Raw genomic sequence first — 72,089 nt, forward strand, 5'->3', positions numbered from 1 at the left:
TCCTCACAAACTCATATATTTACAGACCTGCACATGCAGACTTGTACACTCTCATACACTCATCAAACACCTGTGCACATATACACACCACTCTGTTTCTTCCAAGAGCCTAGAGCCCAGCTGCCTAGAGTCCAGAGGTCTATAATGTCCAAGAGAAAGCAGGAAAACCCGCATGACACCTATTTCCAGGTTCTAGGCCCACACTGGAGCTCCTCTGCTCTCTCCCCTTCCTTTCACCAGAGTCTCTAGGACTGTGGCCCACACTGTGGAAGTACAATCTGCAGAGATAATTAGTCTCTTCAAACAAGAAACACTTTTGATCACTAACAACACCCCCACCTCACCTCCCACCCCCAGGCCTGCAGCTGAGGCAGACACATAAAGAATAAGACCTTCTGCCCAGTGGTATGTGGGAAAGAGAAATAGCTCAGGAGTCAAGTATCTAAGTTCAAATCCTGCTTTGCCCCTTCATATTTTGGGCCGTTGACATAAAACCTCTCTGAGCCTCGGTTTCATCACTTATAAGGTGGGATTAATAACATTTACCTAATAAGTCTGTAAAGACTAAGACAAGTAAAGCTTCCATCAGCAATGTGTCCACCCATAGAAAGGGACCCCATTCCATTCCTCAACCCCTGTGGTGAGCATCTCCTCAATACCCTTCCAGTCCTGCTGTCCCTGACACAGAAACCCCATCTCTTTCAGCTTCAGACCCCCAGATGCCTACCTCAGGAAAACTGATCTCAGACTAGGCCAGCTCCTTAGGTTGCCCTTGCCCCCACCTCTGCCCCATCCCCCCTGGTCCCTAGTGCCTCTTACCTATTGGAGTTAGTCTTTTCCCTAATAACATTTAATGCAGCTGACCATGGTGCAAATCTCTGAGTTTCCATCTGACACTGACCCATCTTGGTACCAACATCTCCCCACCGTGCCCACCCCCCATCCCTCTGATCCCTCCCCTGCCCATCTCTCCTGCTCTCCTCTCCCACCTGGACAACCTCCCACCACACCAGCTTGCCTCCCTCCCCTCCTGGCTCACCTCCCCAGACATCCCCACCTCCCAGTGGGCTCCACCTTCCCATTACCTCCATCTCTCTACATCCTGCTGCATCTTACCATTTTCCCCATTTCTAATCACTTCTACATGTGCTTTCACACCTCGCCCACCCTTCAGAATCTAGGAATTAGGGCAGGGCTCAGAGCCCAGTGAAAGGGAAGACATTTGTCCCCTTCTCTCTCCTGCCCTCTTCCTGAGGACGACCCGGTCCGGTGATACCAAGAGCTGAAGAGAAATCTCTCCGTTAGCAAACTGATGGGCAAGGGTGCACAGAGGAAGAGAGGTGACCAGGGGATATTGGCCAGGCAATTCAGTCCCATCTGGGAAGCCACGCCCACCACACAAAGCCACACCCCTTCCTGGGTGGCCTCAGGAAGGCAAGGAGGGCCAGATCACAGCTCTGCCCCACCCCACATCAGAAGGGACCCTTGGCAGCCCGGGGACCTCAGGAAGGCCTGATGACCTGGTCACCCCAAAGCCATTCCGTGTCAGGAGAGGACAGAGGCAAACGGTGACTGCTCCCCCTCCAGTCGTCCCACCACCTCAGCCTCCACTGCATCTGGAGGGAGACTCCCCTTCTGCTCCCAGGGCAGGTTTACCAGAGAGAAAGGACCCTGCACAGCCTGAGTCTTTTCTCCCCACAGATCATGGAGGTCTGAGAGCTAGCAGAGGGCGCCTGGTTTATCAGTGACCCTGTGTGTGTGGGACAGGCCTGGCGCCTCCACCTGGAAGCCAGAGATCCCCCTAGAGCCTCAACTCCTTATTTGCCTGTTTGCACTAAGTGATCTCCCCTTCCCCCACTACAGCTTGCTGAACCCCAACACTCCTGGGGAGAGAGTCTCTCTCTGTGGGTCTCCTGTCCCTCCCTGTATCAGGCCCAGGATTTGTGCTTCAGAAAACAAGCAGCGCTGTCTGCTCAAGGGAGTTTCTTCCTTTCCTCTTGCTTTAATTGTTCTTGCTGTTGTAAATAATCATACTATTGGGAAAACATGCAGCTCTCTCCCAACCTTCCCTTTCTCCCCACTTCTTCAGTTTCTCCATAGTTTGTCCCAAATATCTAGCTTCAGATGCCAGGCTTCAGAGGAGGCTTCTGGGCTGGAAGATCACCCCTGACAATGAGATGTCTGTGTATCTGGGTGGGCTGCAAGGGGAAGGCAGTGGTTCCTGGGTGAGAAAGCCAGAGAACACTTTGGAGCTCTGTGCACACAGTGGGTGTGTAATAAGTGTGAAATGGCCCATTGAGAAGCTGGGCTTAGGTAGGTGAGGGAGGGGAGAGAGGATAGGAGTGAGGCTGGGCTGGTCTGAACTGTCTGCTCACCATTCTCTTCCCTTCTGCTCTGGGTCACCTGGAGAGAATATGCTCTAAGATAGGACCTGAGTCTGGAATCCTCCCTAAGCTGTGGGGGTGTCCTCCCCTCCATCCACCTCCACCCAGCCCAGCTCAGGACACCAGTATACCCTCCCCCAGGAGCCGAGCCACTGTTCCCCCACCCCGCCAACCATATACACCCTCTCTTCATCCAGGGCTCCAGATCTCTGAGCACTCATCTTGCACCCCGGCCTGAATGCCCCCATCCTGGCAGACTTAGGTGACCTCCCTGAGCCCCTGCTGTCAACATAGTAGTGTCTAAGCTTTAGCCAGCTCGTTTAGCCCACATGATGATTGACTAATCATTCTTTGTATACCTATGCCCCCAGACCCCCATGCACAAACCCCTGGCACTAGGAACAAGACCCCCTTGCACAATGTTCTAATGCTACAACAGTAGCTGGTACCCTGGAGTCTCATGTAATCAGGAAATGTTAGGGTCCCCTTTACTCCCTTCACTAATTAACTACCTTAATCTCCTTTAAAAACCCTTGGGCCAGTTACAAACCTGGCAGTTGGCCTTGGACTAGCGTTTAACTTCTCCCTAGGTGGCCCAGCTCCTCAATAAAGCTCATGTTCCTTTTCAATCCAAGCTCCTCTCTACAGTATTGGCTCCTGGAGTGACAGGCAGTTGAACTTAGATTGTGGTAACAGATTTTGGCAAGCCAGCCAGGAGCCAAGACCCCTGTGGCATCTAGTTCCCTGGTAATCCCAAGGTGGAGTAATTAGCCTGGATCAGCCTAAGGCTTCCTCCTTAGTTTATTGGGCTAGTACCTTGGAAAACCACAGGAGGTTAGTTGTTCCAGGCTAATTGCCTTTGGGGAGGGAATCTGAGGGATCTGTCCTGACAGCTATCCAGACTATATTTGTTTCAGAGAATGTCCCTGCAGATTCCTGACCCATGCTAGTTGCCAATTTCACTTTTGGTTTGGAGAGCTAAGAAAAGGAGCATTTGAGGAAACTGAGGAACTCCTGGACCAGGTAAGTCCTTTGGAGTGCACACTGCCATGATCATTCATTAAAAACTGTGTCTTTTTGTTTTGTTGTCATGCTTCTCCCATTAGAAAAACAGGACTTTGCAGACAAACTGAAAGGATTTCAATAATTATCAATTTAAGTAGGATTTGGAACAGATCTATTGTGGTGTGTGTGCATGGGGGTGTGTGTTGTGCTGTGTTGCATTGTGTTAACACTGTGTATAACGGGGAGGTCATCTCTATCCTACCAACTAGCCCACTGGCCTGAATTTGGAATAATTGGAAGGAATATAGTCAAGAATCTATGACCAAGAAAAAGACAATTTCTATTGTGATACCACCTTGCCATGCGTGTTAAGCTCAGAGGAAAGATGGCCATGAAATGACCCTCTTGGGTTTCTTCCTGCCATTGGGTTGCCTCCAAGTAAGGGATTTAATGTGGCTCTCTCAGCTTGTCTAGGGAGGCCTGATGTTTAGTCAGTGGAGGAATCAGACATTAGGAAGCCATTTGGTTCAGTTGACAAGGCCCCAACCTTTAAGGAAAAGCAATATCAACCGAGGTACTCTGTGCTTCATTTAGTCTTAGTTTTGTTTCCTCTGTGTTATTTCTGAAATCTTGCTCAGGAAGATAGGAGCACTCCTTCTGTTCCCAAAGAAAATCCATTAGAATATTATTTATTTTAAGATCTATTTATTTATTTCAGAGAAAGAGTGGGAGAGAGAGAGAGAGAGAGAGAGAGAGAGAGCTAGCATTAGCAGGGGAAGGGTAGAGGGAGAGGAACAAGAAGACTCCCCACTGAGCAGGCAGCCAGTGTGGAGTAGTCTTTAAGCATTAGCCAGCACCCTTAGCCCCTGAAAGAGATGGGTCACGGGTATGTCTACACCAGGGAGACATAACAAGATAAACTCACATGATATGGAATGGAGGATTAGAGATATTATTAGCAATCAACTATCCATTTTCAATCAATTATATTGTGATTGAAAAGGGATAAAGTAGAAAAGCAAAGCAGTTAATGGAGACTGTGATTCTCCATGAAGCCTCCCCTTTTCTCTCATCCCTTAATCCAATGAACCCAGAGAGGATAACTGGACCCTCTTCCTTCCTGTGTCTCCCATCCTCTCCTCCTCCATCTTTTGAACAAAGCTCCTTTGGAAAATCTGCCCATATTCACCCACATTCATATCCTCTCTGGCACCAGAATGTGCTCTGGCTGTCCTGATCCACATGCCCCATCCTGTCTGCCTCAGAAGGGAGCCAGTAATGCTGCTGCCCAATGAGGGAGAGACTCCAGAAAGGAAGGATGGTCAGCTAGGAACTAGAGTATTAGTACAGTTTACAGATTATGAACTCTGCCCTGGATATAAATCTGGGCTCCCTGGGTTCAGGAGTCAGCTTCACCGTTCCCCTGCCTCCATATGTGTTCTGGCCTCCCGCCTCCTTTTCTTCGGCCAAGCAGTGATCTTTCTTTCCTACCTCACTTCCCTGCACCCATAGTATGCAGCCCCTGGCTAGATCTAAATCCCACAGGAGCTCATCCCAGCTGCTGGCCCTAAAGCAGATGTTAGTACATATACCTCCTGCTTCAGGGCAGCAAGCGGACCAGCTGGGACAAGAACCTGACTTTTTGACTTCAAGAGCTCCACAAGTCCAAAGTGGCTTTCCATGTCTCTGGATCAGAAGTGTGTCTTGTGTGTGCCCTGAGCAGCTAGAAGGAAGTATAGTTCTTTCTCTTGCAGCAAGTGTCTCTTCAAAACATCATCCCTAACTCCACCAAGGAGAGTAGGGCCTTTGTGAGGCTAGGAGAAACATTACTCTTGAGCTAGCAACCAAAACCTGTTATCCCAACAGGAAGCAGGGTTAGGAAAGGGTTAGTGGGTATAAAAGCTCCAGGTACCATGCTCAGATTCTTTTTAGTCACTTCCCAGCCTTTCCTACTACAACCACTGCAAAAGACAGAAATGAGTGCTCCCAACTTGTATCAGGAGAAGGAGGGCAGGAAAGTAGTGGAAAGAAGACCCTGGCAATGACCGAGCTGGCTGAGGCTGCTGCAATATTGGCAAACTGCCTGCTCCTCACAGCCTGGGTTGTCTTCAGCCTTGGAGTAGGGGACAGGAATGACTGAGGAGGGGGAGACAGTCTCAAATTTACTCAGGTGACATCTTCTCCCTCTCCAAAAGCTCAAAAGCCCTGAACAACTCCCCGAGAGAGAACAGAGCCCAGAACCCACTGAAATTGAAATGGGAGCTGAGAGGGAGTCTCTGTGACAGCAGTTAGCCTCTCTCTGTGCGTACTTCTGTCTCCAAGTCTCTAGCAAGATCAAAGCTCTTAACCCCTGTTTAATCTGCAGACTCTGAAGCTGGAGAGGAGGGTCCATCCTGAGTCTAGGGGAGAGCCGAGATGTCCCCTCTACCCAAAGCAGAGAGGAGGTTGGGAAGTTGGACCAAAAAGAGAGTCGATCCTAGGATTGATTGACAAACAGGCCCTGTGGTAGGAAGTCTGTTATTGTCATTCTCTCATTGATTTTATTATTGTTGCTCTTCAGGTTAGAAATTAAAGTAACTCATAGTGATAGTAGGATAAATATATGATAGTGACTATGAAGGCCTTTCCTAACCTCCATATCTAAATAAAACTCCCTGTTTTTATTAATCACAAGACTGTGTTTATTTCCTTTGGAAGTTTATCACACTCTGTAATTATTTGAACATTTGTTTTCATGTTTATTGTCTATTTCCCACTAGGAAAAGCACTAGATTTGAATGAGAGAAAGAATGAATGATGAATGAATATATTATATAGGAATAAACATCCTGATGGGATAAACATTTCCTAACAATATGATCTATACCTCAAAGTATCATGTCTAGACATTTATTAACAATAATATCCGTTATCAATATTCATAATGCTCTGTTTCTACACCTATACCATGGCCTCTTTCTCTACACCTGTATACCATGCATGCATGAAAGTTATTTAATAATTCTTTATCTCTGAGTTAAGCCCTGTGGAGAGAATATAACAATATACAGGGCACAGTCTCCCCATCCCAGAGCATACAGTTGAGTGAGGGAGAAAGGGAAGAAATAGGGTAACTATACCTGAAGACAGTGTTTGGAGAGACAACTATGATAATGCTGATCAAGGGAGTAGAGGAGGTTAAAGGAATTATATTGAGTCAGAGGCAGATAATCCAGGAAGGCATGGGCAGCAGGTAACATTTAAACTGGACCTTGAGCATTGCATAGAATTTTAGTAGTCAGAGACTGAGAGGATGGAATTTCAAGGAAAGACATAGGAAGCCTTTCTTGACTTTGGGTATCATTTAATATTTGAACTTCTGTTCATCATGAGAGATGGAGATGCAGGGACCAGTGAAATTCAAAGTAAAAGTGCAGAAGGTAGAGCTGGAGGTTTTCTATAGGGAAGACAGCATCCAGGACCTGGTCCCAGCCCAGGTTCCATTTATTCCCACTTCTCTTACATCTGATCTTATTGAAGGGGTATATGATTCCAGTGGGACAGGGTATCCATTATGCCTCCACCCATATGTCTCTCATCTCCTCTCTGCCCTCACTGAGTTCTTTATTAACAGTGAAAGGATTTCTTACTGAGAAGAGCACAAAACACAGAAAAGCATATACTCAACTAATTGAATTAGGTGGTTTGCATGCCTGGGGAAAGAGAGAAACCCTTCCACCTCCCCCTTCCATCTCCATAGGCAATTTTCCTCCACCTTCTGACACTATAATCTGTATACAATATCTATATTTCCTCCTTCCCTGGACCAAAGATACTGTGAAATGTTTAATGTAAAGTTTATCATAAAAATCTCTCAGAACAGTCTCCTCAGCACTGGAGTTGGAAGGTGGAGCCGGAGTTTCTGTGCTGTGTCTGCCTTCAAACCATATGCAGGTTGTCCTGCCTCCGGCTTCCGAGGTTTGCTTCATATTTTCTTAGGAAGGAAACAGAGATGTTCAACTCTTCTTGCCAATCTTGCTCCTGTCAAAGCTCAATGCTTTCTATGAAGTTAATGTCACAAATGACCAGTTTCTCATAATCTCAACTCTAAATTTTTTAATAAGTAAAATTTTTAATTTTCCTCTTTCTTGGGTAGCTCAAAAAAGAGTCCCACTTGGAAGCAAATAAGTAAATAAAATGGCTCCTCTTAGTACCTTCCATGAAGAGGTTCTAGGAGAGGGGAGGTGGTTATGTGGAGAGTGTACATACAATGGCGGCTATGTATTAGGTTAGAAAATAAAGGACTGGATGGGATTGCCTTGTGGCTGCTGTTCTCTCTTTGTCTACAAACCTCTTCTGATTGTAGCTGATGTATAGGGGCTCCACAGCATCCTAGCATCTTAGCCATAAACTTCCCAAAAAGAGAACTCACTAAGGTTCCTTTGGGAGGTGATGAAAAATAAATATCAGGGCTTGGTACAAGCACACCAACTAGTGCCGGGAAAGGAAGGCAGCCAGTTACTTAGAGGTGGTTGAACTCCTTCAGGATATGTGTACATACACACAGAAACAGACACAGACAAACACACACAGACACACAGACACACACACATAAACACTATATCCAAAATGTCTAAATAATATGCTGATGTGTATAGACCTATCAAGATAAACATATCCCACACCTTGGTGCATATTTCCACTCAAATTCAAACACATATGTCCATATATTAGACACACACAGAACTCTTAGTGAGGTGCTTTATGAATATATGCACCCAGCCTCACCCCTATTCTAAGCTCCTGACTGCGGGGTGAGGACCAGTGATGGTGAAGGAGAGAGTGTCTGATATGAGCTGCATGTGTCACTAAGTGTGCCTCTGACTTCACGCCGCAAAACACATAAAAATTGTTTTTCATTATTCATTATGTGGAGTTATCCACTGTCTTTCAATTGTCTCTATGCCATCAAGTTAGTGATCATCTGCTCCTTACTGAGCCGTTATTCTCTGGGGAGTGTAGCTCAAGGGTTAGAAGCACAAGCCTTGCTCAAACTTAGTACAAATCCTAGCGTCAGTTGGCTCAGTGGTTGAGCATCTGCCTTTGGCTCAAGTCGTAATCCCAGGGTCCAGGGATCAAGTCCTTCATCAGGTTCCCCACGGGGAGCCTGCTTCTCCCTCTGCCTATGCCTTTGCCTCTCTCTCCATGTCTCTCATGAATAATAAAAAAAAAAATCCTAGCTTCACTACTCACTTTGTACAAATGACCTAACCTCCCTGAAACTTAGTTTCAACTTTTGTAAAATGAGCAATATACTCACCTCGTACAACCTTTGTATTAAATAGGTGATAATGAGATGAGATCGGGCGCGTTCAGGGTGGTATGGCCGTAGACAAAAACAAAAATGAACTATTGGGACTTCATCAAGATAAGAAGCTTTTGCACAGCAAAGGATACAGTCAACAAAACTAAAAGACAACCTACAGAATGGGAGAAGATATTTGCAAATGACATATCAGATAAAGGGGTAGTTTCCAAGATCTATAAAGAACTTATTAAACTCAACACCAAAGAAACAATCCAATCATGAAATGGGCAAAAGACATGAAGAGAAATCTCACAGAGGAAGACATAGACATGGCCAACATGCATATGAGAAAATGCTCTGCATCACTTGCCATCAGGGAAATACAAATCAAAACCACAATGAGATACCACCTCACACCAGTGACAATGGGGAAAATTAACAAGGCAGGAAACCACAAATGTTGGAGAGGATGCAGAGAAAAGGGAACCCTCTTACACTGTTGGCGGGAATGTGAACTGGTGCAGCCACTCTGGAAAACTGTGTGGAGGTTCCTCAAAGAGTTAAAAATAGACCTGCCCTACGACCCAGCAATTGCACTGTTGGGGATTTACCCCAAAGATACAGATGCAATGAAACGCCGGGACACCTGCACCCCGATGTTTCTAGCAGCAATGTCCACAATAGCCAAACTGTGGAAGGAGCCTCGGTGTCCAACGAAAGATGAATGGATAAAGAAGATGTGGTTTATGTATACAATGGAATATTACTCAGCCATTAGAAATGACAAATACCTACCATTTGCTTCAACGTGGATGGAACTGGAGGGTATTATGCTGAGTGAAGTAAGTCAGTCGGAGAAGGACAAACAGTGTATGTTCTCATTCATTTGGGGAATATAAATAATAGTGAAAGGGAATATAAGGGAAGGGAGAAGAAATGTGTGGGAAATATCAGAAAGGGAGACAGAACATAAAGACTGCTAACTCTGGGAAACGAACTAGGGGTGGTGGAAGGGGAGGAGGGCAGGGGGTGGGGGTGAATGGGTGACGGGCACTGAGGGAGGCACTTGATGGGGTGAGCACTGGGTGTTATTCTGTATGTTGGTTAATTGAACACCAATAAAAAATAAATTTATTAAAAAATAAAAAAATAAAAAAATAAAAATAAAAATAAATAGTAATACAAATAGGCCCTAAAAAGCATTAATTTGGTCTCTGTCAGGCAGTTATCCCTTATGCAGTCATCTGGTCTCTCCTTAAACTTTTCAAAAGATGAAAGTATCCTAATGGGTGCCTGAGTTGCTCAGTTAGTTAAGCATCTGCCTTTGGCTCAAGTCATGATCCTGGGCTCCTGGGGTTGAACCCCATGTTGGGATCCCTGCTGAGGGAGGTGTCTGCTTTTCTCTCTCCCTCTGCTGCCCTCCACTGCTTGTGCTGTCATAAATCAATCAATCAATCAATCAATCCAATCGGTCTTTACCAAGAAAGATGAGGAGTGCCTGGGTGTCTCAGTTGGTTAAGCATCTGCCCTCACCTCAGATTATGATCTCAGGGTTCTGGGATGGAGTCCCACATCAGGCTCCCTGCTCCGCTGGGAGTCTTCTCCTCCCTCTGCTCGCTGTTCCCCCTGCTTCGTGCTCTCTCTTCAAATAAATAAATAAAATGCTGTTCAAAAAAAAGATTAAAGTCCTAATTTCTAGGACTGATCATTAAGAACTCCCATTTCACTCCTCCCCAAACCCGCACAGCTCCTTCAATTCGTATCATCAAGTTATAACACAGTTGATGAAGGGACAGTGCAAACCTGATGCACGGCATGACCAATATGACTCTTTAGTCCCCTTCAGGTCATCAAGGAAGTAAGGGAAATAAAATTGCCACAGGGGTAACCCATGTAATCCATGCTCCAGAGGACCCCTGAGAACCAGGCAGACTCCAGCGAGGGCAGAGGCATCCCGAAGTGAGCGGAGCGCTAACCCTGCCATAGTGACTGGTCTGGGAAGCCTGGGAACAGGAGGGCAGCCTAGCCCACACTTCTCCCCAAATTCAATTTCCCCAGCCTGGGCCCCTCCTCTTATGTTCCCAGTTCCAAAGTTGTCACACCTTTCCACAGTGGTCATCTGAAGTCTGACACTTGTCATCCATCGCCTAAGTCGAGGGCTTATCAAACTAGAAAGACCATTTGAAGCACTTGGAGTCTGTTAAAAATACAGGTTCTGATTCAGCAGCTATGGGTTTGAGCCTGAGATTCTGCATTTCTAACAAGCTTGCAGGTGACAAGCACACCGCTGGTCCATGGACCACACTCTGAAGAGCAGGATCTAGAAGACCATAGCAGGTACTGCAACTGTCTCCCAGGAACAGTCTCTCTGTCTACAACCTTCTGTCTGTCTATCCTCAAGTTGGCAATGAGAATCATATCCCATCCTTTCCTGATTCAGGAATCTTGTTCCATGGAATAATACATAACACAGACTTGGCTCATAAATCCCTTCAGTAGTGAAAATACACATTCCTCACTAGAGTCTCATCTCCATCACTCCAAAAGGTCCCTGTAGCCTAGTATTACTGTCCTATTTCTTGTCCAACTCACCTATCCCTCTTCTATTTCCTAAATTGCTTCATTGGCATCCTCCTCCAAGAAGGATCTCATTTCTGCTCATACCTTTCCTTCTCAAATAATGATGCCTCAATCCCTATTCAATTCCTAATTTCTCCTATTTTGGTCCACTTTTCTCCCCATTTGAGGTATAAATTCTCTCCCCCCAAGAAATCTTAGATGCTCTCACAAGGTTTTTACATCAGTTTCTCAAAAAAGCATCTAAAAGAGTTCTTAGTATTTGGGTAATCCGGCCACTAGCAGGCATCCCTGAAGTTACCTACTCCCTGTTGGGAAGATAAGAAATTCCACAAGTAAGAGAGTAGCTTCCTATCCCTCCCTCCTAGGCAGGCCCTATACATAAGTATAATAGAAAAACTCTGGCTCTACTATGCCAATCATAAACCCCTGACTGTGTCGACGAAGATGTCTGCCTACACTGGAGCCAGTCTCATCTTCTGGAATTCCCTGGAGTCAAATAAACTGGTTGGACCCTCTCTCGATTTCACTACTTCTTTCCCCACCCCCCACCATATCCCATTGGAATAGATGGAGCAGGACCAAGGTGATTGTGTCAGACATTCTCCTGCCCCAGGTCAGTACTTACCCTGTTGCTCTTTGAATACACAAAACTGTTCTTAATGTTGGATATAAAGGAATGGAGGAACCCACTCCTTGCACTAAGCAAGATTCCGCTCTGATAAAACACAGAAGATAGGTCCAGAATTCAGGCATAGCCACACAAAGGCAAAACTGGAAGTGCCTGGTACAGTTCTAGATGCTTGGTACAGATCTAGTTACAGTTCTAGAAATGCTGTTTGCCAAGAAAGTCTCCTAGAAGATAGTTTTAAAAGTAGTACAGTGCTAGTTTGAAAGAAAGGAGGGTTTTCTATACAAAAAAAAGTAAGGCTCAATTAAATTTAACATGAATTTATTAAATGCTCATTACGTGCGTGGCCCCAAGTGGATGCTCAGGGGAGTGAACAAGATACACTCCTGTTGGTCTACAATCAAGTAACAAAATTTGAAAAAAATAAAACACACAGATAACTGTGATTGTTTTAATTTCAGCTTTATGGAGTCATAATTGACATGTAAAGTTATAGTATATTTAAAGTGTACATTGTGGTGATTTGATATACATATATATTATGAAACGATTCAGTATGGTTTCCCCACTGTGGAAGGATTAAAGGTCGTATTTTAATATAAGTGTTTCCTTAGATGAGGGAAATGATCAAAGGGTGCGTATGTTTCCTTTGCTTCATCTTTACATGTGCAAGGGCTTCAGCTGGAGCCTTGATCTTCAACATGAGTTCCCTGGACCAGCAGTATCAGCATCACCAGCATACTTGTTAGAAGTGCCAGTTCTGGCCTCCACTCAGACCTACTGAATTCCAAATGCTGGGAATGGGGGCCCAGAAATCTGTGTTTTCACCAGCCCTGTGGGTGAGGTGACACTTGCTAAAGGTTGAGCACCACTTAGCAGAGAACTATTCCTGGTCTCTTTCCACCACCTCTCACACTATGACTTTGATTAGTGGGTTGAAGAGACGGCACTCAGCCCCTTCGAGTTTTTGGTTGATTTCCTTTTTTTATCCAAAATCAACCTGCCCATAGGACACATGCATTCTAACCTGCTCATACAAAGGAAAAGTTAATAAAAGCAGGCTCCCTCTTGTGTTGGGAGACAGGAGGTGCTCAGTACTACTTGTGATGAGTAAGTCTGTCAATTTAATGGAGTGAAGCAGGATTCACAAGCCAATTAGATGCATATCTACAGCTGACTGTTTAATTGTCTGTCTCTATCTCTGGATTATCATTGGTTCCAAACATAGGAGGGGGAAATGGCATGTTATTTATTGTACCTCTACAGTTCCAATAGTGAGTTGTAGTGAAATGTGGGCAGGATGCAGGTACAGATCTCATACAGTACAGAGACCTAGTTGAAAGAATAACAGGACAGAAGAACCAGGGGGAATCTTAGAATTTTTTAAGTAATCAGAACTTTAGAAATGATTATTTCTGACCTCATGTGTTACATGTTAAATAAGCAGAGCGTGGAAGGAACTGAGGGGCTCCCCCAAGCTCACATTGCTAGTTGGTGGTGGAAACCATGCAGGAAACCAGGACCCATGGCTTTCAGTTGTGCACTTTCTGAGCTGGTGGACCAAAGCAGACATCAGTGAAGAAACTCTGAAGTCCAAGAATGCCAATCTCACCAACTAGAAGTACCAGTCCCAGAGATTTTCAGCATGGGTAGTGGGTTCAAAGCCAAAGTGCCTTCTGTGCTCAGAAGAAAGCTCTGCTCCAATCCACTTGTGCATGCCCTGTTGCCCCCTCACACAGCCACAGCTCAGACTACAAATCCTGCTCAGTATGCTCTGCACATTGCTTCTTTTCCTTTGATTTTACTATTGCTGTTCTCTCTGCCTACTAGTCTCTCCTTCCTGACCATGTGTGGAAAATTGTTATCTTACTCTGGAGAGAACCAACACAGGGCCATTCCTCTACAGCATCTTCTCTGATTTCACCACTTAACCCTCACCTCTGTTCCACCCACAAATGATTATCCTCCATTCTGAATTCCCACTTAATTTGTATGTTACTTATGACAACATTTTCTTTTTTTAAATTTTTTAAAAAGAATTTATTTATTAATGAGAGGCACAGAGAGAGACAGAGACATAGACAGAGGCAGAGAGAAAAGCAGGCTCCATGCAGGAAGCCCGATGCAGGACTCAGTCCTGGGTCTCCAGGATCACGCCCTGGGCTGAAGGCAGACGCTCAACCACTGAGCCACCCAGGCATCCTAAACAACATTTTCTAATTTGTGTCACAGCTATACTTTATGCTTTATATTAGAATATAAGATCCTTAAGGGCAGGTGCTACATTTCCACTCTTTTTCGGTCTTTTTATAGTTTCCTTTATTGTTTTATTATACTGTAATTAACAAACAATGTTGTTATATTGCTCTCAGGTGTACAATGTAATGATTCCACAATTCTGTATATTTCTCAGTGCTCATAAGTGTACAATTAATTCCCTTTATCTATTTCATCTGTCAGTGCACCTAACTCCCCTTTGGTGAACACCGATTTGCTCCTTTAATATTTAAGTATTTGTTCCTTTAGTATTCCAGTATTTAAGAGTCTGGGTGGGGTTTTTGTTCATTTGTTTCTTTTTTTTTCCTTTTGTTTCTTCATTTGTTTTGTTTCTTAAATTCCACATATGTTTGAAATCATATGGTATTTGTCTTTCTCTGACTGACATATTTCACTTAGCACTATTCCCTCTCAATACATCCATGTTGTTACAAATGCCAAGGTTTTTCTTTTCAATGGCTGACTAGTATTCCATTCTCTATATATGCTTCATCTTCTTTATCCATTCATCTGTGGACACTTGTGCTGCTTCCATGTCCTGGCTATCATATAAAATGTGGCAATAACCATAACTATGCATCTATCTTTCCAAAATCATGTAAATAAGAACCTTTTGTACGGTGAAAAAAAATACTATCAACAAAACAAAAAATGCTACCCATTGAATGAGATAAGATATTTGAAAATGATATATCTAATAAATGCTTAATATCCAAAACATATAAAGAACTTATACAACTCAAAACCGAAAAAATCCACTTAAAAAACGAGCAGAGGCCAACGGGCACAAGAAAATATACTCAGCATCACTAATAATCAGGGAAATGTAAATTAAAAATACAAGGAGATGCCACTTCACACTTGTCAGAATGGCTAAAATAAAAAAGACAAGAACTAAAAAGTATCGGCAACGACTTTGAGAAAAAGGAAACCTCATGCACTGCCTGTGTGAATGTAAATTGGTGCAGCCACTATGGAAAATGTGTGCAGGTTCCAAGAAAATTAAAAATAGTATTACCATATGATCCAGTATTTCTACTACTGGGTATTTACTCAAAGAAAACAAAACACGGGGATCCCTGGGTGGCGCAGCGGTTTGGCGCCTGCCTTTGGCCCAGGGCACGATCCTGGAGACCCGGGATCGAATCCCACATCGGGCTCCTGGTGCATGGAGCCTGCTTCTCCCTCTACCTGTGTCTCTGCGCCTCTCTCTCTCTCTCTGTGACTATCATAAGTAAATAAAAATTAAAAAAAAAAAAAAAGAAAACAAAACACTTTTTCTAGTTTTCTTTAATAGTAAATTTTCAAAGCCAGTACAGCTACAGACACAACTGAAAAGCAGACAAGCAAAGGAAATAAAAAGAGAGGAAAAAGAGCAAAGACACATTCTTTCCTCCACAAAGCACAGCCATATTACTCTTGCCTCCACCAAAATTCTGTGTGAGGCCTATGTTTCATGAGCTCAAGAGTACTCTTCATTATTGTGCAGGGGGACCTACATTCAAGTAAGACAATGTCAAAGCAAATATGTACTGGCACTGCTGAGTTCAAGATCTACATTATAGGCCCTAAGTGAAGTGGGGTTAAGGGGCCAGGCTGTGCCGAATCCCATAGCTGAAGTAGATAACAAGCCCAATCAGAATCCAGACACCAAATAGAGCCCAGGTACCAGCTATCATTTGCATCATGAGGTAAACATTCAAAAAGATGCTCAGGAGTGGGAGGAGAGGCAGACCAGGTACCTTGAAGTGAAGGGCAGTGGAGCTCTGTGGCTGTCTCCAGATGACTCCAGTGACTCCAGTGATGAGCACCAGGAGGAGCATAACCACTGTGATCCACACTGGGTCTCCAGAAAGTAGATGAGGCCACTGGGCCAGCACCAGGCAGAGAAGAGTCAGCAGCAGAGCAAGCAGTGAGGAGCAAAGCAGAGACAACCTGGCCAGAAAGTGGAGTGGGGGTGGGGCTGCCTGGAAAAAATAGTGTCTGTAGAGTCAGCTTCTCTGCTGCAGGTCTGTTCTCCTCCTGCACCTGTGCTTCATTTCCCTCATTCTTCCTCTCAGGCTGATACCTGAGGATGAGGACACAAGCAGCCACCAGCGAGTGAGTAAACAGGGTCCCAACTGACATGAAGTCCACAAGATCAATGAGCTCAAAGAATAATGCCATGATTGCTGCCATAGTGCCCGAGACCACAGTGGCCACGATGGGGATGTCTTTGCTGGTGTGGGTGCTGGCAAGGACATGGAACAGGAGGCCATCTTTTGCCATCACCAAGATCATCTGACGGGAGGAGAACATATCATTCAAAATGGTGGTAAAAGGAGTACACAGAGCTCCAGTAGCCACAACATAACAAGCAGAGGTCCAGCCAATATGGAGAAATGCCTCAGGCAAGGGGCTCCCACGATGAATCAGGTAGTAGGGCACCATAAGTGTAAGCACTGAACAGACACCAAAATACACCAAGAAGCAGATGAACAGTGAAATTACAATGCCCATGGGGATGGAACGTTTGGGATTCTGGGCTTCCTCAGCTTTGGTAACGATATTGTTGAAACCTATAAATGCATAGAAACAGGTAGCTGATCCACGGAGAATCCCCTGGAAGCCAAAAGGCATGAATCCTCCAGAGCCCAGAGGGCCCAAGCTAGAGGTGTCATTGAATCCAGCCTTTATGTAGTCCTCTTCTGTGAGCTTCCAGTTGTGCAGGTCCCCTTTAATGAAGCCAGAGAGGATGACAAAACTGAGAACCAAAAGGCTCAATAATGTCATCACTTTGGTAACCAAGACTGACTCCTTAGCCCTCAGAGCCAGTATTCCAGTGAGCAACAACACCAGGCCCATAGCAAAGAAGTCTGTATATTCCACAAGCACATGTGGAACATGCAGTAAAACGCTTTCACGCATGGCCTGAGAAATCTGGTTCCCAATCAGATAGTAAAAAGCTAAGGTCCAAGCCAGGGCCACTACCGGCTGCACCAGCAACATAGGAGATGATGAAGATCCAGCCAGTGATGAAAGCCCATATTTCACCCATAGTGACATAGGTGAAGCGATATGCAGAGCCAGAACAGGGAATCCAGGAACCAAACTCTGCATAGCACAGCCCAGCCAACACGGAGGATAGGCCAGCCACCAAAAAGCATAACACCGTGGCTGGTCCTGCTTGATTGCTGACCACCTCACCAGCCAGGAAATATATACCTGCACCCAATGTGTAGTCTACACCCAGGGCCACTAAGTCCAGAGTAGTCAGGATTCTGGCAGAGGAAGTCTCAGTTTCACTTAGCTCCACTGGACGTCTGTAAACAAGCCTTTGACCAAACCTGTGAAGTGCCTGGCCCTGCATTTTAGCTGGAATTGAATAGGATTCTAGTATCAAAGAGCTGTAGCAAGCCCAGGGAGCAGAGAGTCTGGGATCAGGTTCAGTGAGGCCAAGTTACACAAAGTTGGGTTGGGGCTGATGAGTTCAGCTTCTTAGGTTTCCAAACTGCTACTTCGTACTCTTCTGGTATGTGCTCTCCCTCCTTAGTGCCTAGGTGGACAATAGATAGTATGTAAAAAAATAAAAAATAAAAAATAACTACCACCTAAGTAAAGAAACAACACCTAAATAAAAAAATAAACATGGTGTACAACCCACCAACCAAAGCTCAGAAGTCCCATGTCACATGCTGCAGCCCAAATACCACAGACACTAACACCAAAGGGCATCATAGGAAACTCAACCCTGTTTTTCCCCTCAGAAAAAGTGCCAAACATCTCCCATATTGTGCTTTTTTACATAACACATGACATAATCCCATTTGGGTCCATCTAACTTATTTAGCTTCATGTACTAATTAAGCTATAAGACAAAACAGGGCATGAATATATTGTTCAATAATTCACAGGTGGATTATGTGCAAAGTGCTTGAGCATGAGTTATGACATATTAATTCAAGGACTAGCAGGCCTCATTGCAATTACAGAACCATATTTAAAATATCATCTGAGTTTCAAATACAAATATTGGTTCCTGGGTCTTAAAACTCTCATCCCCAACATCAGCTAGCCAAGGTGAGATGGCACTTTGGCCCCCTTCCTCACTCTGCCTCATCCATTCAGCTGTACTGATGGCCAGGAATGTACAGACCACCCCTCCCTTTACCTACCTAGGCCCACAGTGGTGCAGTGAACAGAGAGGAGGAGGGATAAAGGGGCAGAGTGTTCATAACCACCTGCAAGAAGGAGAGGACCAGGCTGCCTGGGAAGGAAACCCTCGAGAAATGGAGGCAGCAGCCACCGCAGGTCCAGGACTGAGAAGGGAGAGGAGCCAGGAAGGTGGTTTTTGGAATTCTGACATTCAATATACCTCACCCAAAGTAGCCAGGCAAAATTCACTACAGTTTTTGTATCCACAGTTATAAGAATATGATGGGTAAGGAGAAAAGAAATAAGTCACCTAGCTCAGTAGCTACAACCTAAACAATCCCTTCTATCTCCTCCCTCTCTAGGCTCCAGGAGAGTAGGTGAGCTCACTTCTGCAGACAGTCTCCTTACTGGCCACACTGTACTCTATATACACCCTATGCCATCAGTGAAGTCAGCTGCCAGGGGCCTCTAGAATCTGCCCTGTTCTGTGAGCTTGCATTAAAAAAGGACTCACTTCTAACTGTCCATTAATTTTTCACAGAGTTATTTTTAACTTGCTCAAACCATGCCAAAATGTTTTGTAAATGAAGGCATTAGCATGTGTTTCCTCCTTTCTCCTCCTCCCCTGCTGCTATTCAAATGGTACCCTCCTTAAGAGGAGCAAGGCTTTGGACAAACAATATAGCAATGCCCCAGAAATGAGTAGTGGATGACAGAGAACACAAAATCATGCAGGCTTCAATCTACACCCTACTCAGGTTTTGGTTTTGAGAGAATTTTTGGAAAGATTTTCAGAGATTTTGAAAGACAAGAAAGATCAACTCAGAGCTGAAGAGTTTTCTCTATAGATAATCAAAAGTAATGCTTGGGTTATTGGGTAAGACCTTCCACCTACAAATCCATCTAGACTCTTTATTTGCTACTCACCAGTTCCAATGTTATGCCTAACCAACACACACATGATAAAGATAAGGAGGCTCAGTTCTTAGCTCATGGAAGCCTTCTACACTATAAATATGACTGAAGGGTGCCCCACCGATCCCCAGGCTGCAGACCCTTCCGTGGTTTCCACAGCCCTTCCTTCATAGTCCTTCCTTCCTTTACAATCTCACCTCTGCTGATTCCTCCAGCCTCATTCCCTGCCCAGTTTTTGCTCTAGCTTCAAAATTCAACACTCACCCTGTTCCCTTGCCTCTAACACTTTCCTAACCCCTTCACTCACCTACCCCTCCAAATATCTTTCAGTTCCCACCTCAAGAGTACTTCCCTAGGAAGCCTCCCCTGACCCTTATGATGCCCTTTCTATGTGCTCTCAGAGCACCTGGGCTTCCCCATGTGCCATTGACCCTAACGTATCAGAATTCCCGGTCAGCTGCCTATATCTTTCATCAGACTGTGAATTGGGTGCTCAATAAATATTTCTTGAACAAATACCAAACTAAGAAGAGAAACCTGAAAGAGCACATAATCCAGACTTCCTATCTACTGGACATTGAGACACATACTTTGTAGCCAGGCAACCTTTATAAACCTGTGTCAGGTAAAGATATAAATGGTATCATCTTCCTTGGAGAAGGCGAGGAAAATGAAAAGTGTGAAAGGAAATACAATTGTGGTAAAAGCTTGACCACACATCATTCATGGCGGGTATAGGTAAAAGAGGGTGATAAAGAATAGTTTGCCTTTGAGGACACTTGTTGTAAAGCCATTAGTCTGCCTGTGGTTATAGGCAAACAACTACCCATGCCCTACCCACTTACTCTTTTGAAGGCATCATGCTCAAGTGCTATAATCCAGGTAGGATGTCCTAACACAGAGGTTCTCACTTCAGGGGACAGAGGCAGGTATAATGAAGACAGCGGGGGACATGTTCAAACTTCAGATCCTTTCCCTCTGGAGATTCTAGTCCACTGGTCCTGTACTTCCCTTGACTGCTCTAAGCCACCCCCAACTTGCCCTCAAGTTCAAGAGGAAGAGATTGTAAAAGCTTCCTTCACAGGAAGGCAGCACAGTTTAGTAGTTTGGAGTGAGGCTCTGGATGTAGACTGTTCAGGGTCATTCACAACTCAACCTCATAGCCAAGTAACTCTGGAAAAATTGCTTCACCTCCCAGGGCTTTAGTTTCCACACTAGCCAAATAGGATTAAAAGTAAATCCCTCACAGGGTAGTTGTGAGGCGCAAGATAAATTATGCCTGTAAATTACGTAGCTCGGTGTCTAGCAAACAGTATGGACATAACATCATCTAGCTAACACATAATATTAAATCTGATCCAGAGTCCTCTAACATTGCTAATAAGTCTTTATAAATGTCTAACCTCAAAATTATCTGCTAAATCTCAAGCCAGTTAGCTAGCCCTCAAGAGACAATGAAAACAGGTTTTTTGTTTTTTTTTTTTTAACATATAATTTGCCTTGAAACCCTAAGGACTCTAACTAGACATTCTCATCCATGCTGGTGCTAAACATGAGACGGCTCTAGGCTAATGGAGTTAGAGCAGGCATCAAGAAATGTAAGGCTCAGATATAATAAGTAATAATAATAGTAAATAACATCTTTGCTTTCAGATAATAATAACAATATCTGTGCCTACAGATGCCTCATCTTATTTCTGAAAGAGCCAGTGCTGGGCACTATAGAAGGAAGAGTAATGACCATTATCTCAGAAATGCTGCATGTGTGTCCTGGCCCTTCCACGTGACCACATGAACTCAGGGAATTTGCTCACTCTCTCTAAGCGTCAGTCTCCTTGTCCACAAGGGCCCTCACCTGACCTCCCTCACTGCATCAGCATGAGAATTCAGTGAGAAGATACAAACCATCAGGTACCACTGGTGGGAGTGTCACTGAAGCACAATCCCAGTGGAATTAAGAATGCACACACCCTCCCACCTCCCAGTCCCTCTCCCAGGTACGCACCCAGGTACTGTCTCTTGAGTCCATAAGGAGCCCATGTGAGCACGTTCATCACAGGACTGGTTGTGGTGGCAGGAAGTAGGGGCTGTGCCAGTGTCTGCTCCTAGAATAACACATAAGTACAATGTGCCATGTGTGCACAATGAAATATGACACAGTCAGAGATAATAAAGTAGATTTACAGACAGCAACTTGGGTAGATCTCAGAAACAAGGATGAGTAGAAAACTTAAAAGCCATATGAGATGTGTAGCACAATACCATTATGTACATTTACAAAAAAGTCCCAAAATACTGTATGTTTGTTGAGGATACACATATACCTGTTAGAAATGTTATGTCATTCCTCTGCTCAAAATCTTCCACTAGTTTCCCTTTTCATTCAGAGTAAAGCCAGCCTCTGCATTTAAAATAATTACAAAGTCCTACAGTATTTGTCACTGACCCAGCTACCTCTCAGCCTTCATTTTCTCTCTTCCCAAGTATTTCACTCTAGCTACTGGCCTCCTAATATACAAGGCAAGACCCTACCTCAGGGCCTTTGCACTAGCTATCTCCTATAACTGCACCACTTCTAGTTCAGATATCCACATGGTTGTTCCCTTAACTGCATTTGGTAACACAGCACCTTTGTTTTTTTTGTTTTTTTGTTTTGTTTTGTTTTGTTTTTAATTTTTTTATTGGAGTTCAATTTGGCAACATACAGCATAACACCCTGTGCTCATCCCACCAAGTGCCCCCCTCAGTGCCCAAATCCAGTCACCCGACCCCCCCCCCCAACCACTTCCCTTTCCACTACCCCTTGTTTGTTTCCCAGAGTTCGGTGTCTCTCATGTTTTGTCACCCTCACTGATATTTTCACTCATTTTCTCTCCTTTCCCTTTATTCCCTTTCATTAATTTTTATATTCCCCAAATTAATGAGATCATATAATGTCTTGTCCTTCTCGAATTGACTTATTTCACCTTTGGAGCACAACCTTCATGAGTCACTCCATTTAATAGCCCAACCCCTTCCTGACCACACAAAACAGACTTGATTCTCTTGCTATTCTTTTTCCCATAGCAATTGTCACTATTTAACATACTATACGTTTTAGTTTATTTGGTCATGACTTTTTTAACTTCAAAAGACTGTAAGCTCCATGAAAGCAGGACTCTTTAAAAATTGTTTTGACCCTGGCTATACTTCCAGCACCTACTATGGTGCCTGACAGAGTTAGCAGTGTACTTTTTGAGTGGGCAAATGTATCTAAATACACATGTAGAGCATGGGTTGAAAGAGTATTTCTTAAATACACTAAAGCACATACCTCCAATGGGAAGGGAAAATGAAAATAGAGATAAGGTTGAAAGGGGAGGGGCACTTGGGTGGTTCAGTGGTTGAGCACCTGCCTTTGGTTCAGGGCATGATCTGGTCCCAGGATCCAGCCCCACATCAGGATCATTGCAGGGAGCCTATGTCTCTGCCTGTGTCTCTCTCTCTCATGAATAAATACATAAGTATGTTTAAATTTAAAAAAAGGATGAAAGGGGAAAATACAATGCATCAAAAGGAGCCTGGCAGAAAATGATCATGCAAACACACCATGACTGAGGGATGGACTGACCCCACTCTGTGCACTGCAAGTTCCACACAGGAATTGCAGGAAATAATGTTGCGAGAGGAGCTGGTACAGAGCCTTATAAATGGTAGGCACTCAGTAGATTTAAATTGAAGGGGAAAAGGAATTTTCTAATCGTCAGGCTATGGAGAATAGGACGAAGAAATACCTGCTAGAAAGAGGGTGAAGAACAGGGAAGATGGGGCACCCCTCCGACTTCTTCCCTCTGAACCCATTTCCCTTCTTCCAATTTCTCTTTCTCCTTCAACTCCTTCAACTGTCTGTGGAGGCACCTGTAGTTCACACTAACAATGCTTGTAGTATGTTTCTCTCTCTGGGGAACTGTCCCCAGCCACCTACCTCCCAACAAAGACACAGCAGTGGTTCTTCACATTGTTGAATCACACACCATTCTGAGGTTGATCACCTCACAAAAATATCAGACACTCTTCTGAAACCCATCGCTGGACCCTGAGCGGAAAACCCAAAAGAAGATGACCTGAATGACAGGGGCAGTAAGGGGTCATGCTTTTGATAATTTGTTTCCCTCAACTGTGTTGCGCAGTGTGATCCTTGCACTCTTCCCACTTTTATTGAACATGCAAAACAGTGGGCCTACAGACAAAGTATGAGGATACAAGTGAATGAACCAAAAGAACAAATACCTCAGAATAAAATAATCATATTTTAAGACTCCAACAGAAGCAAGTAGAACAAACAAATGAACAAGCAACCTTGCAGAAGAGAAAGGAAACTCATCATTCAGAATCCAGAGAGTCTACCACAAATCCAGCTTATAACCAACAGGGAAAGGTCAATGTCAAACACAATGATTAAGAAATGCCTTTTCTCTGTGCAATAATCTGTGATTATTCCATTGGTATATTTAGTCCAGACTATCTGACCCACCTATCAGAGTCCCACCCTAATTCTGCCTATATCTCAGATACATCACTTCCTTCTAACTCAGCTCCTCACATCCTGACTTACCATTCCTGGGTACATTACCTGCCCTGCCAGCGATGCCCTCCTCACTCCTTTCTGTCCAGTCTTGATCTTCTAGCTCCTCTCAATCCTATTCTACAATTCCTCCACACATCTAGGAAGCCTTTACTAGCCTTCCTGACTGATCCCCATCTCCAACCTTCTTCCCCTTCCCACCAACCCTTACAGCCAATCCTGATGCTCAGCTGAAACTAATTTCCCCTGTTTGCTGGTATACTGGATATGTCACTTAAATCTCTTTATATCTAAAGGCTTCCAGAGGGCTATGCCAGGATCTATGTATCTCATCATTCTGGATTCCACACTCCCATTTCCAATTCTCACTACACAAGACAAAGATCTGCTCATAATTGTAGCAAGCAACAAAAAAGGCATTTAGAAAAGAGAAAATGAATATATAGATGTATTCATTGACTACCAAGTCTTAAGATTCCTAGAAGAAGGGTTGTTTTGTTGTTTGGAAAGAGAGAAAGGCCCAAACAGAGGTATAAACAGGAGACTAGAACATGCACCATCATGTAGTTCGAAAGCATTTCCTAAGGACATTTCCTAATGAGGGCACTAGCACTCTGAGTCTCAGTTTAATTAGGAAACAATCTCTCCCAAAAGGAGATCTTGTTCAGGGGGATTGTTTGAAGAAATTCAGAGAGGGGCCAGGGAACATGAAGTCAGCTTGTAAGAATTCCATAACGGCTCCAGCTCTCTCTCTCCTCCTTCCTTCTCCCTGTGTTTCTCTTGGTCTCTGAGCTCTTCCAAAGTCTAAAAGAAAAGTTCCATTCCATGTTGCTCAGAAGAATACCTGTCGATAATGCAGGCTGTCTTCTTTTCCTAGCAGCCCTACTAACTCTCCTTTGTCCTAGAGGTCATTATGTTCTCTCCTCTGTCTCTATGAAGGGCATAGCACTCACTCTGTACCTTTCACTTTCAAAATACTTTTTCCAAGGTAGTAAGTTCCACTGGTTCCTGTGCTTGGGTGTTAACACTCCTGCCAACCAGGAAGTTGGTCTTGTGGCTCCTCCTAAATAGCTTCAAAGATAATTTGTATACCAGTTGCTTTGCTAGAAGTCTGATAAAGAATTGGAGGATGGCTAATGAGGGTGTTAAGTAAGGAATTTTCAAGTTCTCCAAGTTTCAGAGAAGTGGACTTTAAATGCGGTATCTCCAGAGATTATAACAATCCCTCTATATCCAAGCATAGCTCCTTCCTGATCCCAAAGTATGCAAATACTCTCATCCTCCTTAAAATTTCCAGACAAGGAAAACGCCAGAGCCTATCAAAGAAGTAGCTCCCAAACAAACAAGTATAAAGCTTTTTGAATAGATGAACTTCCCCAGAGCTCCTGAAGTCCCAACTCAAGCAGCCATGGACTCAGGTAGGGGGCAGTCAGGAATACAAGAGTAGAGGCTTTGAGTTCACGGCCAGAGTTTGAAATATTAGTACATATGGTGCATATGGTGCAGGTGTAACCTACCCTTTCATTGTGCAAACAATTCAGAATATATATGAAAAGTGAAACAGAACAAAAGCCACTATGAATACTGGGGCTGAGTCTCATATCCAAGGGTAAAAAATATAGATTACAAAATCAAATGAAAAATGGATTCTTCCCATTTTCTCTTTATGTTCCTACTTTCTGCAGGAGTCTATGTCAAATAATGGTCCTTCATTTATTCATTCAACAATATACTGCTCCCCGTTTATTTAGTGCTATGGATAAAGCAAAAAAAAAACACACACATCCTTCCACTCAAGTTACTTACAATCCTCTAGGAGGGAGAAAAAAACACATTAGTAATAAGAATATGTATCGAGTTGTATTTGCAATCAGTGCTGCAAAGAAAAGGGAAACAAGAAAAGGTTAGGATGTGCTCAGAGGGTTGCTGTCATTTTAAAATGGGGGGTTCAAGGCAGTCTCACCTTCACACTGTTGTCTAACTGTCACCACCATCCTTTTCCAGAACTTGCTCATCTTCCTCAGCTGAAACTCTGTACCTATTACACAGTACCTCCCCATTCTTCCATCCTGCAGCCTCTGGCAACCACCCTTCTACATCCTGTCTCTATGAATTTGACTACTCTAGGTACCTTATATAACTAGAATCACAATATTGTTCTTTTGTGATCTGCTTACTTCACTTGGCATAATGTCTTCAAGGTTTATCCAGGTTGTGGCCTATGTCAAAATATCTTTCTTGTCTAAGGCAAAATAATATTCTATTGTGTGTATATCCCACATCTTGGTGATCTATTTATTCACTGATGGACACACTGGTTGTTTACCTATTGGCTGCTATGAATTATGTTGTTATGAATTAATTCTTATGAATTAATCCCTGCTTTCAATCCTTGAGGTACAAACCCAGAAGTGGGATTGCTGGATCATAGGGTAATTGTATAGGTTTACCTTTTTGTTGTTGTTTGAGAAATCACCATACTGTTTCCCACAGTGGCTGTCCCATTTACTTTCTCACCCACAATGCACAAGCATCCCAATTTCTCCACATCCTCACTAATACTCATTATCCTCTGTTTTTTATTAGTAGCCATCCTAATGGGTGTGAGGTGGTACTTGGCTATTTTTTAGGAATTACAGGGAAGCCCATAGCGCCAGGACACAGTGAATGAGGGGGAAGCAGTGGGTGATGAGATCAGAGAGAAAGCAGGAAACCAGATCCTTCATGTATGGTCTAAAAGTCACTGTGAGGACTTTGGATATTACTCTGGGGTGTGATGGAAACCCTAGAAAAACTGAGAGTTTCATACATTGCTGACTGATTTCATGTTCTGTGAACTAGGTATTGGGTTCTCTATCTAAAGAAAGGCCTCCTCCAGAGTTTGAAAGCAAGGAGTGGAATGGAGACAACGCTTGCAGAGCTCTCAGTAGATGTCCAGTGCTTCTGATAACACAGTGAAGGCTGAACAAGCTGTACGCTTCCATCTGCCTCCCTTTCTAGATGCTAAATAAGAGAAGCCATACAGCCTCCCATGGGACTGTGACATGACAGATTGCTTTCAATGAAGCTGTTCACTTTCTGGATTATTTCCAGGCAGGGCTCCATCACTTAAAAATCAAACAAAAGTCATTTTAGTGTTATTCACTATTTTAGGTTGTTCCCACCAGTATTTTGAATAACCAAGAGCTGACATGGAGATAAATGGCCTTTTTGTGGAACCTGGTGTAATTAAGGACTGCAAAGACTGGGATAGGCAGATAGAAAGGGGACAGGAAACATGTGAATCAGGCACTGAATCATGTGCAGAACTGAATTGACGAATCCAGTCCTAAGGCCCAGATGCTTTAGAAAGGACTGTCAGAAATGTCTGAGATGCTCAGAGCTGGAGATAGAAAGGGCCCCAAGGGGAAGCCTGAATACACATTTCTATGAGGCGAACAGAAGCTCTCATAACCTCATTTCCCTTGGGCAATGGTAATGAAAGCTTCTACATCCAAATGAAAAGTCCAAGGAGTTATACAGTTTCTCAACAACAAATAATCTGGTGGGAAGATGGCTGCCCAACCAATGACTATAAATGCTGGAAAACATACACTTGTAGGGTGAGGGGTAGGGGGACATGGAAGAGTAGAGAAGGAAAGAATTATTGGACTTTCCCTGTCGGAAAGAAGGAGATAGAGAAATTAATTTTCACTACTTGCATTCTTAGGATACAAAAAGGGGCTAGGGGAGAGAAGGAAGTAAAATATCCCAGCAAAGCAAAAGGCCCTGTACTCCTAGGTTCCATGTGCTGTGTTTCTTTCCAGCTGAGGACCACTGTATCCATCCTCTACTCTCAACATAGTACGATCACCACCCACCTCCAGGGTAGAGATTCCACAGTTTGCCTCACAACATAATTCCCATCACATTTCCCCTCTCTGTGGGCTCCTTATAGACATCTGGGTTACCCTTAACTTTCAAACATGTATTATAAAAATGGGACTAGAATATAGGAGAAAGCTGCTCTTTCTCCTGTCCTCAAGTAGAAAAATAATAGACGTAACTAGCACTAAAAGCCTTATGTCATTCATCATTAATTCAATCAATAAATAATAAGCACCTTCTAAATGCCAGTCCTAGTGTTTGGCCCTATGTACAAAATTAGAGGAAAAGGATGTGTTATCTACCTAATGGCACTAATTATCTTTAACAATGTTCTTATACTCCTGCCCAAAATGTGTAACCTGAATCCAATGACAAACAAAATGAATAAGTCTGGGTTTGTTCCTAGGCATCTTATGACTTTTGAACATCAGTATTCTGAAAGCTATAGAATATTTATTTTAAAAAATTGAAGAGGACACTAAGAAATGCAAAAAACATTCCATGCTGATGGATTGGAAGAACAAACATTGTGAAAATATTTGTAGCATCCAAAGAAATCCATACATTTAATGAAATCCCTATCAAAATGCTACCAACATTTTTCGCAGTGCCAGGACAACTATAGTAATTTGTATGGAACCACAAAAGGTCCCAAACAGCCCAAGCAATCTTGAAATAGAAAAGCAATGCTGGAGGTATCACAATTCTGGGCTTCAAGCTGTATCACAAAGCCATAGTCATCAAGACAGTATTGTACTAGCACAAAACAAACACATATATCAATGGAACAGAAGAGAAAACCAGAAATGGACCCACAATTATAGGGTCAAATATTCTTTAACAAAATGGGAAAGAATATCCAAAGGAAAAAAAGGCAGTCTCTTCAACAAATGGTGCTGGGCAGACTGGATAGCAACATGTAGAAGAATGAAACTGGACCACTTCTTACTGCATACACAAAAGTCAAAATGGGGCACCTGGGTGGCTCAGTCAGTTAAGTGTTTGCCTTTAGCTCAGGTCATGAACTCAGGGCCCTGCGATAGTCCTCGGCATTGAGTGCCCTGTTCAACATGGAGTCTGCTTCTCCCCCTGCCACTCCCCCTGCTTGTGCTTGCTTGCTCTTTCTCTGTCAAATAAATAAAATTTTCAAAATAAAAATAAAGTAAAAATGGATGAAGAATCTTCTCAACGTGAGGCAGAAAACCCTCAGAATCCCAGAGAAGAACACAGCTGGGAACATCTTTGATCTCAGACATAGCAACTTCTTACAGCCACATCTCCAGAGGCAAGGGCAACCAAAGGAAAAAAGAACTACTGAGACTTCATCAAGATAAAAATCTTCTTCACAGCAAAGGTAACAATCAAAACTAAAAGACAGCCTATGTAATGGCAGAAAATATTTGCAAATGGCATATCTGATAAAGGGCAAATATCCAAAATCTATAAAGAATTTATCAACCTTAACACTCCAAAAATAAATAACCCCAATAATATTTTTTTATTTTTAAATATTTTTATTTATTTATGATAGTCACAGAAAGAGAGAGAGAGAGAGAGGCAGAGACACAGGCAGAGGGAGAAGCAGGCTCCATGCCAGGAGCCTGATGTGGGATTCGATCCCGGGTCTCCAGGATCGTGCCCCGGGCCAAAGGCAGGCGCCAAACCGCTGCACCACCCAGGGATCCCAATAACCCCAATAATAAATGGGCGTAAGACTTGAACAGACATTTTTCCAAAGAAGACACCCAGATTGCTAACAGACACGTGAAAAGATGCTCAACATCACTCATCATCAGGGAAATACAAATCAAAACCATAATGAGGTATCACCACACACCTGTCAGAATGACTAAAATTAACAATACAGAAAACAACAGGTGTTGGTAAGGATGTGGAGAAAGGGGAACTCTCCCACACTGTTGGTGCAAATGCAAACTGGTGCAGTCACTCTGGAGAACAGTGTGGAGGTTTCTCAAAAAAGTTAAAATAGAACTACCCTATAATCCAGCAATTGTACTGCTAGGTATTTACCAAAGGATAAAAAATAATGATTTAAAGGGCCACATGCACCTTACTATTTATAGCAGCATTATCAACAATAGTGAAATTATGGAAAGAGCCTAGATGTCCATCAACTATGAGCAGATAAAGAAGATGTGAGATGCACACGCACACACACACACATACACACACACAATGAAATATTACTCAGCCATTGAAAAGAAGAATCTTGTCATTCACAACAATGTGGATATAACTTGACTGTATGTATTATGTTAAGTGAAGTAAGTCAGTCACAGTATGACAAATACCACATCATTTCACTCATATGTGGAACTTAAGAAACAAAACAGATGAACACAGGGGAAGAGAAGGAAAAATGAAATAAAAACAGAGAGAGAAGCAAGTCATAAGAGACTCTTAATGGTAGAGAACAAACTGAGGGTTGATGGAAGAAAGTGGGTAGAGGATGGATGGTGGGTTTTTAAGAGGGCACTTGTTATGATGAGCACTGGGTGTTAGCTGTAAGTGATGAATCACTAAATTCTACACCTGAAATCAATTTTATCAAATATGTTAACTACCTAGAATAAAAACTTGAAATAAAAAAAACTGTTCAGTCTACAAAGCAATTTTCCACAGAAAGCTGACTTGCTATAAAATAGCTGACCTACACTGTTCAAAACTGTCATGTTGGGAATGGCAGGCTGAGGACCTATTGCAGATTAAAGGAGAATAATGAGACATGACCATGAGATGTAATACAGAACCCTGGATTGCACCTGGATCAGGGAGAAACATTTTACTAATAAAAAAATTGAATAATTAATAAACTTTGAATACGGACCACACTTCATACAAACACACACTCACACACACACACACACACACACAGGAGAGAGGAAATGCATGTGGCAAAATATTAAAGGGCAAATATCCAAAATCTATTACATTGCTCAATCTCATTGAAAGATAAAAGGGTGTTAAGACTACTATTCTTGAAACTTTCTTTAGGTTTGATATTTGTCAAACAAAAACTGTAGGAGGAAAGCAACAATGTCTCAGTAGTATAGGCTATGGTTTCTCCTTCCTTAAACTTCCCTTATAAACAAGCTTGCCATCACTTTTGGCTAAAACAAAATCCCATCCAGGATGATCTAGCCCCAGATAAGGATCATTAGATCAGAGGAGTGGGTGGAAAGCCAGAACTCCTTTGGCTTTGATTTACAACCCAAATTGTCAGCAAGCAAAAATTCCTAGAAGTAAATACTCCCTCGACTCGTGTTAGTATGGTTATAAAAACTCTATCCCTTTATTGTTATTTTGTTGGACTAACACAAACGAATACATCTGAGCCCGGGACTTGAACTCTAGAGGCATTGGGGAACCTGTGCATAGGCGAGAGGCAGAGAAAAATGGTATCTGGCAAATAGGGAAACCAGGTATATGTGTAAGATTTAGGGATACATGGACATACGGATGAAAGAGAACCAGAACTTGTTGAGCTTCAAGGAATGCACAGACTTTATTTCATTTAAGCCCCATAACAATCCAATGACATAAATATTGTTATTCCACATTACAGACTGAGAGGAGAGACAACTGTCCCAAGCTCATACAGCAAGTACAAAGAAGAGCAGGAATTGAACTTGGTCTTTGTTACTTCAAAGACCATGTTCATTCAATGGCAGCACCTAACCTCCACAAAGAGTCAAGACTCTAGGGCATGGCTAGTAAAGTAGTATTTGAGTATTTTCTTAGTGATAAGTCAAAGAAGAAGAAGTCTTTACCTATCTTCTCCCATCTCCCAAGTGAATACTGATGGGCCAAGATTTAGAAGTACTGGGATCATTAAATCTGAGAGCTCTATCTAAAATATGTTCTGCTAAAATCCAAACCTAATATAGGGCCAGAATGTCTCCAGACTATTCTTTGAGATGCCAAGAATATTCCAAAGTATTTCTGTACCTATTCCAGTGGACCCAGATATGATTTTATTTCCTGCCCAAAACTTTAGCCCATTTCCTTTTGCTTGGCTGTGAGTAGAAATATAGGATAATAGATCTCTAGATGCCAAATATGACACCCTCCTGAGACGAAAAAAAAATGGGCATCAGTGTTCTCCACTGTGACCTATGACTGTGACCAGCTCTGAGCACACAGCACCTCTAGGTACATTGTAAATATTTATTGATCACTCATGGAAAGAATAGCAAAGACCAATGCACATCAGGCATCATTATAGACATCTTTGTCTATTTTGGATTCACCTCTCTATATTTCTATATTTTTATGTTATTAACAAATATGGATTTGATAAGGAATAATGGGCATTGTGAACATGCTATTAGTATAGGAAGATCAACAGAGAAGATAAAAGATAACCTTTCTGTTTTAGTTTCAAAACATGAAAACCATAAATATGTCCAGAAAAAAGAGGATTGACAAAGCAGCCTCTAAGGACTTTATTGGAGGAAATTGCAAAAAGAAATATAAGGAATCCTAACTGAAATAATTGGTTTCAGATATTTCAGAATCACCAATCTAGCCCTCAACTCAATTCAGCTGACATGAAGTCACATAGACATTCAGCGCCTTGTCCATACAACCTCTACCTACAAGGTTCTATGGATTGCAAATACTGCATATCCAGGGCCAGCCTCCTGCTATACTCCTGGTCCATAAAATTGGTAAATCTAACAATGAGACACTATCACATCTCATTCAGTTTCAAGCAGCATCCATCAAAGAGAGCTGCCCTTCTTTAAAGCAGCATAAAAAAAAAATAAAGCAGCATAAAGTCCCTAGATCACATTCTTTCTGACAATCACATTGCACCAGATAATTGAAATGTGAATGCTCTCTACCCTCCTTATGGAAAACTACACTTTCCTTAAGTCTTAAGAAGACACACAAACACACACACACACACACACATACACACACACACACACTATCCCAAACAGACCTGAGTTTCCTGCTCTCTATCAAATCCAAATTTCTAAGATTGTATCTCTAAGTCATTCTCCTCACTGTCCTACTACTTGCTTCTACTATTAACCTTTTATGTAGCTCCTACTTGAACAGGACAAATATTTCCCCACACATACATATCTTGCTGACATTAACATCAGCCCTCACACAGACTGTCCCTCTCTGCCTAAAAACATTCTTTCCAAATCCTGTCCATCATGACTCTACTTCCAGAAATGGCTTGGTCACACCTACAGATAGATATCAGATCTTTCCAGTATGCTCCACTTGCCCCATGCTCTCCCTTCATTAATGTCCAGTGGTATACCTCAGGGCCTAGAATGCTGCACTGGGAGAAATCCCAGTTAGGGAAGAGAGAAGGAGTAGTAGGTGGTGAGGTGGAGCCCAGGAGCAGAGCTTCTGGCTGATGTTGGTTGCAACTTGCCTTTCATTCCCCAGCTGAAGCCTGAGGTACAAAGAGTTAACTGGCCACAGCCAAGGAAGTACTTTAGGCCCTCCAGCCCATTTTGCTTGTCAGAGATCTGACACAAGAACTGAGGTCCAATTCTCTTTCACCACAACAAAGTGAAAGTACAAGGGAAGTAACCCAAGTCAACTGGAACAAAGTGTATTACCTGTGACAATAGTGATTTGCTCCAGTGTCCTCTCCTTGATGTGTGACTACTGAACAGGCAACAATGGAGAGTTTTATTGCTTTACTTTAGTTGTAAAACAAGTCACCTAATGATTTGACATTAGGGAACATGACATGATTCGCTAACAGCCATAACTACATGTAAGGCTAGCCTGCAGAGGGAGGAGTGTACAACAAAGGATTCAATGGTGTGTAGAATAGGATCTCACTTGTTTCAGGAGGATAGGGAAGTATTGATGAAATGAACTTATATTGTAAGCTCCTATGATGAGGGTTTTCTGTATTTGCTCTTGTTTCTCATGTTCTGTCTGTGAATAACTATGTAGATGTGTTCAGGGGACTTTGGGTTGGGCCTAAACAGAGAAATTGCATGGTCTTTCAAATAGAAACCACATGAAGCTTCTAAGTGAGAAAGACTGAATTCAATCTATTAAAGATCAGATTTGAACTAAGTATAAATGAATTCAAAAGCAAATTCCAAATTAGAAAATGGAGGGACCACAGGGATTCTTTGTGCAAAAGAACTCAATCAAAAGCAACAAATTCCTTCCCAGTAATTTATCAACACCAACACCATTACCCTCAATCACCACACACTCAGTTACACACAGTGAAATACAATGGTGGCATATACAGATCCTCCTCTCTGGGAACTTAAAATTTAGTACAATTTGTGAAAAACCCCCCACATGCTGAAATAGGTAGAAGAATACATAATCTACAAACTAGGAAGAGTATTCCTAAGTAAAAATAAACAGTCAAGGCAAGGGCATGTCAAGCTCCCACATGGCTTCCTAGTTGATGGAAGGTAAAGAATATTGAGGACTGCACTTTCTGGTGTTGGGAAGATGACTGAGAATCTTCTGTGAACTGTGGGTCACCAGCATGAAAGAGGAGGGAATTACTCCCATCTTGGCATTGTGTATAACTATTTCCTAGGAAACCATTAGCTCAGGCATATCCTCAGCCTAGGTCATGATCCAATATGTCAAGCCCCTTCAGGCCTTCTTCCCATGCCCCCCACCAAAACCACAAAACAAAATCCACTGCACCTTGACTCAATAAATCCAGTTTGTCCAACTAGACAGATCCAGTTAAATATTTGCTATAGATACTAATACAGATCATGAATGAAGATAAAACGATGATGATGATGATGAAGATGATGATTGATGATGATGATGATGATGATAATTCTCAGTCCTGGTCTGCACAGAAATGAAAGAGAGAAACCATTACAGTCCTAATAAATGTGTGACATCTCTCCTGGGGAAAGAGAAGGAAAGGTCAGATAACTTCCTTGAAAGGTTGGAAAGAAAGCTGTAGTAACAGAACTCAGCTCATACCAAAGAAAATAAATACACAAACATATCTCCCAGGAGTCATCTGCAAACAACCTCACTGAACAAATAATTTACAAATAATAGGCATGCTCTCTATTTTGTACTGATCTTATTTTGTACCATATTCTGTTTGCATGTTACTTGGAAGAATCCTTTTTGTCTCTTTTGAAAATAAAAACTCCTGGGATGCCTAGATCACTCAGGTTGGGTGCTTGCCTTTGGCTCAGGTCATGATCACGGGATCCGGGATCAAGTCCTGCATTAGGCTCCCTGTGAGGAGCCTGCTTCACCCTCTGCCTGTGTCTCTGCCTCTTTCTGTGTCTTTCATGAATAAATAAATAAATATTTTAAGAAAAGAAAATAAAAACTCCTTAGGATAGAACCTGCTTCATGTTCCTCTCCTTGAGGCTAGAAACCCTAATTCTGCAAGTAAATATTACTACGGGTAACCGAGACTTGAATTTGAAGGCATGGAAGCCCCCAAACTGTCTGCTCATTAGATGAAGAGGAAACACAGCCATCTTCTCCAACTCACCTACCTACCCTCCTGCCCCCAGCACTACACCTCTCAAATCCCATCCAGGCAGGCAGAGGCAGAATTCAAAGTCACTGAAACCTCATCCTGATGCAGACTAACACCCTCCACACCCACTGTATGTAGACCAAATCCATCCACGCAGATGTAGATCAAAATCTATGTAGATGTGGACTAAAACATTTTGCTTCCTTCCTACAAAATATGTGGTGTCCCCACTAGCAGCAAGACTGTGCTAGATCATGGCATCATTATTTGGGTAAATAATCAGATTACCAGAGCTTCTCTCCAGGTTTTATAGACTCCATATTATCTAGTGTCATTCTGGGATGGTTGTGAACAGGAAACTTTTCTTAGTCCCTCCAGGATAACTTGAGAGAAGACAGGGTGAAATGCAACATTCCTTGATTTGACAGATTGACAGGTTGAGATTCAGTCAGAATACAGTGTTGGAAATTCTTCACATCTGTGTTTATACCAAAACAAGATGATTAATATAACAAATCAGAAAAGCCTGAGCTTTGGCTTCTCTAAAGCTTTTAGCTTTAGAGTTATTCAGGAATTAATGGACTCCTAACTCTGGGAAACAAACAAGGGGTAGTGGAAGGGGAGGTAGGCAGGCGGGTGGGGTGACTGGGTGACAGGCACTGAGGGGGGCACATGACGGGATGAGCACTGGGTGTTATACTATATGTTGGCAAATAGAACTCCAATTTAAAAATATAATAATAATAATAATAGAAATAAAAATCAGCATGCAGATGTAAAAAAAAAAACAATAAAGTAATGGGCTATCCAGAAGAATCAGAATGAGATTGTCCAAACAGGAATGAGAAAGAGATCTGAGAAAAGCCAGGAAGGGTGTGCAATTAAGTGACACACTAATTCCAAGGAATTAGAAAGTGATGGGACACACCTATGTCAACAGTAAAAATAACTTTCTTCTCAACTTCTACCTATGATTCTTCATTTTCTTAATCCTGAATGCTGTCAACACAGAACATCTAATAAAAGCCCTCACAAGAAAGCAGATAGAAGGAAATCCATCTGCCTGTCCACCTTATGCTCCAAATTACAACTATAGTGTAAGGGAGCCCAGAGCCACATCACTTTTGCCAAGAAGGCTTACTAAGCACCTCTGTTTTATTCCCTCAAAACCCCCTCTTTTCTTCTAAGCACAGAATCTAGAAATTCATCCAGTGGTCGCATCCATCACTATACTCTGTCTCCACATATAGACAAGCAGGTCAGATTAGTCAGAGCATATGGCTCCTTCTACCATGCACTTCCTCCCAATACACAACCTCAGTAATACACTCCACACCCAGTGGCTTAGGAAAGGCCAACTATCTCTCTGGTTATTTTCCTTCAAATCTTTAAGTGTGTCCTTCTGTCCTTCCACAGAAGGACTCAGCTGTTTCTGTCTCTTTGTCTCTCTCACCAGACTGTGCTTGGTCCTCTCATAGGCCTAGGTAGCTTCTCCACACTGCCACCATCTCCTTGGAAAGTTAATTGTTTTGTTTTGTTTTATTGAAGGAAAGACATCTGATCATGTGAAACATATGAAAGTTCTTTCGTGCCTCAAAATCCTGAGAACTTATCCAAATATAGACCCATAAGACTTCTACATCAAGATCTATCTGCCTTACCCCAGCTTAGGCAACATAATCTACAACCAAGAGCCTCCACCACTAGGGACATTCTTTATCCCTCTTCCCTAGTTTTTTCTAATCCCTACTCTGCTTTGTGTTATCTGTGATGATCAGAGAAAAAATGGACAAGGATAAACCAAGGAAATTAATACAGAAATCATATTTATCAATTTGGAAAATACTTGGTAAAGAAATTGCCCTTTCACCATGATTTTGCTTAAACTAAGGATAAAATGTATCTGCCTTCTAGACGCATGTAGCATGTTTCAGTTGATAATGGAGAGAAGTTGCCCAAAAACTACTACAGGGCGAGAGAAAGACAATCTAGAAATTACCATGTGCCACATATAATCAATAAAACAGGTGTCTCACATGGATAAGTGTAGTCTGGGCTTTGATGCTGGCCTACTGCCCACAGTGTGCATGGGGGTAGGTAGGGTGGAGTCCAGTTTAAGACTCCAAGGGCCTTCAAGTTTAAAGAGTTGCAAATATGTTTTGTGATAACAGCAAACTGCTTTTTGGCGACCCAGTGTTTTAAAGACCACTAGGCAGGCATACTCCAGGAGAATTTGGTAATCTTTCCTCCTATAGACTGACCCAGCCTATAACCCATCCCCACCCACAATTTTTTAAATTATATAAGAAAGGCAGGGAGATACCATCAGCAGCTGTAAAAATATTTAGCTCTTTGAGCCCGGAGGATGAAGACCTTCAAATCCCCTTTGGTGATGGGGGACCACCTTATCAAACTGGACCAGCTATTCTGCAGAATAAGGAAGTATCCACGAAATGCCATATATTATAAGCTCCCAGAGAAAAGAATTCTCTGTATTTGCTACCATTTTTTCCTGTATTGTCTGTTAGTAATGACACAGATGGGTTTTGTTGACCTTGGATTGGGTCTAAAGTGAGAAATTGGATGGTTGCTCAAGTAGAAACCACAAAAAGTATCTAAGCGTGAAAGACTGGACACCTATTCAAGATCAGATTTCAACTAAGTGTAAATGAATACAGGGGCAAATTCCAACTTAGAAAATTCAGGCACCACACTGATTCACTGTGCAAAAGAACTCAAGGAAAAACAATATTTCTCTTCCCCTCTAAGTTATCAATACCACTACCGTTACCTCCAAATCATCACATACTCAGTGCAAGACAATAGTGGCAAATAGACAATTAACTGCTCTGGGAACTTACAATTAAGGGCATTTTGTGAACATCCCACACATACACACCTGCCGAAATAAGTAAAAGTTACATAAACTATGAACCAGGTAGAGAATTCCTAAATCAGACATGAACAGTCATAGCAAGGGCACGTAAAGATCCCACATGGCTTCCTAGCTGATGGAAGACAAGTGTAGTAAGGACCTCATTTTCCAGAATTGGCAAGACTAGTGAGTCTTCCATGCATTGTGGGTCATCCTGGGAAGGCTGCCTGGAAGAAGCGATACTGCTCCAGCTTGGCATTGCGTATAACTGTTTCCAATGAAAACATCAGTTCAAGCTACATTTCAGTTTGGGACATGATCCGATAAATACAGCCTTTCGGGCTTTCCTCCCATGCCTCCCACCAAAACAAAATAAATTCCATCACACCTTGAACCTATAAACCCAATTTGCCCAACCAGACAGTTCCAGTTAAATATTTCCTACAGATACTAATACGGATCTAGATAATAAGATGCAATATATATATGTATAAATTATATATGTATATATGTATGTGTATGTATATATACATATATATTATATATGTATAAATATATGTATATATATTTCTGTGCTGAAAAGGCCAGTAGAGAGAAACCACTGCAGTAGCAATAAGTATGTAATTTAATTTCTCCCCTGAGAAAAGAGAAGGACCCTGAAGGACCCTTTCACTGAAAGTTTAGAAAGAAAATTAAAGTAACCAAATTCAACTCATACTAAAGAAAATAAATATGCCAACTTATCTCCTGAGAGTCTTCTGAGAAAAACCTCACAAAAGGGATCACTTTCCAGGCATCCTCCCACCCATGATCTTACTTTGTACTATATACTCTTTGCATACTACTGGGAAGAAACCTATATCTCCCTTTCTAAAATAAAACCTCCTTAGAGTAGAACCTGTTTCATGTCCTCTCCATGAGGCTAAAACCGTAATTCTGCAAGTAAATATTACAAAGTGCAATCCAGACTTGAACTTGAAGCATGGCAACCTCCAAACTGTATGCTCATTAGACCAAGAGGAAACACAGCCACCTCCTCCCACTCACTTACCACCCCTAGCACTGTATCTCCCAAATCCCATCCCAGTTTGGAAGAGGCTGAATTCCAAGTCAGTGAAAACCCATCCTGATGCAGACTAACATGCTCCAGACCAACTACATATAGACCAGATCCATCCACATAAATGTAGACCAAAATCTGTGTAGATAAAGACCAAAACATTGTTGCTTCCCTCCCACAATATCTATGGAGTTTCTGCTACAAGCACACACCAAACTAGTATCATTGCACGATTAATTGGGTGAATAATCAGAGCTAGAGCTTCTCTAGAGGCTGCATAGACTCTACATTATCTAGCATCATTCTGGAATGACTGAAGATGGTGACTTTTCTTAGACCCTCTGGGATAACTTCACAGAAAACAGTGAAATGCAACATTCCTCAGGTTCAGTTTCAGGCAGAATCCAGTTCTGGAAATTTTTAACATTTCTATCACACCAAAATAATGTGGCAAATCAGAAAAGCCTGAGCATCTGCTTCTAGAGGTCTTCAGAAACTACATGGGCTACCAGGAAGAATCAGAATTAGAATTTCTAAACAAGAATCAGAAAGAGAGCTGGGAAAATGCAGGAATGGTGTATAATTAAGGGATTAGAAAGCGATATGATACATTGATGTCAACATTGAAAATCAGTTTCTCCTTTTTTCCCTCATGATCGTCTGCTCCGTTTTCTCAACCACTGAATCCTGTCAACATAGGATACCTAATAAAAGTTCTCAGGAGAAAACAGTACAAGGATATCCATCTGCCTGTCCAAACTACAACTATTTATTTTCCAAATTACAACTCTAATGTAGGATGCCCTTGATCTACAATGAGCACTGATCTACACTCATTTTTTCCAAGAAATCTTCCCGACAGTTTTGTTTTCCCCACCCACTGACCCTTCCTTTACCTGTAAAAAGAGAATCTAGAATTCTATCCAGTGATCCCATACTCTGCCTCCACTTTTCGACTAGCAGTCATGAATGATCAGAACCCATGACTCCTTTTTCCACGTACCTTCTCCCAGTACACACCCTTAGTAATACACTGCACACTCCGTGGCTTAGGAAGGGCCAACTATCTCTCTGGCTATCTTCCTTCATATCGTTAAATGTGTTCCTTTGTCCTCCCATGTAAGGACTCTGCTATCTCCTTCTCTCTGTCTTCTATCACCCGACTGTGCCCTACTTACTGCCCTATTCCACACCACGACCATCCACCTTGAAAAGTTAATTTGTTTTGTTTCGTTGTAAGAAATATACCAGATCATCTGAGTCATATGAATGTTATATCATGCCCTGAAGTCCTGAGATCTGATCCAAATGTAGATCCATATGACTTCTCTACCAAGACCCACCTGCCTCACCCAGCTCAGGCAACATAATCTACAATAAAGAGCCTCCACCACCACTTTTTCTGGGACACTCTTTATCTCTCTCCCCTAGTTCTTTCTACTCTCCACTCTGCTTTGTGATTTCTAGGAGATAAAAGAAAAAATGAAAGAGGATAAACCAAAAGGATATAATCCAAAACTCATATTTATCAATTTGGAATATACTCGGTGAAGCAACTTCACCTTTCCACTTGACTTTACTTTGAGGTTAAATTGAATCTGTCACCTGGAAGCATGTAACATGCATCAAATGATGATGGAGAGAAGTTACCCAAAAACTGCTAGATGGCAAGAGAAAGAAAGCCTAGAAATCAACATTTGCCATATACATTCAAGAAAACAGGTGTCATGCATGGATAAGTGTTGTGTGGGTTTCTGGTGTTCAGTGCTAGCCAAAGTGTACCTAGCTGTGAGGAAGAGGGAAAGGGAGCACAGTTTAAGATTCCAAAGACCTTAAATTTACAAGTTGAAAATATGTATTGTGATAACAGTAAACTGTCTGCTGAAGACATCAGAAGTCAGTCCTACTTCAGGCTTCTCCTCCAATATACCTGTCATGATTGATAGATTCTAAAAGACACAAGAGAGCCCTTCAGTTTTAAGGTTTATTTAGTACAGGCTCATGTATAATATACTTGGGGACTCAAACAAGCCTTCATAAAGTGTTTCAAAGACCACTAGGCAGCCACACCCCAAGAGAACTTGGTTATCTTTCCTCCTACAGCCTGACCTGGTCCATAATCAATCCCCACCACAACCTTTTAAAATGAGATAAAGGGCATTTGGGTGGCTCAGTGGTTGAGCATCTGCCTTTGGCTCAGGTCGTGATCCTGGGGTCCTAGGATCAAGTCCCACATCAGGCTCCCCACAGGGAGCCTGCTTCTCCCTCTGCCTATGTCTCTGCCTCTCTTTGTGTGTCTCTCATGAATAAATAAAAAAATAAAATCTTTAACATTAGATAAGAAAGGCAGGGAGATACTTTGAGACACTGTAAAAACACATATCTAACTCTGTGAGCCTGGAGGAAGAACACCTTCAAATCCTCCCTGGTGATGGGGGCCCACCTATCAAACTGGACCTGTTATTCTGCAAAGTTCATACAGATGTCCTCTCTAAGAAGATGAGAGACAGAGACTTTCAGAATCTCCAGGGAGAAAGTGAAGCAAAACATGAAGAAGGCAGCAGAGCCAGGTGGGAGAATCTTCATTCATTACATAACATGTCTAAGCACACTGTGTGCTGAGCCCTCTGGGAGAGACAGAGATGAAGAAAGCAAGCTGTGCACCAGGTCAGAAAGGAAAAGGCCGGAAGGAGAGCAGGGCAAACAGGTGGGAGGACGCTGGAGGAGAAGTTCCAAGGAATAGCTGAATAATCTCCTATTCTGATTGTCCTCATCAGAGCTGAGACCCTTTCTGATAAGGAGGAGAATAGAGTGTACACCTCCAAAACCCTCTGACCCCAGAAACCCTACCTGCCTTCCCTGAACTCTCATGTCCTCTGGTTTAAACACACACACACACACACACACACAACACACACCAATCAAAGGTCTACCATGAATTACCCTCCATTCAAACCCAGCAGGGCGAGACAGCCAGCTGCACTTCAAGGCCAGTCTCTTTTTCTGTCTCTGTCTCAGTTTTCTTGCCAACTCTATAAACACAGGAAAACACTTACCCATGGGGTTCTCTTGCCTCAGAGCAGAAAGAACAGATATGAAAGTGCAAGCCGTGGGACACCTGGGTGGCTCAGGGGTTGAGCATATACCTTTCGCTCAGGGTAGGATCCTGGAGTCCTGGGATCCAGTGCCCCATTGGGCTTCCTGCATGGAGCCTGCCTCTCCCTCTGCCTATATCTCTGCTTCTCTCTTTGTGTCTCTCATGAATAAATAAATAAATAAATAAATAAATAAATAAATAAATAAAATATTTAAAAAATAAAAGAAAAAGAAAGTGCAAGCCAAGCCCAAGGACAGGGAAAGGCTTGGCCAAGCAGTCAGGACTTAGAGTGAAGTTTGGCAGAGGCCCATCAGAGATGGGGCCCTTGGGGGGTGGGGCCATGGGGAGGTGGGGCCATGGGAAGTGGTATGAAACCAGAAAGGGGTTGGCTTAGACAGAAACCAGGAAGAAAGCTTGAGGTGGACAAAGGAAGACTAGTGGGGCCCTTTTTGGGTAAGGAGGTGGACCGAGGGCTGAAATGAGACTTTGTTGGAGATGTTTTTGGCAGCCAGATGTGAATTTAGACCAAGGTCCTGGGTATGGAGGAGGCCCTGGCTGGCAGGAGGAGAGTATGGCAAACCAAGTGGAGCCCAGCCTGTGGTGATTTAGAGGCAAGTCCCAGATCCAGCTAAAGAGCCCACTCAGCAGACCTTTAAATAAAAAGAAAAGCACCACCCCCTAGCTGTCTCTCCCACAATCTCCTACTAGATTCTCTACCACCATCACTCACTCCCCACTCTTAACACCATTCCAGGAATAAAACTAAAAGGGAACTGGCCTAAGCTTTAACAGGGATTCCCTGAAACACTCTTTCACTATTCTTGGCATATACTAACTGAATGTGCATTGAGCATTGTGCTGGAGGAAGCAATGGAAAGATAGAGTCCTTGTCTAGCAGAGCTTCCTGCTCTAAACATTCAAATGATAGGGCTTCCAAGATATACAAATAGGTGACCAAAGGAAGGGGCCTCGTTCTTCCCAGAGCATTAATCCTGAAATAGAAACAAGTCTTGTCAGAGATGGAGAAAATGGGGCCTAATTAGACACCCAGGGATGAATGTACAAGTGATGGACTCAAAATCACTTGAGCCTAAAGAAAAATGGGCACTACTACCTCTACTTGAGGGTGCTGAGTCCTCTACACCCTAAAGGAGATTCCTTAAGGACTCAGGTGAAGGTGGAGGGAGGAGAGAAAAGGGTCGCAGCAGGTCTCTAAAGGGACAGAGTCTGTACTAAATACACTAAGATAGAACATTGAAATTAGAACAGAAAGAAGTGCCCCCCATCTCAGGAAGAACATTCACCTGAGGAAACCTACAGATCCCACTGCCCCTGCCCTAACACATCTCCAGGAAGCAGGGACCAGGGCCCTGACTGAGCACCTCCTGTGTTCCAGGCACTGTGCTGGGGAGGGGGTGAGTGGCCCAGCCTAGACCACAGAGCTAGGATTCCCAGAGGCAAAGGAGCCTGGCAGGATTGGCAGGAGGGCTGTGATGACAGGACAGTAGGGGAGGGGCAGCTGGGTGTGTGATCTGTGTCTATTCCCAGGGTCCTAGGCAGTCTTCCCTGCCTCAAGATGGGATTGTTCCAGATGTGCCTCTGCTTGAGGGAAAGAAGGGCAGGTGCAGGGGAGGGTCTGTGTATCCTGCATCTGGTCCCCAGAGCAATCCCTTCCCCTTCTCCCTGTGCTATTTACTTTCTGATGGGGAGAGGGTGGGAGGCTGGGGGACAGGCCAGGGCCCCAAACATCACCAGTTATGAGAAGAACTTACTGAGGCACGTTTCCTGACTCCATCTCACAGAGCAGCTTAGGTGCTCTGATGTTTCCCCCCAGCTCCCTGGGACCCAGCTGCTTCAGGTGGACTTGCTCCCCCTTCTCCCTGCTGCCCTTGCTATTGAGCCCTGGGCACTATTGCCTCCTCCACATTGGCCATGGAGGCTCTGAAGCCCCCACCTCCTCTCTCTCAGGTTTCCACTCCTTCAGTTAAGTCCACGCCAATGTCTCTTCAACCACCATCACCACAGCCGTGGCCACCCCATGTTGTAACCCCAATCTCAGTGTTCACTGTCACTCAGGCCCATTTGTCTTGAAGAAGAAGACAATGAGCAAAGGAACCTACACATGTGCCTTTGCACCAACAAGTTCCAGAATGGCTACAAGCTCTGGAGGCAGAGGCCATATTCATGGGAACCAAGGCTGTCAGGGCCCCCTGGGTGCTGTGGAGATGCACCATGGTGCCTCTGAGCCTTCTGAGTATCCCCTGCTGATCAGAGCTGGTAGGGAGGAAATGCAGGTACAGGCCATGGAGGGGTCACAGGGAGGACCCAGTGGCCACAGGTGGCTGGTGACCATTACCGCCTCCAGAAAGCATATCCAGGAGAAGCACACCTGTGACATGCCTGGCAAGGCCTTATGCACGGTCTCCTGCCAGAGCCAACAGGAGCTGCAGCACTGCAGACACAAGGACCCAATGAGCTACCTCACTACTCAAGTCCTACAGCTGCTCCCACTGCAGGATAGCTTCTCCTGCCATTCACCTCTACTGTCGCACCCAACAAATGCACTCCACAGACAAGGCTGCTGCCAGGGCTGCCCCAGGCTCCTTCCTGTACCTACCTGGGGGTCCCAGAGGCCCTACGTGGATATGGAAACTGTCTCCCCTGCCCTCCCTCCCATGATGCTGCCATCAAAGGAGGCCTGGGCTCAGCCCTAATGTCTCAGAGTTCATGCAGTCTGGCACTCCCAGTGCTGGGGACTGGGAACCAATGAAAAGGAGAAACTGAGGCAGGCAGGCAAGGGCGGCTGGCCAGCTCCGAGGGATGTGCTGGAACAGCCTGGTTAGGGTTCCCATAGAGGAGAGGGAGGAGAAGTTTAGGCCTGGGACTCTGTCTGCACCATGCACAGAGTGAGCAAAATAACCTATTAGTGGCTGCCCATTAATTTGGGGACACACATCTGTTATGAAACACACTGAACCAGACTTGGGACTGCAGAAACTTCCTCCCCTGAAGAGATGGGCTTAATTTTACAGAAATAAATTTAGAAGGCACTTTGGAAAGGATTTCCCTAGAGCTAAGGTAAGTAAACGCTAGAGCCAGAGAAACACACACACAGAACCCAAACGGAAAAAAGGGTTGTGCTACTTCCTTGCCTGTGACATGGACCTCTGAGTGACATGTCCCACATCAGGGAATACAAAACAGTCTCTCTAAACATTAGGAAAGTAATTCCCCAGCATCCCTGAGCTACAAGAGGGCGATGACTTTTCCCCTCCCCAGTCATGGCAGACATTCTAAGGAAGGAGGACATAGTCTGGAGTTAAGAGCCCACCTACAAATGCCTAGTTTGCTGTCCTGTCTCCCAAGGCCTCCCTCTCCTGGTGGATCTCCACCTGTCTGCACCTCTCTGTGTCCATTCTTTGGACTCCCTCTGTGAACCCAGCCCAGGGGGAAGGAAAGCATCCCAAGGGAAGAGGACACCACCCTGTTCTCTGAGATGTGAGTCGAGAGACACACAACACAACAAACCCTGGCAAATGAAAAGGTTGGAAGAGGAAAAGGAGGAAGAAGGAGAAGGAGAAGAACAAGAATGAGAAGAAGGAAGAGGAGGAGGGTGATGGTGGAAGAGTAAAGCACTGCTGTTTCATCTGGTTTCCTTGAATCCAGCTAGATATCTATCAAATCTTTCTGAACACCTGCAAACTCAACCAGAGCTATAAGAAAAGAATAACTGCAACTCCTCCTAGGCAGATCTGCAGGTCGTCCCTCCCACCCTGCTGAAGTGAGCAGCTGGACCACAGAATTACTTAGAAGCTGCGGCTGTAGGCAGATTGGGCAGAGTGCGAGCCCACGGTGAAGAGGCAGTGGCTTCTGTGTGTGCAGTTTGCTTGGGTAGTGAGGTAAGACACTGCAGTGGCTCAGCACTACCTGGCCTAGAACAACTGGGAGATGGAAAGAGCGATGAACTCCTACTTCAATCTGCCAGTGCAGGAGAGCACCAAGGAGAGCTGCCAAGAGACCTTGATGGGGCCAGAGTCCTGTCCAGAGTCCTAATGGATGAAGAGACAACTGATTTAGATAGTTCTAAAACTAGCACATCTGAAAGGAGTCAGCAAGAAGATGACAGCATATTCTCCTTCATCACATGGTATGCTGATGGATTGAATCTAAACAATCTACAAGAGAGGTCTCAAGAGGTGTGTTCCTATTTAACTTTGTACAGCCCAGATGTGGTATTTCTACAGGAAGTTATTCCCCCAAATTGTAGCAACCTAAAGAAGCGAATAAGTAGTTGTGAGATTATTACAGGTCATGAAGAAGGGTATTTCACAGCTTATATATGTGTTGAAGAAATTGAGAGTGAAATTTAAAAGCCAGGAAATCATCCCTTTTCCAAATTCAAAAATGATGAGAAACCTTTTGTGTGTATACACAAGTGTGTCGGGAAATGAAGTTCGCCTTAAGACTCAGTTGGAGAGCACAAGAAAGCATTCTAAGAAACAAATGAATCAGTTAAAAATAGTTTTAAAGAGGGACACCTGGGTGGCTCAGTGGTTGAACTTCTGCCTTCGGCTCAGGGCATGATCCTGGAGTCCGGGTATCGAGTGCCACATGGCACTCCACTTGATGAGCCTGCCTCTTCCTCTGCCTATATCTCTAATTCTCTATGTCTCTCATGAATAAGTAAATAAAATCTTGAAAAAATAGTTTTAAAGAAAATGCAAGAGGCTCCAAAGTCAGCTACTGTTATATTTACAGGAGATACAAATTTAAGGAATCACAATATGAATGACAAAATCAATTCTGTGCTTGTGGGCAGAAATTAAATGAGAGATGAAAGGCTGTCAGGACTTCACTTCTGAAGTGAAGGCAGTATCTTAGAGTGGAGCTCTCCTTCTCTTTGTGATTTTATGTCCTTGTACATAGATTATTTTTTAAAAAGTCAAACTGACTATTGGACTGTGTGCAAATCAGTGATCATGGTAGCTGTTTTGTGGTACCTGGTTGACTAACTGACCTGCTCAAGAGAAAAATTCTGTTTTTCAACAAATGGTGATGTGAAAACTTGATACTTACATGCAAAAGAAAAAACAAAGTTGCATCCTTACTTTATACCCCGTACAAAAGTTTATTCAAAATGGATCAACAACCTACACATAAGAGCTAAAACTATAAAACTCTTGGAAGAAAACAAAGGGGAAAATCTTCAGGACGTTGGATTTGGCAACAACTTCTTGGATATGACAGGAAAAGCACAGATAACAAAAAAAAAGATAAGATTAACTTTATCACAATGAAAAACTTTTGTGCATCAAAGGAAATGATCACAGAATGAAAATGCAGCCCATGGGATGGAAAAAATATTTGGAAATTCTATCAATGACAAGTGAGTAATAATAATATAATTAATATAATATTGATGGGGGGAGGGGCAAGATTGCAGAAGAGTAGGGTCCCCAAGTCACCTGTCCCAACCAAATTACCTAGATAAACTTCAAATCATCCTGAAAATCTATGAATTCGGCCTGAGATTTAAAGAGAGAACAGGTGGAATGCTACAGTGAGAAGAGTTCATGCTTCTATCAAGGTAGGAAGACGGGGTAAAAGAAATAGAGAAACAAAAGGCCTCCAAGGGGGAGGGGCCCGCGAGGAGCCGGGCTGAGGCCAGGGCGAGTGTCCCCAGGACAGGAGAGCCCCGTCCCGGAGAAGCAGGAGCTGCACCAACCTTCCAGGGCGGAAAGGGGCTCGCAGGGAGTTGGAGCAGGACCCAGGAGGGCGGGGATGCCCTCGGGCTCCCGGGGACACTAACAGACACCTGCGCCCCGGGACAGTGCGCCGAGCTCCCTAAGGGCTGCAGCGCGCATGGCGGGACCCGGAGCAGCTCGGGGGGCTCGGGGGCGGCTCCGCGGAGGGGGCTGCGGGGCGGGAGCAGCTCGGGGGGGCTCGAGGGCGGCTCCACGGAAGGGGCTGCGGGGCGGGAGCAGCTCGGGGGGCTCAGGGGCAGCTCCGTGGAGGGGGCTGCGGGGCGGGAGCAGCTCGGGGGGCTCAGGGGCAGCTCCGTGGAGGGGGCTGCACCACCGGGAGCACGAATCCAACAGCGCAGGCCCTGGAGCACTGGGCACTGGGACACAGCCCAGGATCCGGCCTCCCCCGGGACAGGCAGAGGCTGGGAGGGCCCAGGACAGCAAGGACACTCCTGCCTCAAGCTGAGCAGATCAGCGGCCCCACCCCGGAACCTCAAGGCCCTGCAGACAGAGAGCTCTGTGGTTACTGTGGGAGCTGACTCCAGGGCTCCAGAGCTGCCCCGCCACTGTGGTTGTTCCTCCTGGGGCCTCACGGGGTAAACAACCCCCACTGAGCCCTGCACCAGGCAGGGGCACAGCAGCTCCCCCAAGTGCTAACACCTGAAAATCAGCACAACAGGCCCCTCCCCCAGAAAACCAAATTAATAAACTCAAATTAATAAAATCATTAATGAGAAAGGAGAGATCACTACCAACACCAAGGAAATACAAAGGATTTTAAAAACATATTATGAACAGCTATGTGCCAACAAATTAGGCAATCTAGAAGAAATGGACACATTCCTGGAAAGCCACAAACTACCAAAACTGGAACAGGAAGAAATAGAAAACCTGAACAGGCCAATAACCAGGGAGGAAATTGAAGCAGTCATCAACAACCTCCCAAGACACAAAAGTCCAGGGCCAGATGGCTTCCCAGGGGAATTCTATCAAACGTTTAAAGAAGAAACCATACCTATTCTACTAAAGCTGTTTAGAAAGATAGAAAGAATATAAATAATAGTGAAAGGGAAAATAAGGGAAGGGGGAAGAAATGTGTGGGAAATATCAGAAAGGGAGACAGAACGTAAAGACTGCTAACTCTGGGAAACGAACTAGGGGTGGTAGAAGGGGAGGAGGGCGGGGGGTGGGAGTGAATGGGTGACGGGCACTGGGTGTTATTCTGTATGTTAGTAAATTGAACACCAATAAAAAAATAAATTAAAAAAAATTTAAAAAAATTAAAAAAAAAAAAAAGAAAGAGATGGAGTACTTCCAAATTCATTCTATGAGGCCAGCATCACCTTAATTCCAAAACCAGACAAAGACCCCACCAAAAAGGAGAATTATAGACCAATATCCCTGAGGAACATGGATGCAAAAATTCTCAACAAGATACTAGCCAATAGGATCCAACAGTACATTAAGAAGATTATTCACCATGACCAAGTAGGGTTTATTCCCAGGACACAAGGCTGGTTCAACACTCGTAAAACAATCAATGTGATTCATCATATCAGCAAGAGAAAAACCAAGAACCATATGATCCTCTCATTAGATGCAGAGAAAGCATTTGACAAAATACAGCACCCATTCCTGATCAAAAATTTCAGAGTGTAGGGATAGAGGGACCATTCCTCAACATCTTAAAAGCCATCTACGAAAAGCCCACAGCAAATACCATTCTCAATGGGAAGCACTGGGAGCCTTTACCCTAAGATCAGGAACAAGACAGGGATGTCTACTCTCATCACTGCTATTCAACATAGTATTGGAAGTCCTAGCCTCAGCAATCAGACAACAAAAAGACATTAAAGGCATTCAAATTGGCAAAGAAGATGTCAAACTCTCCCTCTTCACCGATGACATGATACTCTACATAGAAAACCCAAAAGACTCCACCCCAAGATTGCTAGAACTCATACAGCAATTTTGTAGCGTGGCAGGATACAAAATCAATGCCCAGAAATCAATGGCATTTCTATACACTAACAATGAGACTGAAGAAAGAGAAATTAAGGAGTCAATCCCATTTACAATTGCACCCAAAAGCATAAGATACCTAGGAATAAACCTCACCAAAGAGGTAAAGGATCTATACCCTAAAAACTATAGAACACTTCTGAAAGAAATTGAGGAAGACACAAAGAGATGGAAAAATATTCCATGCTCATGGATTGGCAGAATTAATATTGTGAAAATGTCAATGTTACCCAGGGCAATATACACGTTTAATGCAATCCCTATCAAACTACCATGGACTTTCTTCAGAGAGTTAGAACAAATTATTTTAAGATTTGTGTGGAATCAGAAAAGACCCCAAATAGCCAGGGGAATTTTAAAATAGAAAACCATTGCTGGGGGCACCACAATGCCAGATTTCCGGTTGTACTACAAAGCTGTGGTCATCAAGACAGTGTGGTACTGGCACAGAAACAGACACATAGGTCAATGGAATAGAATAGAGAACCCAGAATTGAACCCTGAACTTTATGGTCGACTAATATTCGATAAAGGAGGAAAGACTATCCATTGGAAGAAAGACAGTCTCTTCAATAAATGGTGCTGGGAAAATTGGACATCCACATGGAGAAGAATGAAACTAGACCACTCTCTTTCACCATACACAAAGATAAACTCAAAATGGATGAAAGATCTAAATGTGAGACAAGCTTCCATCAAAATCCTAGAGGAGAACACAGGCAATACACTTTTTGAACTCAGCCACAGTAACTTCTTACAAGCTATATCCATGAAGGCAAAAGAAATAAAAGCAAAAATGAACTATTGGGACTTCATCAAGATGAGAAGCTTTGGCACAGCAAAAGGATACAGTCAACAAAACTAAAAGACAACCTACAGAATGGGAGAAGAGATTTGCAAATGACATATCAGATAAAGGGCTAGTTTCCAAGATCTATAAAGAACTTCTTAAACTCAACACCAAAGAAACAAACAATCCAATCATGAAATGGGCAAAAGACATGAACAGAAATCTCACAGAGGAAGACATAGACATGGCCAGCAAGCACATGAGAAAATGCTCTGCATCACTTGCCATCAGGGAAATACAAATCGAAACCACAATGAGATACCACCTCACACCAGTGACAATGGGGAAAATTAACAAGGCAGGAAACCACAAATGTTGGAGGGGATGCGGAGAAAAAGGAACCCTCATACACTGTTGGTGGGAATGTGAACTGGTGCAGCCACTCTGGAAAACTGTGTGGAGGTTCCTCAAAGAGTTACAAATAGACCTGTCCTACGACCCAGCAATTGCACTGTTGGGGATTTACCCCAAAGATACAAATGCAATGAAACGCCGGGACACCTGCACGCCGATGTTTCTAGCAGCAATGTCCATAACAGGCAACTGTGGAAGGAGCCTCAGTGTCCATCGAAAGATGAATGGATAAAGAAGATGTGGTCTGTGTATACAATGGAATATTACTCAGCCATTATAAATGACAAATACCCACCATTTGCTTCAATGTGGATGGAACTGGAGGGTGTTATGCTGAGTGAAGTAAGTCGATCGGAGAAGGATAAACATTATATGTTCTCATTCATTTGGGGAATATAAATAACAGTGAAAGGGAATATAAGGGAAGGGAGAAAAAGTGTGTGGGAAATATCAGAAAGGGAGACAGAACATGAAAGACTCCTAATTCTAAGAAACGAACTAAGGGTGGCGGAAGGGGAGGAGGGCGGGTTGGGGGTGAATAGGTGATGGGCACTGACGGGGGCACTTGACGAGATGAGCACTGGGTGTTATTCTGTATGTTGGTAAACTGAACACCAATAAAAATAAATTTATTATTAAAAAAAACAAAAACAGAAAAAAACTAACTAAAATAACTTATGGTCACCTACGTTAGATATTCTTAATAGTTTGAGGTGTCACTCAGCATGACCAAGGAGGGCAGGGCGTTTGTGAGAAGGGCAACCTTACTCTTGAGCTAGCAAGATAAATGTGTTATCCCAACAGGAAGCAGAGTCAGGAAAGGGTTAGTGGGTATAAAAGCTCCAGGTACCAGTCTCTGATTCCTTTTACCCACTCCCAATTCTTTCCAAAGAGGCTACTGTACAAGAGACAGAAACGATTGTTACCAACTTTTGCCAGGAGGAGGAGGCAAGAAAGTAGTCAAAGGAAGACCCTGGTAATGACAGAGCTGGCTGAGGCAGCTGGGATACTGGCAAACTGCCTTCTCCTCACAGCCTGAGTTGTGTTCAGCCTTAGAGCAGGAATCCAGGAATGACTGGGGGACTAAGGGTTGCTCTCCCTCCTTCCTATCCTTGTAACTTATCTACATCTCCTACCTAGTCAGTTATTCCTGCCTTCTTTCTAGGTTATGTCCACTTACTCTGTTCCTCTCAACCTTCTTTATGTATGATTCCAACTTTCAAGAGATAAGAAGATAAGTTTTAAGGGCAGCATCTGTGAAGGAGTGGGATATGGACCCAGCAAGAGGCATGGTGGTCAGACACCAGGAAGAACCTGATAGGCACTGACGAACTGGCCTCAGCTCCTCCTGACTTATCTTCCCTAATAGATTGTGCTGAGGTAAAAGTGACAGAGACTTCAATAAAATTGGTTAGGTTAAGGGGTCCAGAAGCCCTCTTAGCCTGATGTCTGGCCTTAACACTATCCTAATTATGAGGAATCACTGGCAAGTTGGGGAGGACTTGTCTGGGGATAATGGTGTCCGCAGATGCATTCTTTAACCAGTCATAAGGAAAGTGGGGCCATCCACCACTTCCACAAGTCACAGCCTCATGAAGTGGAATGAGCTCTGGCATTTAAGGAGGTTTTATTTCTCAGCCTCATAGAACTGGTGAAGGTGATAGTTGAATTACGTAGTTGCCCAGGAGTCCATCCCATTGTTCAGTTGTTCAACAGTCCTCATATGCCCATCGGGTCCTGTTATTATCTCCATAGAGTTATAAGCACAAAGATTGTCTATATATGAGTTACTATGATAATTTCTCTGAAGTATTCCTCAAGTTATCTAGCTTAGGCAAACAACAAGTGTTCAAAGACAATTAATCAGAACTAGAATTTAACATCCACAGAGGTGTGTTATTGAAACATAATATTGTCTTTAAAATCATCCTCAATTCCAAATAAAGCCATATAGAGTCTAATTTATTTGGAAGACAAGTCCAATTTTAATAATATTGGCCTAATTATTTACAGAAGAATAGTGTTTGACCTTATAGGTTCTTTCAGACTTGCTTCGCTGGAACTTTTCATAAGAAATCTCTTGATTGAACTTTTTAATAGCCTCTGGAGGCCAGAATACAAACCAACTACTTGCCATCAGACTTGCCTGCAATATCCATAGATTTGGGTGAAGTCCTCCTCTTGAGGTGCCCCAAATATTATGAGGTTTCCTACACCTGCCAAGAAGTGACATTCTTTCCTCACCTACTAAGGCTGCTGACAGCTGTTAAGCAAGGGATCTGGCCAGCATTTCCCAGGGGCTTTATGGGCTCTACAAATTCAAACTTAGTTTCTTAAAGTTGTCTGGTCCTAATTCATCTCTGCATGTCTCTCAAATATGAATCCCAGTCACAGCCCTGGCAAAGTAACCAATGTTTCCAGTGTTGTCCTGTTACAAGGAGAACAGATTCTTATTGAACACCTACAAATATCTACAATTGCCATGAAAGAAAAGAATTACAAAGAGTTTCTGAACTCTTGAGGTTCAGAGAAGTTAAATATTTCAATTTGTTCAGGAAGCAACATTTCACCATGTGTCTGTAAGTCATAGATACCTTAAGAGAAAGTTTCCTTAAATATGGAAGAGCCAGCATTAGAAAGGCAGCAATGTTTCTTTTTCTTAAGATTTATTTATTTATGAGAGAGAGAGAGAGAGAGAGAGAGAGAGAGGCAGAGACACAGTCAGAGGAAGAAGCAGGCTCCATGCAGGGAGCTCAACGTGGGACTTGATCCCGGGTCTCCAGGATCACGCCCTGGACTGAAGGCGGCGCTAAAACGCTAAGCCACCGGGGAGCCCTCAAACAAGATTCATAAAAAGTATAATCATATAAAAATAGAGAAAGGTATTATAAGGGAAAGGGGGGGAACTGAGTGGGAAAAATTAGAGAGGGAGACAAACCATGAGAGGCTCTTAACTCTGGGAAATGAACAAAGGGTTGTGGAAGGGGAGGTAGGCGGGGGGATGGGGTAACTGGGTGACAGGCACTGAGGAGGGCACTTGATGCGATGAACACTGGGTGTTACACTATATGTTGGCAAATTGAAGTTCAATAAAAGCAAATTAAAAATAAAATAAAATGCAGAAGAATGAAACTAGACCACTCTCTTTCACCATACACAAAGATAAACTCAAAATGGATGAAAGATCTAAATGTGAGACAAGATTCCATCAAATCCTAGAGGAGAACACAGGCAACACCCTTTTTGAACTCGGCCACAGTAACTTCTTGCAAGATACATCCATGAAGGCAAAAGAAACAAAAGCAAAAATGAACTATTGGGACTTCATCAAGATAAGAAGCTTTTGCACAGCAAAGGATACAGTCAACAAAACTAAAAGACAACCTACAGAATGGGAGAAGAGATTTGCAAATGACATATCAGATAAAAGGCTAGTTTCCAAGATCTATAAAGAACTTCTTAAACTCAACACCAAAGAAACAAACAATCCAATCATGAAATGGGCAAAAGACATGAACAGAAATCTCACAGAGGAAGACATAGACATGGCCAGCAAGCACATGAGAAAATGCTCTGCATCACTTGCCATCAGGGAAATACAAATCGAAACCACAATGAGATCCCACCTCACACCAGTGACAATGGGGAAAATTAACAAGGCAGGAAACCACAAATGTTGGAGAGGATGCGGAGAAAAGGGAACCCTCTTACACTGTTGGTGGGAATGTGAACTGGTGCAGCCACTCTGGAAAACTGTGTGGAGGTTCCTCAAAGAGTTACAAATAGACCTGCCCTACGACCCAGCAATTGCACTGTTGGGGATTTACCCCAAAGATACAGATGCAGTGAAACGCCGGGACACCTGCACCCCGATGTTTCTAGCAGCAATGTCCACAATAGCCAAACTGTGGAAGGAGCCTCAGTGTCCATCGCAAGATGAATGGATAAAGAAGATGTGGTCTGTGTATACAATGGAATATTACTCAGCTATTAGAAATGACATATACCCACCATTTGCTTCAACGTGGATGGAACTGGAGGGTATTATGCTGAGTGAAATGAGTCAATCAGAGAAGGACAAATAGTGTATGTTCTCATTCATTTGGGGAATATAAATAATAGTGAAAGGGAATACAAGGGAAGGGAGAAGAAATGGGTAGGAAATATCAGAAAGGGAGACAGAACATAAAGACTCCTAATTCTGGGAAACGAAGTAGGGGTGGTGGAAGCGGAGGAGGGCGGGGGGTGGGGGTGAATGGGTGACAGGCACTGAGGGGGGCACTTGACGGGATGAGCACTGGGTGTTATTCTGTATGTTGGTAAATTGAACACCAATAAAAAATAAATTTATTATTAAAAAAATAAAATAAGTTTTAGCTAAAAATTAAAAATAAAAACTATAATCATCTCCCTCCATTCATTCAGCCCCAGTGTAACTAATTCTTATTTCTCTTTGAATGCAGGTTTCCCATTAGGTCCAGAAATTTTTACCCAGTTTAGTTTTGTTTCTGTTTTTGTTTTTGTTTTTTTGTTTTTTTGTTTGTTTTTGCTTTTAAAGAAAAGGACCCTGCATTTATCAAAAATCCTTTCAGCGACTCTCCCTGAAAAGGAAACTCATTTTGCAAGGGCATTAATATAATAAATGTTAATAATAGAAAACTCAAAAGTGGACATGGTTCAAGATCTGGTGAAAGTTCACGATAATGCAGTTGTCAAAGAAATCTGGTTATGTCTGTGACACACAACTTTTCATAATTAGAATGTCAAGTGGTGACCTTATACCAGGACATATTAACACTTCAGGAATTTCCTCTTTTTCTAGAACAGTTATAGTCTGTATTCATACAGTAAGCCTCCCATGTAATTTAGCATACCAAATACACAAGTCTAATTTGCCAAAAAGATTTCATTTACAATTCAAATTTTGGGGAGTTTGTTCAAAACCTCAGAAAACTCTGAAGCACACACTTAAATAGGATTACAAATCAGTACAAAGCTTAATATTATCTATTTAGCCAAGCTGACAGTAAGAGATTCTACATAAGTATATGATTGTTAACAAAAATAGGCTCCTTTAATATTGAGAAGTTTTAATTCTCTGAAGTAACCAAAAACCTGCTAAAACATAGAAAACATTGTTTTGTTTTGCTTTCTGATTCTTTTCAGACCTTTTCAGCCTTTATTTAACATATGTCCTGATGAATTTTCTTTGGGAAAATAAGGAGTGTTTCCATCTTCCTAGGCAAAAGTTCAGACAACATACAAAAACAAAACCATGACTAAATGAGGCCCAGAGGACCTCTGTTGGCATTCCCTTTTCCCGAAAAGTTGAGGCCTTTACCAACTGAACCAAATGCCTTTCTAATTTCTGGTTCCTCCTCCAAAGTCAGAGTTCCACTGACGGAACCAGAGGGCTCCCTGACAAGCTGAAAGAGCCAAACCCCAAACCCCTATCTGGAGGCAACTCAATGGGAAGAAGAGACCAGGAGGGCCATTTCATGGTCATCTTTCCTCTGAGCTTGACATACATGGCAATGTTGTGTCACAGTAAAAATAATATCTTTCTTAGTCATAGATTCCTGCCTTCCACTTACTCAAATTTGGCCAACTGAAATAGAGAAGGAACACTCATTATACACAAATTTAATACAACACAACACAACCTTCACTTTCTGCACACACACCAAAACAGATCTGTTCCAAATTCCAAATAAGTGAACATTATTCGAGTCCCTTATAGTTTCTCCCAAAACTGTGCCTTTCTAATGGAAATGCATGGACAAGGAAACAGAAGATGATGCATCAGGAATGAGCAACTTGCATTGGTATGAACTCCTCGGGATGTATCTTGTCGAGAAGCTGCTCAGCTTCCCCAAATACCCCTTTCTTTACCACTACAACCAAAAAGTGAAATCGGCAGCTGGCATGAAGAGGGTATTAGCAGGGACTTTCTCTCAGACAAGAATAGTCTGGGCAGCTGCCATGTAGATCCCTCAGATTCCCTCCCAGAGACCAACTAACCTGGAGCAGCTAACCTCCAGGGGCATTGGCTCCTGGCTGGCTTGCCAAAATTTGCTGCTGAAGCCAAGTTGAGCTGCCTATTGCCCCAAAAGCTAATGCTCAAGAGATGGGCTTTGATTGGAATGTAATATGAGCTCTACTCAGGGGCTCAGCCACCTGGGGAGAGGCTGGACTCTTGTCCAAAGTCCAACTCCCAGATTTCTGCCTAGCCCTGGGGTTCTTAGTTTAGAGTGGTTAAGCAGTAAAGAAGTCCAGTGGTTCCTAACATTTCTTGATTACATGAAGACTGATGATACCAGCTAGATATATTATCTCAGTGCTGGGCAGTTGTGCAAGGAGATCTGGTTCCTTGGTGCACAGGATTGGGGGATATTGTACAACAGCCTTTGGATTCTTTTTCATGATGTGTAGAAGAGCTCTGTTCTGTTCTTTTCTAGGAAAGGATGCATGATCTACAAGGATACAAAAAAAGGTTAATCACAGGGGCTCAGAGTGCAGGCTAAAGCTTAAAGATTAGGAGGTCAATGTTCCTTGGAATGGATCCTTTTGGGGTGATTAAGCCCTTCAGGCTCTTCTGATGTGTGGGCTCAGCACTCCCTTGGGAAGATTTGGGAAGATTTGGGCCATCTGCATTAAAGGTTATTAGGGGAAACTGACAGTTCAAAGGGTCAAGAGGCATGGTGGACATAGGTGGGGAGAGCCACGTTTCGGGAAAGGGAGTTCTATGTTGGGACCACATCAGAGATTTCCTTAGGTGGGCACCTGAGGGTGTTAGGCTGAAGGAGATGGAGTTCCCATTCAAGAGACAGGAGGACTGGAAGTGTGTTGGAGAGACACTCAGCACAGGGGCTAAAGGATGAAATGGGGTCACTTTCCATGAGTGGACACATTACTGATGGAAGTTTTACCTGTCCTTTAATCATCACAGAATTATTAGGAAAATTTTAGTAATCCCATTTTACAGGTGGTGAAACGGAGGCTCAGAGAGGTTCTAGCCAGTGCCAAAGGTAACACAGCATATGAAGAGGCAAATTCAGGAATGTGAACTCTGGTCCTTGGCTCCTGAGCTCTTGCTCTTTCCACCACACCATTGGGCAGAAAAGCCTTATTCTTTTATGTGCCTGCCTCAGCTGCAGGCCTGGGGGTGGGGTGCAGTTGTGGGGGCTGGCAGATAGGTGCTTAAAAGTGTCTATTATATGAAGGATGCATTCACTCTATAGATCGCACTTCCACAGTGTGGACCCCAGTCCTCGAGACTCTGGTGGCAGGAAGGGGGATACAGCAGAGGAGCTCCAGTGTGGGCCTGGAAACTGGAAATAGGTGTCCTGTGGGTTTCCCTGCTTTCCCCTGGACATTCTAGACCTCTAGACTCTAGAGGACTGGGTTCCGGGGCCTTCGAAGGAAGGAAGAGAGTGGTGTGTATATGTGCACAGGCGTGTTTCATGGGTGTATGAGAATGTGTAAGTCTGGGTGTACAGGCCTGTCTGTAACTGTATGAGCTTTGACATGTGTATTTCTGTTACATATAAGTGAGAATGTTTTGACATATATTTTTGTATACATATCTATTTTGAGGGCATGCATTTGTATGTATGTATGAGTGTGAGAATCTGTGTGTATGGAAATGCATGGGTGTAGGGGTGTGAGTCCTGGGGGTGGAGGATGGGAGCCTGAGCAGGGGGTGCCTCTGCCCTGCCAGGCACAGGGGGAGGGCATTAGGGTCCCGGGTCTGAGGCTGGGTGCAGACTGGGGCCTGAGGCCTGCACTCAGGGCTGCATGGGAAGAGCTCAGAGGCCCTGCTCTGACCAGGGAGGGCCATAAAGCGGGCGTAAGGGCAGAAGGGAGGCCAGACAGTGGGGGTCCAGGCCAGATCTCTCCCTGCCCCCACCCCCAGGATCTGGAAATGAGGGCACCAGGATGCAGATCCGCTCTAGCTACCCCCATTCTGCCTGAGGACCTTAGGGTCCCCAGAAGACTTTGTGTGCCACCTTCCGAGGCTGAGATGACCTGAATCAGAGTGGAAACATCTGTCTCAAGTCAGTCCTACCCAGACAGGTCCAGAATAAGTCTTTGTCCCCTCGAGGCATCTGGTATGAATTCTTGCTGAATATCATACAAGGTGGGCCCTCAGACCCCTTGTTCTGGGAAGTTCTTACTGAGTCTAACTCAAATCCCCTTGTGGCACTTCCAGTCCTATCCACTGAAACTGAGTTTGTGAAGTTGGACCCACACCCCACCCTCCAGCATGGAATGGTTTCTTCTGGATAGGGACGTGGGTTAGAGTGTAGGGACCCTGAGAGGAGAGAATGTGGGGTAAAGCCTGGTGGGTCGCAGGGGGTCAGACCTTTCCTGGGCCGGAGGCCCTGATGAGCAGGGCAGATCCAGAGCAGGGAGCTCAGAGACCACCAGGAGCAGCACTCCCACCTGCAGACAGGAGCCGAGGCCCCCGGGGTGGGAACACTCAGTGTCCCCTGCTCGGTGATGGCCGCCTCAGGCAAACAGGCCCTGACCCTGGTCCAGGAGTCCTTCATGTGTCCCAGCTGGAGGCCCCTAGACTCTGTCCTCTTCTATTGGCTTTATGGGATGGGGAGAGGGGAGGAGTACTCCAGCTAGACTGGGGTACTCTCCCCCCTTCCTCCACCTCCAGTGACTCCTGCCCAGCACTTCCAGCTGGGCTTCAGGGCTTCCTGCCCACTGACACCTGTCCCTGGTCCTTCCCGCCCTCCCTCCACAGGCTCCCTGCATCTGGTCTCTTAGCTCCCCCTGGAAGGCCAGCCCAGGATTCAGCACCCCTGCCCCCTCCTAGCCTTATAGCCTGTCCCCACTCTGAGCCATCCTCTCTCCTCCTCTCTTGAAGACCAGCCTCTCAGCTCCTTGCAAACTTGCCCCAATCTCTCCTTCTCTGGGAAGTCTTGCGGGATTAATTCCTCTGGTTCTGGACCCCAAACTGTTTCTATCTGAACCACTGCCAGGGTACCTGCAGGCCTGTCCTGTTCCTCTGTCTTCTCCTTCCTGGCTGTGTGCCTGGTCCCTGCTCCCCCTCTGTCCTCACCCCCTATACATAGAGCTGTGCCCCCATACGCAGGGCTGGGTTTCCCCTCGACCCCCTCCAGGCACCAGGAGGACCAGGACTGCCCTGGATAATTGCCTGGGCCCCTCCCCATGTTCTGTGTTCTGGGAATAGCAGAGAAGATGGTGTCCAGCCTGGGCTCATCCCGAAGGGGGAGGGGGCAGTGTGGACCCTCCCCTCTCTCTATCCTCGTTTTTTATTGAGGTGTAGGCCTTCCCTGGCCCCCCATGCTCCTGTCTTGTCTACCTCTGACCCAGTGCACAGGCCTGTGGAGACGCCAGAGTCCCTGGGATGCTGGCCTGGGGTGGGAAGCAGCAGGCAGGCCCACTGACATTTCTCAACCTGAGCCTCAGCTGCCCCTGGCCATCTGCTTCCTGGTTGGGGCTCTGCACACCTGTGCTCTCCCAGGCTCCTCTTCCAGGCTCCCTTCCTTCCTCCCCTCCCTCCTCATGCAGCCCACCTGTCCCCACTGCCTGGGCTCCTTCAGCCTACTCTGTCTCTCCTGAGACCCTTGGGGTTGGCCTGCTGCCTGGAGAGGAGGGTGAGTGGTGGTGATGCAGGTGGAGGGGAGGGGCCTGGCTCTGGGGAGGCATCACCCTAGCTTGAGGACTGTCTCTGTGTGGGTTGCTCCCTTGTGGCCTTCCCAAGAGCTGCAGGATGGGGGTCCCTGTGCTGAGATGGGAGGGGGAGGATGTCCTCTGGGCCTGTTGGAGGAGGGGAGCAGGCCTCAGGGACCCTGGAGGCTTCCTCAGGGATCCTTTCAATTCCTGGTTGACAGGGGAGTAGAGACCTGGGAGGGGGGGGAGGGGGAGAGCAAATCAGCATGGACACATCTACAGGGGGACATTGAAACTCTGTAAGTGACCAAGGTCCTAGTCAAATTCTCCCTTCCCAAAAGAGCCCTAAAGGGAAACAATGTGAAACTACAGCAAGAGGAGCTGACATCTGACCTGAGAGGAACTTCCCAGGCAATCCCGAAGTGCATTTGGGCGCCACTGCTTCTGAAATGTGCACAGCTTTTGCAAAGCTCCCCAGTTTCCCAGTAGGTTGCCCCGCCTCCCCCAGATTTGGCCCAATGCTCAGCTCAGGGGGCCTATGCAGAGAAGCCCAGGGTCCTCCCCGTCCCTACTGCAGCCTGTGTGTGGTGATGGCCAAGATGCTACTGTGGGAAGTCCCTTCTCTGGTCTCCCTGCAGTCCTTCCTGTGTGCTGGGAATGGGGGGATCCGCCAACCAGCTAGAAGAACTGCAGGTGGGAAGGTGGCTAGAGGACAACAATCTGTGTGAGGAAGGTTCTGGGCGAGGGCTGTTGTGCCTCACTTTCTCCACCACCCCCCCTCCTCTTCCTTGCCCCATGGGCCCGGGGAGATGAAGGCGATGGCACAGGTAGCTCACACACTGGAGAACGGTCTCTGCTTGGGCTTCAGGCCTCACAGGTGCTGGGAAATACAGCTGAGTCCCAGTCATGGCCCTTGTTCTCTGCTGTGGATGGGTCTCTAGGGGAGGGCAGATGGGGCGGGGTCGGAGTCCATCATCCTGAGGCCCTTTGAAGCCCTTTCCGTTCCTGGCACCCACATTCCAGTTCCTCAGCAGCCTTCAGGATGGTATCTCCTCCTCCACCCCCATCCCCAGTCCAGAGTGGACAAGGAGGCACATGGGGGGTGGGAGGAGGGTTTGGTCTGTTCAGGTTCCCCTGTGGGTTGAAAGTAGGAATAAGGTGTTTGAAAGGTTTGAAAGGCTGGTGTTTTCTCTGGTCTTCTTCTGGAAGGAAGGGGTCCTGGACTGGGGAAAGGCAGGGAGATCATGTGGAGGGTGCTGTGGGGAAGGGGTGGGGGGCCCTCCTATCTGCGCCCATTCAGCCCATCAGCTCAGGAGTTTGCACCTGTGCTCCCTGCCCAAGTGTCTCCATTCCACTGAGGCAGTGCAGTCAGTGCAGCTGCCATCCCCTAGGGCAGCTCTTCAGCTCCAAGGAGAGGTGGGGGGGGAGGGGAAGGATGAGCCAGGACCCGGGGTCACACTCACACCAGAACCTTCCAGTGGAGGGTCAAGGGATCAGGACAGAGCTGCTCCTGCTCTGCATTAGGATTTCTTCCCTGTCCCCCCCGCCACCTTCTCTCTCTTCAGTGCTCATTTCCAAGGTGACCCAGCTACTGAGGTTAGAAGGGGACCTGTGACAGCAGGAAGGATCTGGAGCAGGGGCAGGTGGGTCAGAGATGGAGGGGAGAAGGAGGGGCAGGGAGGGCTTGAGAGAGAGGATCCCTGGGAAGAGGGGGCTCAGCACCCTGGGTGTCCCCTCAGCTCCATGTGTCCAGGGCTGTGGTGGGAGGGACCCGATTAGAGCAGGGAAAGTGCTTCCCTGTGTGCAGCTTCCAGGAGCCCCTGGACACACAGGGCACAGAGCAAATGAGGGATGGAGAGAAGCTCCTCTGGCAGCTCAGGAGGGAGGAGCAGAGGGCAGGGCTGGGGGAGTCTGAGGAGCAGAGGGTGTGGGTGCCGAGGCCGGGTGTGCACAGCAGGCGTGTGCGGCCCGCGGGTCTGTGCTGCGGGGTTCACAGTCCTTGTGCCCAGTTCTGTGTGTGAGCAGGTATCACCCGGGGCAGGGGTGGCTGTGACATCAGGTTATCGAAGCCCAGGGCTGCGAGCTGCCTTCCCACTGGGCCTACAGGGTGTGCTTTGCTTTTAGGAGCAGCTGTGGGCGCCCAGGGAAGACCCCTGGGTTGGGAATGGAGCCCGCGTGGGCTCCAGGGCTGGCTCTAGTGACCAGCGGGGCCCCTGGAGGCATCACCTCTGGGAGCTGCGCTGCCACCTGCTGTCCAAGCATAAAGGAAAAGCCAGGTGGCCCTTGTGTGCCAGCAGCCCCAGGGCTGGGGCCAGGAAGGGAAGGGGCTGCCGCGGGGGTCAGGGACGCCGGTGGGGAGGGCGGCAGGAGGGCTTCCCTGAACTCGGAACTGCCTGGGTTCTCGCTGGAGCCCCGACTCCCCAGGCTGGGCGGCCCCCCCTCTCTCAGCGCCCAGGGCCCAGGGCGGGCTGTGCGGGGAGCGCCCTTCTCTGCCGCCCTCTGCTGGCCGCGGAGCGCGTCGCAGGCCGCTGCGGAGAAGGTGCCCCTCAAGTCCCCAGGGCCGGGTCCCTCCCCCCTGGTGGAAATTGCATTTATGAGGAGAAGCAAACTTGACTGTTCCCCTGCATCTCCCGGATCCCGCCCTGGCCCCTGCTTCCCAGGGGCAGTCAGGAGCTCCTTAAGGCTGAGAAAGTCTTCCTGAGATTTCAACCCCTTTGTCATTGCCTAAGTTTTCATTTCTTCCTATTGGGAATGTGCTGTGAGGACAAAGGGCTGAGATCAAGATATTGAGGAATGAGACCAATTTCTGCGCGTCCTTGGGGTCCATCTAGAATTTCACCTTAAGAAGGTCATTGAAGGGTTGCAAGGAATGATGGCAGAGGTAGTGACATTCCTGGAGAACATGGGTCTGGAGCCGACCAGGCATGATGAGTCTGGGCTTCTGTGCATTTGCCCCTGAGCTCAGCCCATCAGCCTCAGCAGGGAGACGGATGGGCAGGAGCCAGGAGGCAGGAGGCAGGGATGCTGGAGGAGATGGCAGATGGACAGATGCTGACAGGACTCCTTATCTCTAGCTCTAGAACCCCCTCCCCCACCAGGCTGCCCTGGGCCCTCCCCTCTAGTGCTCAGGGCTCATTAGGGACTGCCTGTCTTTGGGGAGACACCCAGGGACCAGGTTGCACTGCGTGGGTAGGGGGGAGAGGGGGAGGGAGGGACCCCAGATAAATGAGCGAGGAGGAGGGATTGGGATGCCTGGGATGTGAGCTGGGGTCCCCTGATCCCTGGGGCGCGGCAGGCATGGCAGGGACACTGTGCTGGGCACACATACTGAGGTGCTGGGGGTGAGGGAGTGGGGGTGGGGTGGGAAGGGATATGAAAGGGATTGAGTTCCACTGATTTGGGGCTTATTGTGGGAGACCTGGTGCAATAGGAGCCACTGACTTTATGAAGAGCTTCCTATGTACACAGAGGGGTTACAAGTGTCATGCTGGGATAAAAGAGGGACACACATATTTCTGTTCCCATTTCCTTATTTGGAGACCTCACACATGTCCTTGGTTTCTCCAGGTGTGACTATCTGTGGTGCAAGGAGCTGCTGGGTTGTTCCTGCCCAGGGTGCAGAGCCAGAGCTCCCAGGTTTTCTGTTCTGCACACCCTGGTACTCCTCTGCCAAAGCACTTCCAGTGGTGTCTTGCCTCTCCTCACATCTCTAATATGCTCCAGATATATGGATACCTGGTCAAGGGGAGCTGAAATGCCCTCCCAGTATTTCCTGTGGATCTCAGTGGATGGACTGGGAAAGGCCAGATCAAACCTTAAGGTGGGAGGAGAACTGCATTCGGAGTCGTGGAGAATGTTCTGAGAGGAGCAGGATGTTGCAGTAGGATTCCAACCTGCATCCTAATCCACCAGCCATCTACCTGCCACACAAATGGCTTCCAGGCACAGTTCCTCTGTGCTCTATGTGCCAGCCCACCCCTGCATGTAGGGGGCAGTTGTGGGGTGGGCAGGCCGAGAAGGAGGATATGGCTATAGGGACAGGGACAGAAAGGCCCAGGATATTCATGCCCAGACCAACAGATGAGACCAATACGACGGAGCTGGTCCCAGGACCTGGTGGGTCCTATAGACCCAGACACAGAATCACCAGAGACACAGTGGACTGTGGGACAGACACACAAGGGGATAGAGCCAGATACAGGAGAAAGGAAAGAGAGGAGCCTCCATGGACCAGAGCAGAAGATCATGACAGACACAGAAATACCCCGAGGCCAGAGATAACAGAGACAGACATGGACTCAGAGACAGGAGAGGGACCTAGGCTCAGGGGGTGGGAAAGCCATGGACCCAGAGCCAAAGGCAGATCCCTGGACAGGGGGGACAGGGTGATGAGACTCCAGAGAAGGGCCCACAGGGAGGGAGGGAGAGGGAGACAGAGGAGGGCTAGGAGGAGGTGGGGGCAGGGGAGAGGCAGGGAGAAGGGGCAGGGAGAGGCAGCAGAGGGTGGGGTGCAGGCTCTGAGCCAAGGGCTCTGCTGGCCTCCCAGGTCCTGGGGCTGTGGTGGGAGGAGGGGCTCGTGTGTGTGTGTGTGTGTGTGTGTGTGTGTGTGTGTGTGTGTGTGGCAGGACCTCAGCAGGCAGGAGCTCTAGTCACAATGCCAGAGTCCTGTGGTGCTGAAGGTGCCCCTGTCCCCCTCCCTCTGCAGCCCCTGCTCTGAGCAGAGGGGGGCAGGGAGAGACACCAGATGCAAGTCAGAGACAGTCTGAGCTGGAAAATAAGTGGCAGCGCTGCCTCCCCCACACCCCGAGATCAGAAGGAGAGGACCTGAGAGTGGGGAAGGGACAGAGGACTGAGGGGGACAGGGCTGGAGCAGGACACCTGTGGGAGGCAGGGGTTCAAGAGACGCAGGGGGGCTGGGGGAGTCAGGGCTGTGGGGAAGCAGGTCAGGGGCAGGGGGGAGGCCAGCAGGGCTCCTGTGTCCCCAGAGACCTGGGCTGGGTGGACACAACCCTGTGCTGAGGTGGGGAGGCCGGCAGGGCTGCTTCTAGGCTGACCCTGTCCCTCTGCCCTGTTTTCCGTACAGTGAGCCTGTCCCTTGCCTGCCACCTGCTTCCCAGTGGCGGTGTCACCTGTCCCTGCAGGAGCCTGGCTCCTGCGGCCTCCTCTGTGGGGATGGCCCTCACAGCCTGCCTGGCCGCCCTGAGCGTCCTCACCAGGGGCCCCGTGTGTCCTCCGGGGCGGATCTCAGTGTTGAGGATCACCTAGTGCTCTCCGAGGCTGGGGGAGAAGGGAGGACCCAGCCAGGGGCAGGATTTCCAGTGAAAAACCAGGTGGATGTGGGAGACACAGTGGAGGATGTGCCTCCTCCCACATGGCCCTGAGAGGTTTTGTGAGGGAGAAGCTCCCAGCATGTGACAGAGGGGACAATCCTGGTGGCTGCTGGAGCCCCAGTCACCTCTCTTGCTTCTGAAGCAGGAAGAGCAAACCCTCACCAGGCAGGAGACAGCTGGGCTGGCCTGGGGTAAACAGCTGGATTGGGGACTCGGCATGAAGGGGACAGGGTGGGGGGGGCGCAGATGTTCACTGTCAGGCAGGGTGTCCAAGGTTGCTAGGGTTGGGAGTGAGGCCCACGGAGGGAGCCCTGGGATGTGCCGGGCAGTGATGCGCACGTGCACAGGTGTCTGCAGAGGTGTGTGCCCCAGTTAGCGTGTCTTCTGTGCATTGGTGTACGTGTGTTTATGTTTGGGGGAGACTTATTCAGGTGACATCGTGTTAAGAAGCTTTGTGTCCCAGATTCCCTGTCTTTCCCTGTGTGTGTTGATGGCATGTTGGTCTGTCTGAGCAAGGTCTGTTCCTTTGTGGGACTCCTTGTGGTCACCTGCGAATGGGTCTCAGTTGCATTTTGTGTTTTATTTGTGGTGGAAGAAAGCATGTGTGCAGGTGTGCAAGGGTCTGTGTGTGTGCGCACAAGTGTCTGCAGGAGGAGAACAGTCTGCAGAGCCCTGGCTGCCCCCGCATCACCTCCTGCTCTCCCTCCACTGGGTAGATCTGCCCCCGCTGAGGGCCTGACAAGGGGGCAAACAGCACAGTGGCAAAGTGCTCTGCCCACAGAGACCAGCACCGGGTAAACCTGTGCAGACGCTCCCTGCAGGGGAGGAACCCGGACATAGGCCTCAGGGCCCCAGACCCACACCCAGTCCTGCAGGCACAGGCTGTTCACCAGAGCAGGTGCACTCACTCATACACACACACACACACACACACTCTCAGGCACCCACAGGCCTGCCCCACACAGAAGGACACACACTGGTCATGACCCCCTTTCCCCACCCCTCCTCTGAGCTCTGTGGCCCTGCCTTCCATCACCTCCAAATGCCGGTCAGGGTTTGGGCAGATGGGGCTGTGGGTGCTAACTGGGACATGGGAGCCGATCATCAGACACTTGCTCTTTATGCCTTCATAAGTTGTGTGTGTGTGTGTGCCCCCCAACTCCTTTCCCTGTCCTGCCACCCTACCCTCTCTCTGGGGCTGACTCTACCTTCCCATCTGAGCACTGCCCCTGCCCCTGGGTCCCTCCATGTACCTCAGTCCCATGTCTCCTCCGCAGTCTCTCTCCCTGCCCCCTGCTTCCATCCTTCCCCTGGACTTTATCATTCCTCCCCATGCCTGTCCCGCCCTGGCACCCTAGACGCTGCAACCTGGTTCCTCCCTGATACCACCCTTCTGTTCCGTCTACACCCTCCCAGGCTCTGACCTCTGCTGCTGCCACCCACCTCGTAGGCTCCTCTCTGATATCGCTGTGTTTCTGCCCTGGTTCTGTCTTCCACTGTCCCTTCTTTGCTGGGGTGCAGGTATGCTCCCTGGGCATTTCTCCTGCCCCTTCCATGAGGGCTCTCCAGCTCCCCCAGAGTTCCAGAGTGGCCTGTCCTCTCCCCCTCCTCCCCATTCTGAAGCTGCAGGCATGGCCTGGCTCTGCAGAGACTTCCCTGGTGGTGGGTGGAGGTGGGGAAGTAGGAGGTCTGGGGCTGAGTTTGAATCCCCGCACTGTTCCTCTCCAGGTAGCCTCCTCATCTGGACTTACTCACCTGGAACAGGTGTGGAATACCTGTCAGGGCTGCAGGAAATTTCTCCAGGGGCTGTAGGGTCTGTAGTGAGCATCAGCGCTGTGGTGGGCATGCCACAGGCTAGCACACAGTGTGCGCTCAGTAAACGTGAGCTCTTAGTATCCGCCCTTCCTCACTCTGCTCCCCGGGCCCTTAGCCTGGAGGCAAAACATGTTTAGAAGAGAGAAGAGTGAGAATAAGACCATGTAAGCCCAAACTGATGGCCTCTCAGGAAATTCATGGGGTTCAGCCTAACAAAATCTCTAAGGTCTGATCACAGGAAATGCCCTTGAGTGTGGACCAGAAGGGAGGATGGGGTTTGGATTGAACCACAGGACACAGGAAACCATGGGAATGAGCATGTCACATGCAGGGAGGAAGGAGTCATGCCCCCAGTCCACCCTGTATCCATCCTGTGGTGGCCACACTGGCCCCCTGTCCCTGCGCTCATGGGCCTGTGTGTGCTGGGAGCTGCCCTGGTCTGGGGTCCAGCTCCCCCAGTCCTCTCCCCTCCACACAGGACCTGGACTCCTGGAGCCTCAGACCCACATCCTCCCTCCCCTCCCTGCATGGCAGGTGCAAACACATGCACACACACGCACACAGGCACACAGAGGTGCCCTGGGATTTCTAAAGGAAAGTACTACCCCCTGGAGATGGGTTCCCTCCAGCTGCTGCTGCCCTGATCATGAACCTCACAGGGCAGGGGAGGCTCAGAATGCTGCCCCTGCTTGCCTCTCTGTCTCATTCCCCCTCCTTTCTCCTGAGGAGCAGAAACAGTGAGTCCCACACTCTACCCTGTCTGTGTGCTGGGCACCCAGGGGAGACCCAAGGGAGGATCAGGGGCCCTGCCCTGGGGGAGCTCCCTGCCAGCTGAGAAGAGGAGGCTGACAGCCAGGGCAGAGAGACACAGGGCTCTGGGTGCTCCCTCAGCAAGTGTGTGTGTGAGCAGAGTGGGTCAAGGGCAAGTGGATCAGGACCCATGACTCTAATGATGGGAGCCTGGCAATGAGCAAAGGAGGGAAGATGGAGGAAGATAGCGAAGTCTAGAAAGTGTCCAAGGAGACAAGGAGGATGATGCTCAGTTAGTAGCAAGGGGCAGGAACATGGAGAAGAGAGGGTCAGAGAAGTCAGAGCTCTCAGGAAGTGCATGATCTTGGGGGAGGGGGAGTGAGCCTGGGAGACACTTGAGGAGGGATTGTGTGTGTGTGTGTGTGTGTGTGTGTGTGTGTGTGTGTGTGCTGGGGAGTGTGTGTGAGGGAGGCAGAGGGATGGAGGAGGATGGTGGTTTGCTGGATGCAGGGTCACTAGATAACATGTGCCTTGGCTGTAGCTCCACAGTGACCCTGGGCTGGGCGGGCAGGACGCTGGGAGCAAGGCTGACTCCCTGGGCTTGCTGTGTCCTCCTGGGCTGTCAGGATGATGAACCTGGACCGCACTGGCTCGGGAGCCATGCCTGGGGGGACACAGTCGCTGGAACTGCACGGGGGCGGGGGAAGCAGCTCCTGGAGGTCAGGAGACCAAAAGAGGGAGAGGGAGACAGGGATGGGGTGGGGAGGGTCATGGGAAGCCTGAAGGCTTTGAGACCTTTCTCCGGGCTCTCCCCTTCACCGCCCCTTCCATGTACAGAATTCTTTGTTTGAAACTCAAAGACTTTCCATGAATGTTGAGGTTTAGCCTCTCACGTGCAGAGCTAAGCTATTCCTGCCCCACTTCCCAGCTGCGGCCTCAACCTGTCAAAACTCTCCTGGGCAGCACATGCTGAAAGGGCCCCAGAGGCAGGTCTGCTCCCCTCTGAGGAGTCCCTTGTCCCCTCCACACCTGGGCCCCAGGCCTGGCTGCTTCCCAGGGCAGAATCTGCAGGAGGGGGCTCCACATGAATTCATGGGAGTCTCTGCTCTGTCCTCTCCTGCTGTGACTTGAGAGGAGTTACTTACCCTCTCTGTGCCTTAGTTTCATTATCTATAAAATAGCAGCAGTAACACCTGCTTCTGTAGCTGGTTATAGAGGAGATAATGAGAGTCACGCAAAGGAACTGCTCACAGTTTTAAAGACTCACACACCTGAGAGCCTTAGGCACTTTACACCACCCTCATCCTCATCTTTGATGACATCTCAGTTCTTCTCTATAGACCTGCTGAGCCACCAGCCTCCTGTCTCCCAAGCCTTGTGCACCCCCAGCCTCTGATTCTGGCATCTTCTTCCCTCTGATCTTGCTTAGTATTCTACATCTCTGCTTCCATCCTCCTTTCCAGAGTGCCTCAGTCCTGGAGGATCTGGCCATATTCTATGAATTCATATGCTTTTTTTTCTTTTTTCTCTTTAACTGGAGTTTCTTATGTATCTTTCTTCTCAGATGCCAGAGAACAGTGCCCTGTGCTCTCCTCCCTTGGGATGCTTTTCTTCCTCCTGGGTTGGGTTCACAGGTTGAGGCCAAGGAACCTCTCTGCACAGAGAGGTGCAGAGAGGTGGAGATCCACAAGGACAGGGAGGCCCTGGGGTCAGGCCTGCAACCTGGGCATCTGCATGTGGGCAGATGAGGGAAGACCCTCCAGGCTGTGTCATGCTTCCTCAGAATGTTTGCCATGACTGGGGGAGGGAAATTGTCATCTCCCTTCTCGACCTAAGAGTTAGAGGGAAATTACTTTTCTAATGTTTAGAACGACTGTGTTTTGTTCCCTGACGTGGGCCATATCATTTGGAGGTCCATCCCACACCCAAAGAAAGAGCAGTCAAGTGAGGTCTTTCCTTTTTGCTTTGGATGGGATGAGTGTGTCTGCCTGTGTGTTTCTCCGGTTCTAACATTTACCAAACATAGTTCTAATAACGTCCTTTCCAAAATGTCTTCTAATTTTTATTGCAAAAAAATTAAGTCCATTTTTCTAGCGGAGGCAGTTTCTACAGTCCAGGATCTGGTTCAATGATTTCATAAAGATATGTCCCTGGGGGATGAGGAGAGTCATGGGCAGAACTTGGAGAAGATGTGATTATCCACCTCCTGGCTTGAATTTCCCGAAAGCCCAGAATGCTCTGGACTTTGTTACACTTCAAAGTGTTCATGGGACTGAGATTAAGCTCATAGCCTTTGCTCCCAGGTCTTTCTGCAGGACTTCTCTGGAAGGTTCCGTCTGCACCCTCCCTCCTGCTGCTACAGAGAGTCCCTGGGCTCCAGCTGTAACCACACAGCTGGCCTCTGGGACCTTCACATGTGGCTGACAGAGCCGGGGGCGGGGAGAACAATTCTCCTTTAGGTTGCTTGGGTTAATGTTCTCAGGGTCTCCCCTGGCCCTGAGAGGACCTGGGGGAGCTGGTCTCTGCAGAGCCCTGAGAAAGCCTGGGTAAGAGGTGGGGGCCAGCTTGCCATGCTGTCTTAGGTCCTCACGTACTTGTCTGGGTGCTTCATCCCTGGTCCCTTATAACCTAGATTCAAGCAAGTAGACTGGACTCAAGGTCTCTAGTCTGTGTTTCAGTTTCTCCTTTTGTGGGCTTCATATGTGTATTTGTGGGGGCCCTTTAGTGAGGAGCTGCTTGAAGGCATGAATGGTGACAGCTCAGAAGGTGTCTACACTGCTGACCCCAAAATGATGGACAGTCACTAGTACGTTATTTTGTTCCCACCGTGTGTGGTGCCTCTTTAGCTCTCAATGCAGACACCTTCCCAGACCTTCAGATCTTCCCCCTTCCTCCATGGGATCCCTAACCAGGCTATCCCAGCACCTTCTCCAGAACTGGTTAGCATCCCTGCCTGCCTCAATTTCTCTTTCTCTTTGGCCCCCATGCCCCAGCACTGGGTGTGCCAGGCTGCATGAACTCTGAGACATTAGGGCTGAGCTCAGGCCTCCTTTGATGGCAGCATCTTCGGCAGGGATGTAGGGGGGGAGGGCAGGGGAGGCCGTGTCCATATCCACATAGGGCCCCTGAGACCCCCAGGTGGGCACAGGAGGGAGCCTGGGGCAGCCTTGGCAGCAGCCTGGCCCTGTCAGCTCTCTGGGCCCATCCAGCAGCAGCAGCTCCTGAGAGGGGCCTGGGCTCAGCAGGAGCCAGGAGGGAGGGCACAGGCCCTGGAGCCACTCTGCAGCCCCCTCCCTGGCCTGGCTCCCCCTCCTGCTGCACACCTGCCTCCTTCTCTCTCCCTGTCTGCTCCCCAACGTCCTCCCTGCAGCCCTGGCTTCTTCCTTCCATCTTGGCCTCCTTCACCTT

The 72,089-nt window shown here is 46.0% G+C and overlaps 1 protein-coding gene and 1 pseudogene across 1 annotated transcript; one reads left to right on the forward strand and one right to left on the reverse strand.

Annotated features, from left to right (window-relative positions):
- Positions 1 to 12,321: 12,321 nt before the first annotated feature.
- LOC112665497 (cationic amino acid transporter 3-like) lies at positions 12,322 to 42,439 on the reverse strand. Its single transcript, XM_035707406.2, is given in 8 exon segments — positions 12,322 to 16,089; positions 16,091 to 17,128; positions 17,130 to 17,696; positions 21,216 to 21,315; positions 23,175 to 23,285; positions 34,323 to 34,478; positions 35,425 to 35,614; positions 42,128 to 42,439. Coding segments are annotated over 3 exon segments (1,764 nt in total). The 5' UTR covers positions 17,511 to 17,696; positions 21,216 to 21,315; positions 23,175 to 23,285; positions 34,323 to 34,478; positions 35,425 to 35,614; positions 42,128 to 42,439; the 3' UTR covers positions 12,322 to 15,744.
- Positions 42,440 to 44,471: 2,032 nt separating this feature from the next.
- Positions 44,472 to 46,994, forward strand: LOC112665612 (tyrosyl-DNA phosphodiesterase 2-like; annotated as a pseudogene).
- Positions 46,995 to 72,089: the final 25,095 nt, after the last annotated feature.

Source organism: Canis lupus, chromosome 27, assembly GCF_003254725.2.
Source record: "Canis lupus dingo isolate Sandy chromosome 27, ASM325472v2, whole genome shotgun sequence".
Lineage (NCBI taxonomy): Eukaryota > Metazoa > Chordata > Mammalia > Carnivora > Canidae > Canis > Canis lupus.